At 34.5% G+C, this 72,089-nt stretch overlaps 1 protein-coding gene across 1 annotated transcript; it reads left to right on the top strand.

The window, feature by feature from the left end:
* Positions 1 to 15,370: 15,370 nt before the first annotated feature.
* On the top strand, positions 15,371 to 66,086 carry LOC149788995 (von Willebrand factor D and EGF domain-containing protein-like). Its single transcript, XM_089975149.1, has 20 exons — positions 15,371 to 15,446; positions 17,512 to 17,581; positions 18,881 to 19,087; positions 21,635 to 21,796; positions 22,286 to 22,315; positions 22,739 to 22,895; positions 23,674 to 23,788; positions 31,575 to 31,661; positions 36,783 to 37,175; positions 38,061 to 38,143; positions 38,607 to 38,670; positions 43,917 to 44,099; positions 52,139 to 52,353; positions 54,666 to 54,948; positions 56,915 to 57,070; positions 57,862 to 58,036; positions 58,280 to 58,473; positions 59,158 to 59,400; positions 61,342 to 61,462; positions 65,176 to 66,086. The coding sequence occupies exons 2-20, from the start codon at positions 17,524 to 17,526 to the stop codon at positions 65,268 to 65,270; spliced, it is 3,021 nt and encodes a 1,006-aa protein (XP_089831275.1). The 5' UTR covers positions 15,371 to 15,446; positions 17,512 to 17,523; the 3' UTR covers positions 65,271 to 66,086.
* Positions 66,087 to 72,089: the final 6,003 nt, after the last annotated feature.

Genomic DNA, 72,089 nt, shown 5'->3' with positions numbered 1-72,089 from the left:
GGATACATTCATATACACCGTTATCTACCTTGTATGAATACATCCATATACACCGTTATCTACCTTATATGGATACATCCATATACACCGTTATCTACCTTGTATGGATACATCCATATACACCGTTATCTACCTTGTATGAATACATCCATATACACCGTTATCTACCTTATATGAATACATCCATATACACCGTTATCTACCTTATATGGATATATCCATATACACCGTTATCTACCTTAGATGAATACATCCATATACACCGTTATCTACCTTGTATGGATACATCCATATACACCGTTATCTACCTTGTATGAATACATCCATATACACCGTTATCTACCTTATATGAATACATCTATATACACCGTTATCTACTTTATATGGATACATCCATATACACCGTTATCTACCTTATATGGATACATCCATATACACCGTTATCTACCTTATATGGATATATCCATATACACCGTTATCTACCTTATATGGATATATCCATATACACCGTTATCTACCTTATATGAATACATCCATATACACCGTTATCTACCTTATATGGATATATCCATATACACCGTTATCTACCTTGTATGAATACATCCATATACACCGTTATCTACCTTAGATGAATACATCCATATACACCGTTATCTACCTTATATGGATATATCCATATACACCGTTATCTACCTTGTATGAATACATCCATATACACCGTTATTTACCTTATATGGATACATCCATATACACCGTTATCTACCTTATATGGATATATCCATATACAGATTGAAATGCAAGTTAATTTCATGTATCTAAATATAAATATATACATATATGTACCATGAGTCTCTGAAATAAAATCACACGACCATCATAAGTACTTTGTACAGATCTGACTGGAATAGATGCGGGTACGTCCGAAAAGGATTTCAGTTTTGTGCCTCAACAAAGTGTTTTCATCAAGGTTTTAGCGGCATGACATAAATACGGCAAATAATTTATAATATCTACTATAACAATGTGGAGACACAGACATTTTCGAGTTAACGACCTTTATGCTTGACATGATTTTTTACACACGCACATATATTGTTTCAAGTCGATGATCTTAAAATAAGTAACAGAAAAGAGTGAAAAGCAACAAGCTTTGTAAAATTCAACAAATAATTTATTTCCCTAGAATACACAGTGCAAAGGAAAAAAGAACTTACGGTATTGCGAATTAAATTACAACATCATCATTGAGTTACAAACACCAGTCCTAATAATAAAAGTTCTGTATGAACTTTAGTGGAAATTCAAATTAAATCCAAAAGTTGAGTGTGTTTATGTGCATGTGATGGCTAGTAAACTGTTGACGTGCAAACAGTCTTTTGTTAGATCACTATAATACAATCCAAGAAGAAATCCTTATTTGAAATTTCAGTATAAATTCAAGTCACTATTTCCAAGAACGTTATCAAAGCACTTTTGTATTTCCAGAGAAGAAATAATTTGAATAATTCCAAATAAAATAATGTATACAACGATAGCTTGATTCTGCTCAAAGGTTCAAGCACGAATAAATAATCTTTCCAGTTATATAGTCATCTACTTGACATCATGTCAAAATTAGCATTTTCTAAAAATATTTACAAAATAAAATGCTATGATTAGAAAGTATGTTGCTACAATTATAATATATAATATGGACTATGTCAGTTACACCAGATACATTGAAGGTGAATTCTAATAGCCTAGACCCAGATCAAGATAAATATTTTTACTTCTATTAATAATGATCCTGATATTAAACCCATACCCATAGAAAACATTTTAGCTAAGAACTGGTTGTTTACAGACTAAAAAGAGAATCAATAATTAAGGTCAAGTTGAAAATAAGCTTGATTATCTATCTACACACACATACACACACACACACACACACACACGTACGTGCCATAAACCAAATCCAAACAGCAACAACCAGATTTTAAATATTAACTTATTGAAAAAACTTGCATGATTTGACTGCCAATTCACCAAAATTCTCAAATGTTCTATTCCGATCGGAGTTTAAATGTTCTGATTTATGGTACTTCAAACAATATAAAGTTTAGAGTCAAAACTATAGCTAGTTCGACCAGGGTGAAAATTATTTTTCGTGACAAAAGAGTTGAGAAATTCTTCAAATCAGAGAAATTCCTTATACTTTCTCCAGACATAAGGGAATTTACTTTAAGGTAAATACATGATGACCGCGAAATGACATGTGAAAAAAATCATTGCCACCAAACAATCAATAAGAAAGATATTAAAATGTTTTGAGCAAAAACTTTGAAATCTTTAGTGAAAATGAGGCTTGTTTCTCTTCGATTTTTGTGACACCCTTATCCGTTGCACTCGACGGTACATGACAATGGTAATAGGAGAAAACGTAGATTAAATATATTATTTACTATTACGTACTATTTAATTAAGTATTTTCGATCTCTTTACACTCATAGTCTTGTTTGAAAATGATGGACAAATTTTGTGCATAGATTAGTATTAGTTGTAAACGGAGAAAAAGCTACCGTTATATGCAAGGGGTGTCTTTACCGAGCGAATCAAACGCTCACGTGAGCTCTGCTCGAAGTCCCTGTTTTTTTCTTCTCCTTTTTTAATGACTTCTAGACAACCGTCGTTGTCAACTTGAAGTTCTAATAACGTGCCAAGATTATAGATAATTTTCCTTTAATCAATCAATAACAACAATATATCCCAACTTCACATTTGTATCACAACTTCACAACTGCATGGCTTCTCATCGAGACGATTCTGTAACGTAGCGCAAGTACTTCACAACATAAAAATATAAAACAATTCAAACATATAATACAGGGAACTATTTTCCTAGTCTATTCCTGGGTTAGTCGAACCACGATTTCGGGCCTCACTTCACCTGTACCCCTTTACTTCATTTACATTCATAGCAATAATAAAAGGCGTCTCCAGATAATAGAACAACACCTCAGTTATTCAGTTGCGCAAAATACCAGTCCCTTTCACAACTAGTTCACGTGGAAGTACGTTTTTACATAGAAATAGGATAATTACTCACGCTGAGAAATATTTCCCCAACACTGATTTCCCATAATAAAAAACTTATCAATAAAATGGAATAAATCGATAAAATGAAAACATAAATACAAATAGCGCATACCATAGATTCATTACACTAAAACGTCTGTAACCAATCTAGACCTCTATGCTTTCCAATATGGTATAATTTATGTTTCAATACACAAATAAACTAAATAAATAAGAAAAATCCTAATAATTAAACACAAATTACAATCATTTGATTAACGACATACCGTTGTTAACTCTGTTGGATTTGAGTGTTCTGTGATGATTAGACGCTAAGCGAACAATGTTCACTATTAATGCACGCAAAAACTAACTTTACGAAAATAAAACGTTTTCATTTTTCGTAACAACTCATTCGTTCATTTGACGCAATACAGTCTGAAGCAGTGAATGTGGGCAATAAATTTGACAAACGTCGCCGTCCTAAATATCGTTAAGTTTTCAGAAGTTCTTATTATTAATGTATTATCATTGCCGTCAACCGCACTGCAGCCGAATGAAAGTCCATGCAAGTCTACGAATTTGTTTTCAAACATACTATTTTTAAGTGGATGAAATATTTTTGTACTCAAATACTTTATTACATCCAGATACAATACATGTACATAAAAAAACACATTTTCAACACTGGTTACACCTTGAAATATTCCTGGAAATCCTATCTGTACAAATGTTGATTTGGGAAAAGTTTAGTGATTGTTTCCTGGTACACCAATGTCCCAAGTGTTTGTACCGAAAATTCATTATCGTTCAATTCTTGCATTGTTCCTTCCTTCAATGATATCTATTTAAATCAAATATATCAGGATATGTATTCATTAATAATCACATATGGTGCTTAAATTGGACAGATTGATTATGTAATGTTTATATTATGTAACATGTTGTTGACATTAGGAAAATGTATTAGAAAAACAGTACAGGTAGACTGTCTAAGTTGCAGATTATAGACATGGTTTCGACGAATTGCCAAGTTCAAGATTGAAGAGTAAATATTTATATCGTGATTTTTTAGTGCAATTGTGTATACATCCCAATGATGTATGACTTAGGGAACATGCCATGAAGGACTCTCACTCTGGGTCTTTGGATGACAAATATGTACTTCCACCAACTATAAATCAGGACAAATGTGTGTTTATTACGCTGTGGAGAGATCTAATCAGATAATTTATAGCGGTACTCCACTGGTTCAATTTCAAAATCAGTAAACAAAATTTACATTTTTATTACATGAATATATTTATGTATTGTTCAAGGAGAGCGAAGTAGAAGGGGTGTGAACACAATATTCATAAGTACAACCAATATTATTCATTTATTATATTCAACCCCATCCACCCCACATTTATGAATAAGAAATTATATTTAAAATGTTTTCACAAAATTAAAGTTATTATAAATATGTTTGAACATAAATAGTTATCTAATTATTATTTGTCCCTGAATTCGTCGAAAAACATAGTGCTGAGTGAATTTTCGTGTTGTTCATTCATGATAAATCTACTGCGACGTCATGTGCTTAGCAGGATCTATTACATTGTAGGACACACTAAGTGGAATATTTCCTTGCATTTACAATGAAGTCAAGATCTGGGTATATAATAATACAAGTCAGATTACCTATTCATAATGAAGAAAGATAGATCATAGTTTTTGTACTGGTCTGGCCCTAGGTACATGGGGTTCACAAGTTCGTCCTGTTGTACTTCAGTGTACCCACAGAATCAAAAATAAACTCAAATATATAGCTATGTCTCTCATTATCTTATTTTCTGTCGTTAATCGTTCCCTCTATCCACAAAATAAGAAGGGGAAACAATTTCAGAAAACAATGTGTGTTTTAGGATGGCTGCATTTCAACGCATATGCCAGGATCGTTACAAGAAAACAAGATTGTGTAAAAACCGAATTATAACCAAAGAAACTTTGACTCAGTTCAAGTTATTTTATTTGCAGTTGGAATAGACGTCTTTTTAACTTTTGGAATAAATAAAGATCTTCAGTAAAAGGGTAATATATCAGCATTTACAGAATCGATAATATTCTAATTTGGGCGGTGGTGACCTACTTTGGTAAAACTTGATGATAGACCCGTACGTAGTATTAAATCCCTAAACCGTATCAAACTCACTCTGTCCGCTGACTCAGAATACAACACAAATGCAGTTATGTGTATATATTTGTCTGCAGACGAGTTAATTAGTGATGTCCTTCGCACAAATTGCCGTCATTACCATAATAGCAAGTTTGAAGAGTCAAGGCTAAAATAAAGCAGTTGTTTGGTGTGTGGGTTTCACATCGGCGTGGTGCATTTCTGCACTTTTGTTCAAATACGGAAGTTGAAATTGCTATGTATATTTAATTTATATGTTGTGCTTGACGTTTGTCCGTGATTGAGGGTATGGTTTTGGCCCACATGGCTTTTGTAATTTTTTAACGATGTTTCCTTGACTTTGAGTTCAAGACCGTGCTTTGTTTACGAATATAGAAGATTCTGATAGCAATCTTGTTCAGAAGTTAGTGGGTTTTCCCAAAAAGTCTATTCCATTGCAAGTCAAGTGAAGTTAATGTATAAAAAAATAAAACCATTATCCATTCCTCTCTTAAGACCAGTCCATGGAATCAATCTAGTTGTGTTCAATTATAACTGATAAAAATCATTTATTTAAATTATTCATTAGAATTAAGTATTCCCTGACGTTTTGGACAAAAACACTACTTTAGGATTATTGAGGACTCATTCAAATACGTTCGGAATTATCATTTTTTCAGAGAGACTATTGGTACGTGAACACATTCAATAATGTTGATACATCAGCACATTTGGGACTCTTGGTAATCAGCACATTCATGACTATTAGATTCATTCTGAATATTTTATAATTTATATTTCTTTTACATAATAATCAAGACATTTTTATAGTCATACGTTAACGCATTGAATATTTACAGAAAAACACCATCGGTGGTATATTTCGTGCATATGTAAAAGACGCCGTGTTTATTACGACGCTGAAAAGGGGAACTTTTCTATAAATGCATTCCTTATAACATGCTAAAATTTTATTTGTACATTTATGTTCCAAATGAATATCGAATAATGTGTCGAAATGCATTAGGTACCCAAAACGATAATCATGAGCAGGCCGTCACCACCTATGAATAAACACCGAGGCAGACATTTAAAACGGAGGCAGGAAAATTCCACTCCCAAATAATTTCAGTACATGTTAAAACGGAAGTATTTAACAATCATATTTAGGAACATAGAACATTACGTAGTTTATAAATAAAGCAAATTTGTCGGAACAAATGTTATAAGGCTGTCATTTTTAAAATGAAAAATGTAATTTTCTGTAAATAATACGAAGAAGTTTCCTCAGGGTAGGTAAAGTAATATCGAATAAAGTCGGAAAATAGAAAAACTGTTTTATGTTTGACTTTATTAATTAGAATTATACACCATTTGACGAAGGGTATTTCGTGAAATAGTATGTAATAAGTGCTTTTAATGAACTACAGATACTGTTCTCAGGAACCCGCTGTTCAGGAAGAAGACTTTGTTAACCAAAGTTTTTAATATAAATAGGATTTTTTCATTTTAAAAAATCCAATTTATTTTAATCAAATTCTCTGAAAGGAAGGCTTTGTTTACCTAACGCGCGAAAAAATATCGCGTCCAAACAAAAATCCCACCCGCCCAACTCCCACCAAAAATGGTTTTTGGCTTATTCCAAATTTGTTTTATTGAATTTAACCTACGTACGGACCTACATAATCGTAAAGTATTTCTTTCCACAACGGAAAAATACTTAAGTAGTGGAACGGGGTTGAGTGTCATGAAAGAAAGTTTCATAATATTTGTATCGTTATTTGTTCCGATTTTCTTTAAAATCACCAATTTCATTTAGAACCCTCAGGGACATGCAAATTTCGAAAGATGCTACTTAGACATACAAGCCTGAATGTAAGTAAAAGAAACCACTTTGAACGAGAGAAAATGCGCAGTTAATAAACCGATCGCGGCTTATTTGCTATGGAGACTTAGAAGGCTTACTATGCATTTTTTCCGATAATCAGTCTAGAAGCGCAGACATTAGAATGGCGGCCAAGATACGTAAGCACATTTTCAAGTTATAGACATCGGTTACGCTTGCTTCTTAACTTTTTTAATGTGCATGTCTACAATTTTAAGGAGCGGCGGTGGCGCTATGGTTTATGTGTTCGCCTCTGGATTGGAAGGACGTGAATTAAATTTTCTTTAAAACCGAAACTTGTCACAGATTTTCAATGCCCCTCTTTCATGAACATCGACGATTTTCATCATTGCCTCTGTAAATGACCGAAATGCTGTCGATTGATAATTTTTTTACGTCTAGAGGATTAAAGTTACAGTTCTAATAAAGATCAGTTTTGGTTTGAGCGTAGGCAAATCATCGGTTTTAATATTATCCAAGTTACTACATTCAAAATTCATTACGATGGAGGTACTAAATAGACATTAAAATTTCTCACAAGAGTTTTATCAAGGTCACTATTTGAAACCTTCCTTTCAAAACTGGCTAAAATAATAATGAATAACTTCAATACATAAAAATCACAATATTATACCGTTTAACAAGTATGGTTAGGTACTTAAAGCTGTCATTGAAGCCTTAGTAGTATAAGTTTCTGGCGTAGTAATAATACTGAAATTTTTTCATAGTTTTCAAATTATCTATCGCGTGCTCTTGGGTGGTTTTGTCCGTATATGAGGCTCACGTTCGTTCCGCTCACTCCGCTTTTCACCTCGATACACACTCGAGAACATCTAAACATCATTAGTATCTGAAGGAAAAGAAAAACCGATCCGTCAAGGAAAGGAACCACACCCTCTGGATTACAAGCCTAGGAGTGCTACATTTGTAATCCATTAGGGTTAGATGAATTGTTGTTAACTTTCACAGTATTTTCTTTGAATTTGAAAGTAATATTACAATTTATTTCAAATTTAGAAACAAAGTTTGCTACATTTTGCGTAAAAGGTTTCATGTATTTGTACTAGGAAATGCATATTCAGATGTTAGGAACATTTCACGATTAACAGTTTGTCAAATGAATTCGAAATCAGTCTTATATATGTTAGACAGTCATAATATTTCTAAGAGTACAATTTTAAACGACCTTCATCATTACTTTTCATTAAATGAACAAAGTAGTCCGTGTGCCGAAGTAGATAAGGTTCAGGATTGTCATGTGAAAGGTTAAAGGTTAGAGCTCTACATGCCTCGATATTTTTATATATATAATTGCGATGTGAACAGTTGAGAATGTTTTTCATACTGAAATATTATCAAATTTTTTACGCGTACTTCTGCAGCAATTTAGTGGTCACTCTGTGGTTATTTAACTGGTTAATTACTACATACTTTCCGCTCCTCCAGTCTTTCAGATGAGGTCTTCTTACCGAGGTCCCCGTCTCCTTATAACCATTATTTCTTCATGTGGACGTTAAACACGAGTTAACTCAAGCACTTATAAATGAAATGAAAGTAAATGAAGGCTATAATATTTGTTCTCCCGCACGCATTTAACGGTGTGAAAAGCAATAAAAATGCATAATTTTGCCGTAAAACTGTTTTCATTTTTATGCAGGCTCTTTCAAGATATAAGTAACTGAAAAACCTTGTTTGTCATTCTATAGCAATTAAATTTTGTTTGAACTTCTTGTTCAAATGAATGTATATATGACAAATTTAATGCAACAAACGCATTTCTTTATGGTACTTTAACAGCATTCTCGCACGCCAGACAATCTACTACTAGTAGTCTGTCCATTTCCATCTTGATCAACGCGTTAATGTCTACCAGTGAGGAACGCGAATTCTTAAACAGTCGCCTACTCGTATTCAGCACGTATTGACTTTAGCCTCGTCCACTTGGGGAATTTTTTAAATTGTTTTTGTTATAAATTCCGTGAAGGAATAAAATCAGTATTCAATAACGAATCATTTTTAAAGCTATGTTAAAATCATGTTAAAAGTCAAATTTAAAACTATACAATTTGAATTTGACTTAATCCTGCAGATTAGACAAAAGTTCTTCAAAACGTATTGGCCGTAAGTTTGAGTCTTTGTTAGGAAAGAGAGTTTTCGTTCGGATCTAGTAAAATCTTTATCGACATACAGACCGAATAAAATCAACTTCGATTAATAGATCAACTTATCCAGGTTGATTTGACGTGGATAAATCAACCAAACCCTCAAAATGCATCTCCACTTTGCCAATCTTGATGGGAATTTTACTGTCTTTATGGCCATTAACCGAAGATGTTTGTGTTTATGTATACGTATCATATGCAATGTTCCTTTTTTGAAACAGTATTCACACTTGTATCTTGATGTTATCCAGTCTCCCTGTTTCAACGTTAAACATTATTGCGGTGGTCCCTATTCAACGCTGAAAAATGACCCCGGGTGTTAGTTTTTTCAACGTTGAAAACTGTCCCCGGGTTAATTTTACCACGTTAAACACTAATCCCTGGAGTTATGTTTAACACTGAAAACTGTTCCAGGGGTCATTTTCAATATTGAATATTGTCCTGGATGACAGGTTTGTGAAGTGGAAATCGACGCACCATGAAGTATTTCTCCACATAAACTCAGGTTAATCCATCGTTGTATTTCACAGTGGAGAACAGGTTAAGGATATATATTAGTCGATGTGACCAATGTCAGAGAAAGGTGTCGATTCAAGAAGCCAGGAAACATTTTAAACCAATTTCAGTTTCACCAACAGCATTTTATCAAAATGGAATGGCCATTGTTGGACAGTCGGAGGTAATTACAATCTTAATATGTTTTATTATATTAGAGGAAGGTTAAAAACAAATACATTTTCGTTTTTAACGTTTAACCAAGTGTTAAGAAAAGAAGATGGTGGAGCTAGTATGATCATGTAATCATACTTGCAATTTCAAACATTATTCAAAGGAAATGAGATCAGTCTGGTATCGTTCAAGTTGAACTTTCATCTCACATAGTCATCACATCCTCACATGGTGTTACATGATTTGCTTTTAGGTCGGCATGCGCATGATTTAAAGCTGATGACTTTTTGTGATGCAGACAGGCTATAAGTTTAGATGGTATGTAAATTTCAGTGACTTAAATCATGCTTCCCTTGACGCACAATAAATGGGTTCTGTTGTCATAAATACATTGATTCAAACTGCTTTGACCTTAATGCCCCTTTTCAATCCATTTTTAACCTATCTTTTTGTCAAAAAATGAGGTTTCTGTTCATTTCAAAGGAAATGATTGGTAGTACGGTTTTATTCGTTGGCAGGGTGTAAGGCTATCACAAACAAATCATACTCAAATAATTTTACTAGGGCCTCATGTATCAGCTTAATGCTCGGGTGCAATCCAGCGCTTCAAGAGGCAGAATTCACGTTAAATCCACGTGTAAACTGAACAGAGTTTATATTTTTAAAAAAATTAACACAAACTTTTCACTACCAAAGGAAAAAGTATATTTTAAAAGTCTAATATCATTTACTCGAGTAACCAGGGTGAGTATAATACATTAGCACATTGGCTCTAGAGTTACCAAGAGCACTTCTCATAAACTGTTAACAACATTCTACTGTTTAATGAAAATAACAGTGGCAAACAAAATGTAACCAGAAATGTAGAAAAATATTTTCCAATTTTTTCTTCTTCCGAATTATTGAAAATATTTAAAAAGAAATCTAACGCATATGAACGTTATTCTTTTTAAATCATCCTCAAATTACACATTTTCATTGTTTGCCACCATCGTTTGAACCGATCGAAGCCATTTTAGTTGAACAAGTTTTATTCTGCTGCCGGATTCTGTTTTGATTTTTGTCAGTTCTTCAAAGTCCTCGAGGAGAATAATTATTCATTCTAACGACTTGAAGATATAAATAATGTCATCATATAAGTTTGGAAGCCCTCAATCGTATCTACCTTATGTGTCTTCAAAGTATGTCCTAAACAATCTATCTCTAGTAATCGTCCAACAATAACTGTGAAATAGATATTAAAAAAAATAAAAGGGGCATATTTGAATCAAAAGAGACTGAAAATATTGAGCTTGATGAAGGGTTCTTTTTCATTAAATTGTACAAATGAAGTTCAAGTCCCTTTTGTCACATTTATTTTCGTATCTTACAATATATGTACAGGTAACATACATCCTGGTGTTCAAGGATTGTTTGACAGAATGTGTAGAAGCGGAGGGAATTCCTAATAAATCTGCAGTTACAGAGTTCGGTGTGACTGGTTGTTGTTTGGAGAAGAAATGAACAGAGAGAAGCGGAGTAGACATTGGTCATGTTCACAAGAAAACCTTTGAAAAAGATACAATTCTATTAATGTTTCTGTAACAATTTTAATACAGTTGCTCGAGTACAAGCTCATTAAGAGTAATTTGTATATATATATATATATATATATATATATATATATATATATATATATATATGTGTGTGTGTGTGTGTGTGTGTGTGTGTGTTTGATTTCATGAGGAATTTGATTTAACCTTTACAAGATCGAAGGTAAAGCAGTGCGATATATGGCATGATCTAACTACAATACCATGCACTGTAAATTACCGCATATTTATCTAAATGTTTACCTCGAGCAAAGAAAAAATCTTGCTATGATATAAGCGATAGAAGAGGTAAGAGATTTGTCCCGCACGTGACTGATGGTCGAATCTGCGGCTTAAAGCAAATATCGCGTGACGTAAGCATTATATGTGTTTTGAGAGAGAGCCAGTGAATTAGATGGATGGATTTGGGTTTTAGTCATTAACTATCATCAATTATGAGTTTGAATGATGCTCGTGATGTATGGACGGCGAAATTCGGAGACGAATCCGAAAGACAAATCCACGACCATTTGATCTAACCAAGCACAAGCGATTAGTTATTGCATGGCTATATGAACTTGAAAAACTAAATATTCTGAAGTGACAGTGAGTCTTAAAGCGTTTCTCTTTCTTAAAAGAACCTATGTTTGTAAAATAGACATATATTGAATGATGAAATCTATTTTAATTTTTATATATTTAAATGGCGGTCATTAAAAATGACAACTAAAATGAATAAATTATTGCTATTAGAATGGATAAAAATGGAAATAGGAAGAACATTTTGGTTAGATTATTTAATTACTCTGAAGTTAGGGCCAAATCATTTGTTTACTTTAAAACTGAAACTCGATCAATTCATTTTTGTTGAAGCCCCACCCCCCGAAGATTAATGGTTGTCACCTAATGCAAGTATTTATTTACTGTTATATGGATCAGCTGGCCTAGTAGAGATAAATTTTCAAGTAGGTAACAATTAAATGCACATTCTGATCCCAACAAAACTATCTCGATATATTTGTTGCAGATATTAACGAGTCCACAAAGGCGATGAGTTATTTCCATAAGCTAATGTTAATGTTCAGTTCCACTGTGCCTAACGTGCTCCGTACAACGTTTATAAGCGAATATCTAAAGCTTAGACAACGTTTAAAATAGACTTTACTGAAAAAATCGAATGTGATGGAACTATCATCTATCTTAGATTTATACATGTATAATTCTAGTTTAGTGCAAGAAGAAAGGCTCTAAACAATCAACACAAAATATACAACATGCGACAAAGCCTCCGCTAACGTTAAAATGTTTGATGTTCTAAAGGATAGTAGATATCTGAATGTCCCGTGACATTCGAGTTTTTCCGTTTTATGTGTTCTTGTTATTATTTCTGAGTCAAATTATTAGTCACAAACGGTGTCCTTTACACGTTAGGCTCCGTTAACAAGGTTCTCGCAAATTTGTAAACTGTATTTTCGTTTACAACAATCACGAAACAAACAAGTTTCAGCAACTTGTATTAATCACTTTCGCTGGAGTGTTTTGAGACGTATGTGTTGTTCTTTCTGTATAAATAAACTTGGGTAACGAATGAAACCTCACCTGTCGGATTTGGCGACCACGGTATCATACTTCCCTGAACCAAGATCGAATGCGAATGGCATCGGTTGAAAGCGAGTGCTCTACCACCAAGCTAATCGGACAGCTATCTTCTTGCAATTGTAGCTTGGTTCGAGGGTACAAGGTCAAAAATCAATCAGACGAGTGGCAAGCGAAGATACATATTAGACAAGCAATACTTAAGGCGTTTGTTGCTTCAACTCGGCAAACATGTTCGCTGTATATTTCTTTTTTCTTAAATTCAAGAAATGATGTACCATTTGTGAAAATATTTAACGAGAAGCCCATCGCAAGACTGGTGAATTTTATTTACAGTGTAGAAAATTATTATACAATTTCTTAAATCGCTTTATTTCTCAAAACAGGTTTTTGTGCAAAAAGAAGAAACATCTCAAGGCTAAAAGTCTCAATTTCGTAATACCCAAAACACAAACGAAACGTCGCTCAGGTAAGACCTATAGACTGTTTTTTGTGTTCGTGCTGTTAGTTGCAGAAAATTCAATACATGTATATAACCACTGCAACTCTTATCCTCCCACAGGAATTAATAACAGCACTGACATTTTAAATATATTAAACTCACAATATATCAAGTACTGAACGGAGATGACAGTTTGATTCAGGTCCCGACCCGTTTAGTCTTTGATCCCAATTAGACTGAATAGGTCGTTGTAGTTAGTTGTTAGAACCAAACGCAAATCTGTTTTATAAGTATATGCTTTCTGTAGTTTGAAAATGACATGTTCAGATTGGATGAAAATTAAGAGGTTATATGCATATAATTATTCATTAAATTATGATAAACAAAAGATCTAAAGCTAAATTAGTAAAATATACATGGTTTAACAATAATAGCTAATTATGAAATTAGTATGTTCTTTAATAGCATAAATGGGTAGCCTAAGATAGGCTTAAAGGTTCTCGGATATCATGTGTATTTTTATAATTTAAGCCTGATAAAGGCTTAATTGATTAACTAACATCACATTTCAAACAAATTATAGAAAATTTACATAGTACATTAAATTTTCCCTTCAAGAAGCGTATTACGCAGCTTGGACAGTATACTGCATTATTTAATTAATTAGATGCTTAACTATAAAACAGCAGTTTACTCCTGTTGGGGTCACGTTTCAACGGGTATCAATAATCAACGTGTTTAGGGGGTCCATTATACAACATCTTTCTCTAAAAGGGGCCATTTTTTATCTGTTGAAAATGTGTCCCTAGGACCTTGAATCGGTTTCCGGGACACATTTTTAACGGGGTGCACGATTTTTCGTTACATCGACGTTACTCGTTTAGGGCTCATGGTATTAATTCAGTTCACATAGTAAATCTATGCAAACATGATATTAAAAATTCAATAACTTTAAATTTCTGAGTGCTTGTGATCAAACCTATATTTATCAGTAGAGATGAAACCTGGTTGACACATTATGTGTAGAGAAAGGATATGAGACGCGACATTTTCTGGACCTACATGTGTTTGTAACATGTGATTTCAATTTCCGCACCAAAGAGTCAAGTGCTAATTTCAGTAATGAGTGTTCCAAACTCAAGAATGTTAAAGACTGATTATATCATAAAAGACATAGTATCTGTTTTTTTTTTCAGTTACAACAAAGATAAGCTCTCAAAATATTCTTTTTGCCTATAAAATATATCCCATTATCAATGAATCCTGGCCAGCCAAATCCATATATACTCCATTTTATGTTCACCCATTTCCAGACTGGTTACCATTTTCCATACAACTCGTACCGTGTGTCCTTTAGGCATGCTCAGCAAAGTTTCTTTAAAATAATGCTAATTTGTGAAATGTTCAACCTGAAATATTTAACAAACTTGACATTATGGAATATAAAATCCTCAGTTGTAGAATCGGTCTGTGAGAATATTCAGCGTGGATGATATACAAATATGTTTGCATCAGTTTATCAGATTTCCTTATTCTGGGAATTTTTATAAATGTTCGGTTAACATTGTTTTCTCAGGACCTCATATCCGATTCTTTTGAAGCAGTTGCAGAGGTTAAGTAAAATATTTATTCATCGAAATAATTCCTTCTAATCTTCAAGTACGACATTGTCGTAAGTGATTAATACTGCTCGTCACTATATGATGCAAACATCGATAAAATCAGGACAATAAATCTGTCACAACAAGTGTATCAATATTATATAATCATCGTACTATTTTTAACTCCAAGTGGACGAATCATGATTCTCAGAAGTCGCTCGATTTACCGCAAAGAAATATAAAAGGCACTGTTTATGAACAGGCATTCCGAAATTTATCTAACATAAGAGTCAAGCTTATCGCCTGTTAAGGTAAGTGATTTGTACTTAAATTTACAGTTGCATTGACTTTACCATTTCTAATGTTTTCAGTACCTTACAGTTAATTACAACAGCTGTCATAGTTCTTACTTTACATTTCATTTCCCAAAACACAGTTTAGGTTTCGAATATTGAAAAAGTATTTCATAGCACAAACTTAGCAAAAAGTGTTAATGCCATAGTTGGTCTTAAATAGAAATCTATTTTTGTACAAAAGGCTAGTGTTACAAAGAACAGAAAGAAAGCAAATTCAATATGTATTATTGATAGTTTAGGGTTCCTTCGGATTAATAACTACTTCTGCAGGGTCTAATGCTAACGTCACAAAATGGTATGCAGGATGGTAACGTTTATCCAGATCGAGAGCGTTTCTTGCTTTTACTGTGCATTTTTCAAAGACAGACAACACGAGAAAACAATATAACATACATAATTAATTCATATAATTATAAACAATATAACATACATAATTAATTCATATAGTTAAAAAAAACTATTAAAATGTTATGGCACAGATTTGCAAAGATTGTTATTCATTTTCTTTGGCGTGTCAAATTAGGCTATGGCATATGTGTTCACGCTTTGTACATATCGGTAAGTTGTTGAGTTGTTGTAGGGGCTATTCCAGAATGAAGACGTTTGGTACAACAGGATTTTCGCATACTGTGGTTAGTTTATCATCCAGGATAGTTAGCTTTGGATTAAACATTGTTGGACAATTGTGCGCAGCGAGATTTCGCCCGAAGATTGGCATTTGTACCAATTTTTTAAATAATGAATCTGGCGGAGATTCGTGGCGAGATTTAAGGGTCTTTCAGGAAGACAATACTTTTTAGACGATGGCAGCGGAAAATCTTGTAAGATGAAGGACAGTCAAATTGTTTTCGTCGGAACGCCGTTTGGTAGGTACCCTGCATTTCACCTGTATGAGGTTTTGTTTCACGGTCATTAAACTCAAGGTATTCACGTCAACTTTCATCAGTGTTAAGCTCATTATTACCCCCATTGTAACTTTCGATTTACTGTTATGCCTCTAAGTCCAAGCACCACTGTAGTTTGTAATCACACTTTCTTAATTAGGTCCATCGGATAGTAAAATACAATGCGTCCATTTTCTAAAATAAGTTTTTGCTCAGTCATAGCCCGAGGTTCGGCGTCATGTGGTTTACTGCTCTTTCCCTTTTACGTGAGTTGCTTATGCTTTGATGCCAAAATTTTCCTAGAAGTGATGAATTCCTTATCAATTACAGTTCTGTGTGAATTAAACTTCTCGCGTGTGTACATATCATTTTACCTATGAAAGCGTGTTAAAATATCATGCTAGTAGTCAGCCAAATCAGACTTTTGACAGACAGAAGAAACGAACCATTAGAGGAACCATGTCCTGTCACAGCAATTCACTCACTTCTCAAAATAATCTCCTTAGGTACATTTCGAAATTTTGAAATCGCTTCACAGCACACTCAGTTTTTCTCAGTGTGATTTTATTTTTTTATACTGTTTTTAAATTCATCCTTTTCTTTATTTGGTAACTCAAGAAAGACGGAGGCGCAAGCTCTGCATCAGCACTGTCAGGAAAACAATACAGACATGATGGAAAAATAGCATATTCATCCATATTCTGCATGTGGAACTGATCGAACAACAAATTTTCAATATATATTTTTTCAATTTCATTATTTATGCATGAAACCAATAAAAGTTATCATGAACTTCCGTAAATGTACTGTATTATACAGTAATGTTTTGGTAGGCGATTCCCGAGTGCGATTTTGTGTCAAACGAACCTTTTGGCTATATTTGCTAGTTTAAAAATAACGAATCATGGGATGGTGATAACGGGATCGTATAACGAGCGCATCGTTTTCGAACACCAGGAAATGACGGTAAAATTCTGGCTCTTTTGGAGTAAAAGATTGATAGGTGTATAATAATATATGCTCAATATATATATATATATATATATATATATATATATATATATATATATATATATATATATATATATATATATATATGAACAAGCGTAACACTAATCTTGATCTCATACTTTCAGAAATATCTAGACATGAAGAGGCATTTAATCATTTTCTGCCTGCTGTTTTGCAACACCTCTTTAATTGCTGGTAAGTACGAGTTTTTGTCCACACACACCTACTCAAAATTGTACTGATGATGATAAAACACTCGGCTAATAAAAAAAAGTGTCTGTCTAGTTTGAATCACAAAAAGTTTCATTTGAAAATGACACGCTGTTGTTGATTTTGTCAGGTAGATCATAACTGATTTGCTTTAACACTGAGCATAACTAGAATAACATTCGAAAATATTAGGAGGTATTTATATTCACAATAAGTATAGTATACTAACTTACTATTGAAGTGGAAACATTGCATTGCCATGACAGGAGAATATAATAGACCAATCAGAGAGGGAAAACCAATGCCGATATTAATTTCCATTCAATATTTTGCTCGCATGAGATGATGTATCGTTTGGCATTCAGCATTACAAGCTTGAATGATTCTCACTGTATGGCAGGGGTTATCAAAAAATGTAATATGCTCATTTGATTTAATTCAGAAAAATGCAAAAGCAACATTCAGTAGGGGACACTTACCTGCCGATATGACTCATTGAAGGAAAGCCATTGTCTTGATTATATACCTGGCACGATTCAGAAAAATATTAAGCAGTAACAGACGTGAAACTCCTGTAATGTAGATATCGATGACATTTTATTTTCGTTAACGCAGTTATTGTGTGTATTGATACATTGAAATAATGTATTTATTGGTTTTTATTTGTACATTCAGACGTGAAATCTATAACCTTGGCAAGCTTGCAGTCTGGTTAGCTCATTAATAACACATTGCGCTTAAATTTTGATACTCATTTACTTTGGTTTGCAATAAACACACATATGTCGCCGATATCGATGTCATTTTAATGTATGATTATACAAGTTATTTTCTTGCTATTCTAAATATTAACTTAACATATATCTTTGTAAACATCTTTATTTTTATTCAGGACTTATTCTCTCCGCTTTGTAGATATTTCATACCTTGATTTCAATTGCAGAATAGTTTGTTTGATGGACTGGAAAGATTTGTTGGTATCATATTGAACAAAAGATCAGGTTTGCCAATTTTGAAATGGAACGTTAGATAATTATTTATCTACTTTAGTTGATTCTGAAAGATCTACTCAGAAACTGAAAAGTTTGACAAACTGATTATTTATGTTTAGATTATAATACATATTTCTGTAAACCAATGCAAAATTACATGGATGAAATAACAAAATCAGTCACCCTATCATCGTCATAACTTTTAAAAAATGAGCATTGTTCTAAATTGGCTTTAAAAATCCGTTCATTTGATCACACTTACTACCAAGAACATATCACTTTGAATCATCAGCGCAAACATGTAAGGACATTGTTGCCGTCGCTTTACCGGACCTGGAGCGAAGAGCCAGGAACTACATTGCGGCTGCAGACGAACCTCTAGTACAGGACAATGCACTCAGAGAAAACTGGTACAGTGTTGCGGACTACGCCATGCCGACCAACAGGAGCATTCCGGATATTGCCAGATGCGGTACTTACTACCCTGTATGGATGCAAGGTAAGAGGAACTTCACAGAAAAAGAGTGGACGAATACGATCAATGTTGCCAGTCAGGTTTTAAAATAAATAAGTAATTTCGAATGCAAACAATCATATAATGTTTACTTTTATCTCAACTTCATTGTCAACGTCACTACGCATTTCCTTTACTATCGTAATACTAAATCTAACAGTTTTGGTCACGTGACCTGCTCCATGCTGACGAGCTCATTTACCTTGGTGTATCTTATGCTGTCATTTATTTGTTCTAAATTATCGGAATAGTATAAGGATGAGTTGATGATCAGTAGCCACGAATTGGACGTTAAAACTTTGCATAACTTACTCAATGTTCCAATACAACTGATTGCTGCAAAGCATACCCCCTTCCCTGATATTAAATGTACCACTGAAACTGAGGCGTAATATTACAGCTGACTGCTACAAAGCACACACCATCTCCTGATATTAAATATACCACTGACATAACTTCAGAGAGAAGCTGAGGCGTAATATTTAATATTCCTGCCAGTCAGGATCACAAGGATATATATATATATATATATATATATATATATATATATATATATATATATATATATATATATATATATATATATATATATATGAGTCCCTGACAGTTTATTGTCTCACTTGCAAGTAAACCTGCGAAGTTCCATGTTTGTTAAATAGATTTCTTCGAAAGGCATAACTTCTAAAATATATACAGTTGTCGTGCAGAAGCGGGGTGTTATTATTTAGAAGTGGTGGTAGTATTCGTAAGAAACAAAATGTCTTACTGGTCATTTTTTATGGCGGGATAGATGATATAGTCGTTATGTTGTGAGGACAGATTACTCTCGGGCAGGTAGAAATGAGATGCAAGTTCAATCTTTGTCCAGATATCTTTTAAACCCTATGTTCAGCATCCATTTACTCATTTCAATCGGCAACTAATTAAATTGATTGGGTTTTTCTTTACTTGTTGCTCTGACCGCTCCGGTGGCCTAAGCTGCTAGAGCGTCCGGATGCGGGAGGTCGCTGGTTCGGACCCGAATTAGTCATACCAAAGACTTATAAAAATGGTACAGGTAGCTGCCTTGCTTGCCGCTCCGCATTAAAAGGTTAGGTTAGTGTTAGGTCTTGTTGGCAATGATGCTCCAGTCCAAGACATCACTGTAAACTGTTACACTCTAGACATCGTAGCAATGTGACTAAAATTGTTAAAGCCACGTTAAAAAAAAACAACAACACAGACATACTTTATGCTTGAGTCTGACCATATGTTATAAATCTTGGATTATTCAACACTATTTGTTTATTGAGTAGCCTTCGTTAACTGATCACGATTAAACATTAAAACAGTGGATATCATTAAATCCACATAAAATCTACGTTACCTTCGCTTACAAAATATAATTTAATTGTAGTAAGGTTCTCGTTCTGGGATGTAGGGCATTTTAGGATTCGTGGTATTATTATAGATAAAGGTTATAGCCATTCCTGGAAAGGTGAACATAAGACCTAGGACATATGGTTCATTGTAAGCCATAAGTGACAAAAATGAGAAATAAAATTAAATAAAAACAGATTCAAATTTGATCATATTATTAACTGGAATGAGATGAAGTAAATGTTCTACTGATGCTTTGTCAGTATTTTATCCCAACTTGATTTAGGAACCCCAATAATGACTATTTTTAATTCATTTTGTGTGGAATATGTGATACATTGTAAACACACGTAGCCCCACAGATCGTTTGTATTTTTCTCAGTACAGAGCCATACATTAAGGATCATTCTATGCTGTAATATATAGTTTTGGTCCTGTTTCCATGCGATTATTATTCCCCAATAGGTACACTTCCATTATTATTGTGTTTCCATACTATTATTATTTCCCAATAGGTACACTTATAATATTATTGTGTTTCCATACTATTATTATTTCCCAATAGGTACACTTATAATATTATTGTGTTTCTGTACGATTATTATTTCCCAATAGGTACACTTATAATATTATTGTGTTTCTATACGATTATTATTTCCCAATATGTACACTTATAATATTATTGTGTTTCTATACGATTATTATTCCCCAATAGGTACATTTATAATATTATTGTGTTTCTATACGATTATTATTCCCCAATAGGTACATTTATAATATTATTGTGTTTCTATACGATTATTATTCCCCAATAGGTACATTTATAATATTATAATATTATTGTGTTTCTATACGATTATTATTCCCCAATAGGTACATTTATGATATTATTGTGTTTCTATACGATTATTATTCCCCAATAGGTACATTTATAATATTATTGTGTTTCTATACGATTATTATTCCCCAGTAGGTACATTTATAATATTATTGTGTTTCTATACGATTATTATTCCCCAATAGGTACATTTATAATATTATTGTGTTTCTATACGATTATTATTCCCCAATAGGTACACTTATAATATTATTGTGTTTCTATACGATTATTATTACCGCGTAGGTACACTTTCAATATTATGCTGTTTCCATATGATTATTATTCCCCAATAGGTACACTTCCAACTGAGACAGATGGTGTAGTTTTAAGACTTGCGTGCACGAAAGGTTTCTATGCGAACTGCGATATCAGCGAGGAAATAAGAGTGATAAATTGTAATGGAGTATTTTTATTCTACTTGAAACCAACTCCAATCAACACAGGATATTGTTTTGGTATGTAAATATTGGATATATTCAACACATTGCCTTATTTTAAACAAAATATATCGGACACTTTCAACATACCGCCTTATCCCAAACTAAATATATATGGTGGTTATATCAGACAACTTGAGTAATAATAACTTATATACTATCCAATGAAAGATACATGCATTATTTGTTTTCTTAAAATACTTTGAACAATAATTGAATGTGAAAAACATTTATTTCATTCCTAAACGATGATAAATGTACTTATCGTTAATTCAATACTATGAATCCAAAGTTCGTATTTTATTTGCTGTTAAATAATAGATACATTGTATTCTATTTAAAGAAAATAAATATTACTTATCCATCTTGTATTTTCTAATTAAAAGGGTAGCTGCAGATACGTTCGTGCGCTGACATTTTACAATCAGTATTCTAAGTTTATTTTTGTATAATACACAAGCGATAAACTAAGTCAAACATGTCACATCTAAAATATTATTCCTACAGATCCTCCGGCCTTACAGAGACCTGATGTTCGTAAGTCTCTCTCTCTCTCTCTCTCTCTCTCTCACACACACACACACACACACACACACACATATATACATGATTACATGATGATTATAGAAGGGTTCTTGAATATTTTAATAAGTAAGCAAAGAAAATTGTAAATAAAGAAAGTATTCATACAAACAACTTGAGCCATACATTCTACCAAAGACATGTGTCATTGACCCTGCATCGGTTCATTTAGAGATAACGGATGATACAAACGGCAAAATGTCACTTTATATATATATATATATATATATATATATATATATATATATATATATATATATATATATATATATATTAAAAACATGAAAAGTAATTTGCAATCTTGCGAATAAAACGTTGTTTCCTCATTAAAAGACTAGACTTTCGACATCTTTATGTACTGTGTGTGTGGTTTTTCAGCCATTGCTCCGCCTCCAGCTTTCCTTCCTAGTTCTGTATCGGTCCAGAGCGAACTGAAATGGGATCTACTTCCAACTGGACAGAGGCTGCCTCAGCTGATCTTCCTGTGTAACTTTGACACAAGCACAAACCAGAACTACCTGTATTCAGTAATGTGGTAAGCATCCTTTTTAGCTCTTAACGAATTAACGACACAACAAAGAAACTTCATTGTGAAAACTGTTTGATTCACGCTAAATAAAAGGAATGAACTCAAACTTCAAACTTCTACAACTCATAGACATCGTTAGAATGACGGAAAATATGTTTCCTAATTTTCTAAATATAAGTAAATAATATCACTCCCAAAAACGCCCTCAAAGGGTCTAAAAAGATGTAATTTACCTTGATGCTATGAGGGTCCATGGGTGCCCGAGTTGTCTAAGGACCCGGATGGGCGAGTTGTCTAAGGATCCTGGGTGGCCGAGTTGTCTATGGCGCTCGCCTTTACAGATCACTCACACATCTCACGAATTCGGGTCTCGGGTCCAACGACGTGGGTATCTGAGAAAGCGTTCCAGTAGCTTCCCACGTGTCGGGGTTATTTCAGGATTCTTCCTCCACCAAAATATACTGGCCGCCATGTATAATCTCTTAAGCTCTGAATGATGGCTTTAAAGCCCACTAAACTGTAACATTAATACCCTGAGTGTCAGAAATAAACTCATTTCGTTAAAAATCAAGCTTAATGTAATTTATCTGAAGTAATCAATTTAGTTATACCTTTGAAGGAGTTAACTACTACAATTAATACTTGTCCAGAAAAGTTATTAATTTTCTCTCATAAAAACAAAAGATTTTGCATCTTATTGCTTTTTGCTTTTAAATTAGATCCAGATTTTTTAAAAATATTTCATTATTTAAATCTTCGAAATATTTTTGACATTATTATTTAGGTATGTTGGTGAAATATACCTCTTGACGCTGGGACCAAAAAGGAAGCCAAACCTTGCCGAGACTGCGTTAATGGAAGAACTTCTCCTGACGAAGGGCATCTCGTTGGGAATAACGGTAACACAAATTAAATGTTTCACCAAAATATAATACTGTATACATGTATCAAAATAGGTATTGATTGTTTGATGACTGGACTGAATCATTGGTTCCTCTCAACATGTTCCCAACAGTATAATTAAATTAAATTAAGCATTATTGCAAAATGTCAAGTGACCTGAAAATGTCATAGACCATAAGATTGACTTAGCCCATTCAAAATTATACATATAGGTGAAAACTGTTCAGCCCCCAAAGTTTTTTTGCATGAAATGGATTGAAACTCAGATATCGTCGTGCACATAAAAGACCGCCCTATATCTAGGAATTTGTAACTATAAAGATGTAAGAAGAATCACAAGGCATTAATCACAAATAGACAGACACATGCAGGCTTATCCAACATAATAACCAACCTGTCTTAGAAAATAGTAGAGATAATAAGTGCTCCTGTATTATTTTTGTACAATATGACGTATGTTACGAGTCTATGCTCTTAAAATGAGTAACAGAAAAGAGTGAAGACAACAAGCTTTGTAACATTTAGCAAATAATTTATTTCTCTAGAATACATAGTGAAAAATAAGAAAAACGAACTTACGGTATTGCGATTTAAATCCGAAAATAATCCAAGAATTAAAGACACAAGTCCTGCAATAAAAGTCCTCAATAAAACTCATTTTAAGTCCCAAAGAGATCCAAATTTAAGGCGATGGTGTGTCTGTTTTGGTCTGTGAAGTGCTAATGTGTCAACAGTCTCTTGTTGAATCACATAAATATTATTCTAGTTTGAATTCAGTATAAATTCCAATGAATGTCTTTTATCCAAGAATTTTGACAGAGCACTTTTGTATTTCCAGTGAAATAATCACTTAAATTCAATGATTTGAAGAAAATAAAATTCAGCCCAGACTGGAAACAACATAAAACAACTTAAAGTGCTAAATATTAAAGCACAATCGGTAAAATCTTCACAGTCACAAGATAATATAGTTTTCTATACTGGTCTACCGAGCCTTGTTTACTTACAACATAAAAACTTATAACATTTCACGTTGGAATCTCCAAAACCCTGACCCTTATCAACATATTTGCCTGAATAATAGTTCGGTTAATAAGCTCATGCACATAGAGAATAATGAAGCTATTTTTAGTTGTTTACATAGATAAAATAAAATTTTAAAAAGTCAATCAATTCATGCAAGGTCAAGTCCAGCAAACAATGTTACATTACAATAGCATGTAATGAAATAAAACAAAACTAAAGACAAACAATTACAATAAATATACATAACACTTCTAAGCAGCAATGCAATCTTTCTTAGATCGAAGCTCGCTAGTATCAACATATTCACTGCGCGAACTGTTTTGAGGTTGAAAATGTTCAAGTAATTTTGATGTACATAGTCCCCATTTGAATGTGAAATTTATTATAAGGATAAAAAGAAAATTTTCAGTAAGTTGGAAAACAGTTCTACTTGTCCTTGGCGGTTAAAAGTAATATGTTCTCTTTCGATAACAACTTTGTAAATGCCGAGGTAATATCTAAATTACAATTATTTAGGTCAATGTTAATTTCTGAGTACAAGTTGAACCTACAACTTGTAGTAGTAATTGCTGGATTTTAAGACAGATCTTTAGTGAAGACACATTACAAAATCAAAACAATGTCTTGATTTGAGTTTAAAATTGGAATTCACAATGTTGCTGTAAGACGTTAAATCACGTGCAATAATCATTTACGATTTCTAAAACGTTTAACATCTTGTTTTTCAAATATACCAGATGAGTCTAGAGAAAACATGCTCCTTAGGTTTGAGCATTAAAGAAGAATAATCATTTTTCATTCAAAGTTTTATGTACCTATTTTACTGAGATATGGGGTAGGAAGAGCTCGTTTGGGAGTAAATAATAATTTATTCCATGAATTACTGATAGAGTCAGATGTAATTCTATCGAATGTTAGGGCAAATAATTCCTATTTGCAAGACTGACGTTAGGTGCACATTTTCGCAAATGCGAATATTATACATTTCGTTTCCGCTGAAGTTATGCTCAGTATATCAAAAAGTTAAAGATTGGATTGACATGAAGGCATACAAATAATAAGCAAATCAAGCAAAAACATTTAACTGACAAACCTTTAAATCAGTTTAAGTGAATTCGTACTTATTAATTATTATTATTATTAGTAGTAGTAGTAGTAATATTAATATTAATGTTATTATTATTATTATTATTATTATTATTAAAGGGATTCGAGATGTATGACAACTCACTCGCTGTATAAAGTATATTCAAAATAATATAGTTGCAAATTGACATTTATATACTGAACAGAGTAGTTGTGAGGACGATTTATAATAACGTCCTAAACAAAATTTGAGGATGATATTAAACTGGGTATTAATAGTTGTTGAGGACGAAATTAAGTGATAGTGTTTACAAGTTCAAGCACGAAGACTTCAGTTGGATTGCCAAAAGCCTCGTGTAGTGGGCGTGCATGTAATAAATTTCATTTATTTACAGGAATGTATGTAAATGTAAAATAAGCTTGAGAATAGTGTTCAAAGTAATATAAAAAAAGAAATAGAGCAAATGCTCTTGGCACAAACTAGACTGTAAAGAGGCATGTGGAAAAATCTGTTGGTGAATTTTGTGGTGTACATGGGATGGCGTTTATACAAGTATTTAACACATACCAATTGTTGGGAGTCTGGAAAAGGAACATTTCTGCTGAAACTAAACAAAAAAGATTTAAAAAAGAATCATATTAATCAAGATATCAAGCTGTTAGAAACATGAAAAGGACGGGAAATGTAATGGCTTGACCTTTAAAGAAAAATGTTTACGTTATTATGACCTTGGCATAACCAAAGCATCGACAGTTCATAAGGTGACACCACTACTACAGCGCGGTGCAATGACTCCCACAGCTTAGTTAAATCTGCTTACACTTCTTCATGCAAGAAGGTCACATAACTGACAGACATATCGCAGAATGAAAAAGATGCACCGGACGTTCAAAATAATTATGACAAACAAGCTGATATTGACGGGGTAATGTGACGGCCTATTTTCGAAGCGACACTTTCACGGCAACGCGCTTCGATGAGGTCGAGCAGTTAATCTCTGAGACTAAAGCCACCGTGCTAAGGCGCATCGAAGAGTACTTTCTGTCTGCATGGCACATTGTGGGATGCGAAGCACTCGATATAGGTGTGTTGCAGTACATTCCGTTTCAAAGTACACTCCAAAGCTAAACTGTATTCCACACCGATCCGTCATCATTATGAAAAACACAGACGATCGAAACGCGGACCTGCAAGGCAAATATCATAACTGTCTGGGAAAGTTAGATTTGACTCGCATATATTTTCCATTGAAGATCGGCGAAATCGAGTAGCTCTAGCGCTAAACTCAGAACTAGCAGGAAGAGTTTTAGTTGGAGAAAGGGACTCTGTCCTCAAGCAATAAGCGAGGACTTCAGATCACACATTATTGATCTATTGCTGCTTGCCTGTATTTGGGGCACGCAGAAATGGACTAAACCGTTGAAATTTAATCACAACAAATTCAAAACAGAAAAGTTACGTTTGTTGCCGATGCCTGCACGCCTTAAGCCCCGCTGATTTGTTTGAATTCAAAAATAAAGGCTACCCGGTATAGGCAAAAAGCCTCAGTCCATGACCATGACAGAGCCATGCAAATATATGTTCTCCATATGCATGCCCATACATCATTAGTACGGATTTCGGGGAGCTAAATATGGAAGTGAAAAGCCATGTCGGTAATCCCCACCATTTCTGCTACATAGTCGTCCGCTTGAGTCTTGAAGAAGCAGTTGTTATTAGCGACGCGGTTGACATGATGGCCTTCATCCAGTATCTGGAGGTGTACCTAGAAGGTATCCGCAAAGTCTTTTCGGAAACACGCATACTTGATCATGGACGGATAATAAACGGAGGAATGTTTAGGAAGTGGTAGATGTGGCGAAAAAGTATGATGATGACATGATGAGAAATAACTTCCATATTATTAGGTAAGTACCGCGGCGCTGAAAACAAAGCATATATTCTGAAGGGGTGCGCATCTACAAAAAAAACAAACAAACGAAGATGTCTTATGTGATTTCTTGTGTGAACGGCTATGAAGGTCAACTTCTCGTCAAGGCAATCGGAACAGTCTGGTACGAAACGATCAGCGCCATTCCAGACAACATGGAAAAATACACGAAAACCTGACCGCATCACATCATACGGAACACGATTTTGACCTTTCTCCAAAGAGTGTGTGGAAAGCGTTTAAATGACAGAATCTCGGAAACTATCACGGTCGTAGTTGCTGGCCTCTGGCGTCATCCGAGCCTTGAATACTTTTTAAAAAATCCAAAGAGATCTATCATCAAATTGTTACCAGCAAAAGACTGGGATTACAAAACGAGCCTGCTTCCACTTGATACCATGAGAAAGACATAACCTGGTCTTTGGCCATGGATAAAGATGCTTTATCAAACAGAGTATCTTCAAACATAATCAAACATAATCTGTAGTTTGTTTTTAAAAATCGAAAGAGATTGTATTTAGGTGGCTGGCCTAGAACGTCAAGCCAATCAGCCCGAGGGACTACCCTGGAACTGTAATAGTATCGTGTCGCCCACTTCTCCATATATATATATATATATATATATATATATATATATATATATATATATATATATATATATATATATATATATATATATATATACCGGTAATGTAGCTGTATTCACCAGAAGATATGTAAGGAGAATATAGATGCAAATGACAGCTGAGGTACCTATATGCACCTTCCAGCTCTTCCAGTGCATTAGGTATCTGAAAATGGTATTTGAGTACACGTGGCTCTATTTCAGACTAATCCACTGAGTCGCTGACCTCATATAATGGCATCAGTAGGTTGTTTGCCTGTGAATAATGTTACCTCGCTGTTTAGGGCTGCAAGAATGCATTCGCCGAACCAACTCAGCACAAAGCTTTCCCTGCGTTTGTCGCGCGCTCTCTGCTGTTCTGCTAGCAACATCTTCTATCTACCGGGCATACTGGGGCCCAAACAACATCTCGGGTAAAGTAAAACTGTTCCACTATACCCTACAACAGGATGAGCCACTTTAGATATCCCCACGTATGGATAAGTCCAAATGCATAGAGGACCTTGGAGACCCCCTATGTAATAAAGGGGTCAGCCAACCTGTAACGTCTGGCGACATCCAGCAATCAGAACAAACTTGTATGTGTACCTCCCATATTTGTTTCGCTGCAAGAACGGGCGGTCGTCCAAGTACACTCCGTTATAGATTGTAACACTAAATTGCAGTCTGAGGACATTTCGCGATAATCATGGAGATATCTGCCACATGGCCAACGTCTTAACCCATTTTTGGCAATCTCTTATATTTCGTGTCTTCTACCAGCTTTTGATAGCTGTAACCCCTTCCAATTACCTCGCGGGCTGTGGTGTTTTGACGTAAGCTTAGTATCCATCACGTTTTCATGGCCGTTTCGCAAGCTATCTGCTACAAAGGAGCAGCTACCACTCGTAATGATAACGCAAAAATGTTCGTACTTAACCGCTCTGCCGTTATACTATATGTGGGACACACATCGAACTCAGGATGATAAATATCAAATCATATTTTTGCCGCTCAGGTGACGGCGTACAAAGGACATAAATAGTTTTCACAGGTCAATACTTAGTATTCGCGTATGGTTCGGCCTCTTTCCTTGTCAGTCTATTTCGCGTGCATCTCGCGGTATGCCTCTCGTGAAGATAATCGTTGATAAAAAGGCACTCTTGCGACTGAAAACTTGAATGTAAGAAAGCGGCTCTTCGTCGATCCGCGGGTTGTATCTATTTTCTCGCCTGTCAACCCTTAGTAATCGCGCAAAGCTTGGCCTCTCTCTTATTCAGACTTTTTGGCATGCTGCTCTGCAGGTAGCCTTCATAAAAGAAATCGTTGATAAAAAGGCTCGCTTGCAGTGGAACTTAAACTACGTGACTTGGAGGTCTTCCATTACCTTGCTGTGGCGAATGATTTTCTCGTCAACCACCTTCGTTTATCTATCTGAGTGATGTGATAGTTTGATCAGAGAATGCGAGAGCATGAACAGCTGCGGTTGTTATGATATTAGTAGGAATTGTACCATAGTTAGTTAGCACTTCTTGTGTTCAAACTCTCAGCACTGTGTTGGTAACGGCCTTCTCCTTGTTTTCAAAGTCTAAGACGAACAAGGTAGGCTGGTCTCAATTTTACCAGGCCTTTGGTAATCAGGGCTGCTTATCGCTGTTAAATATTAATGGAGTTCTCACACGTCTTTGGCGTACATTTTGTGACATTGCATTTTGTCACTTACAACACTCCTATTTCATATAAAAGGGTCGGATGTGTGCCTAATATTGGCTCGCGCCTGTGGTGTTTCTCGTTTACCCTGCACCAGTTCTTTTAAACCGGAGAATAATAGCCCACCTCCTGCATATGAGGTTTAACAGGCTGATAGAAACGTGCGCAGCCAATGTGTCCTGTTTTTGTTACTTGTTTCAGCGCCTTTTTGTTGTGGTGGCCGCCTCATCTACAATCACTCTTAAGCAGCATGGCCTGATAACATACAGTATAAACTAGTGAATTTCCACTGCTACTGTCAACATAAAACTGGGGAAAAGGAGTCCGCTGTCCCATATCTGTCAGTCTTAGGGCAGTCTTCCACTGATTAATTATTTTCAGACCATCCCGGCTAGAATACATTTGAATTAGTCCCCGTGTTTTGCATAAATTATTAAATTTTACAAACTCTTACTAAATATGGATCATGTCTCATTCATCATTTCCGGATTTTGAGTAACTATCTCTGATTTCAATCTTTTTGTTACCGAACACCCAGGAGAAGGTCTAAATTTATTTACAGTGAATTTTGAAGAATATGTACATCATACGTCTAACATGTACATCATACGTCTAACATGTACATCATACGTCTAATATGTACACCATTTCAGAATGTTATGCATGACACATTCATTGCTCTGAATCAAATCAGAATGCTACGGCAGTGTTAAGACCCTATTTTGATAGCTTTTTATAAAGTGATCATATTTGCCAGTTATACATAAAACTGCTTTCTAATATGTATGATCCCTGTTATTTCCACACAAATGTTTTCACCATCTGCATGTTGTTTTGTAGATTTGCATCACAGAATAAATGCTTAATTATTTACTACATTTTTATAACCTAGCAGACAGACAAACTGTACAATATTTCTATACATAATAGTTTCGTTATTGAGCCTCTATTTCCAACACGTATGAACCTGTGTATTCCCAGTGCACAACGACCAAAAGAATACGATTCATTCAACTTTATAATTTATCTAAATTAATTAAATTTGGTAACCAATAAACTAACATCCCAGTAAAATGTGTTGCAGAAAGCATTAGAAGGCATAATTACAACGAATTGGATTGGGGCTCATATACCCAGACACGGTTTAACATCGTCATCAAAATCAACTAAGGACGAGATTTATTGCCGTCCCCAAAATTGCTTTCAGAACGTGAATAAATACCATACCTCAAGAATTGTGACTGAGGCAAAATTTAAACAATTACTAGAGAGGCAAGCGCTTTTTCTTGACCCCTATATAATTCGTTCAGCGACATGATTTTATAAAAGAAATTTATATGGAATAACACAGATATAATCAAACTGATTAGATATTTAAAAACATTTTGAAGCTGGATTGACACGTGTTATATGTCACGATTTCAGATCAAATGTGCTGTGCGTGTACGTGACGGTGACATTGGCATAATGGGCAATTCAACCTTCAGTCCTGGATTTTTTGCTGGTATTCAGGTAAATATTACACCAATATTTTATTATACATTATACGAATTTCCGCCCATTACACATTTAGAAATCATTGATCGTACGACTGTAAACCAAGCTGAAAATAACTCTTTATGACACGATTACGATTCGCTTAATGCGAACTCTCTTTTAATCACTGTTATCTCAAATATAACGATTTTTTTCGTACGTTTAATACAAAACATATACCGATGACAGTTAATCACGCCATAAACCTTCCTTGATATACATAGTTTTATTACAAAACAGTCCACACTTTTCCAAGCTATCTGTGAATCACACAAAGGTACATAGTGACAGAATAAATAGTACATACTGTTTTTCTTCAAGTTATCTAATTTTGAACCACACAGAGGTTCATAGTGGCAGAATAGTTAATAATGAGTATTTTTAAGCTGACTGTGAGCCACACAGAGGTACGAAGTGGCAGAATAAATAATCCACAGTGAATGCTGTTTGGATGCTATCTAATTGTAAGCCACACAGAGGTACGTAGTGGCAGAATGAATAATTCACAGTGAATGCTGTTTGGATGCTATCTAATTGTAAGCCACACAGAGGTACGAAGTGGCAGAATGAATAATCCACAGTGAATGCTGTTTGGATGCTATCTAATTGTAAGCCACACAGAGGTACGTAGTGGCAGAATGAATAATTCACAGTGAATGCTGTTTGGATGCTATCTAATTGTAAGCCACACAGAGGTACGTAGTGGCAGAATGAATAATCCACAGTGAATGCTGTTTGGATGCTATCTAATTGTAAGCCACACAGAGGTACGTAGTGGCAGAATGAATAATTCACAGTGAATGCTGTTTGGATGCTATCTAATTGTAAGCCACACAGAGGTACGTAGTGGCAGAATGAATAATTCACAGTGAATGCTGTTTGGATGCTATCTAATTGTAAGCCACACAGAGGTACGTAGTGGCAGAATGAATAATCCACAGTGAATGCTGTTTGGATGCTATCTAATTGTAAGCCACACAGAGGTACGTAGTGGCAGAATAAATAATCCACAGTGAATGCTGTTTGGATACTATCTAATTGTAAGCCACACAGAGGTACGTAGTGGCAGAATGAATAATCCACAGTGAATGCTGTTTGGATGCTATCTGACTGTAAGCCACACAGAGGTACGTAGTGGCAGAATGAATAATCCACAGTGAATGCTGTTTGGATGCTATCTCATTGTAAGCCACACAGAGGTACGTAGTGGCAGAATGAATAATCCACAGTGAATGCTGTTTGGATGCTATCTAATTGTAAGCCACACAGAGGTACGTAGTGGCAGAATGAATAATTCACAGTGAGTGTTTTTCAAGCGATCTGATTCTTAACCGCAGATGTTTTTCTACAAGGAGAAGAATATGAAGCATGGGTTATGATTCATTGGCCGTTTTTCACTAATGCAGTTTAGAGTTATAACTCACTAAACAATGAGTGTTTATTTCAAGCTATCTAACTCTGAACCACATAAAAGTACATTCTGGTAGAATAAATAATTCACACTAAGTATTTTTCAAGCGATCTAACTGATTGTGAACCGAACATACTGTTTTGCTACAAAAAGAATTTGACGAGTGGGTAATGATTCATTAGCGGTTTTTCACTGATGACGTTTTCCTCTTCCGATATATTCCCCATTCACATTAAGTTATGAATTTTATCCTTGTACCTCGCGATTCCAGCCCTACTAAAGGACGAGAAACGTCTTTTTCTATCTCAAGTAAGCAAAGAGCAATAACTCTTGCACATTACCTCCCCCTGCTACCTCAATGTGTCGCTAGTTTTTAGCTTCTCTGCTGTACTGATAAAGTCATACCTCCCACAATCGAAGCCATTTTTATGTTCAAATTGGACAATGCAACGTTCCTTTCGAGTTACGCGTGTGGAATAATCATTCCGCTGAAGGTTTTATACATTATTCTTACAACTTCTGCCAAAGTTGAGTGATTTTGTCACTATTTTGGTATTTCATATATTTAAGAACACGTTTCATCACGCTATCGTTGATCTTAATTTATTATTACCAGTTGGCTCGACTTTGACTATTTTCGCTTACTCCGTTTGTGGCTGAGATAGTATTAGCGACTTAATAATATGCTGCATTGGTAATTTATGTTTGGACTTCTTATTTGGTATTGTTGTGATAGAAGCGTTAACTAACGATATGAATGCATAAGTGCAAAGCATTAACTATAAGGCATTTAAATAAGACACGATGTCAGTGTCCCGTTCGCTACGAGAATGATTCAGCGAGTTAGTAATGTACTGCATTACTAATTTTTGCTTGGTTTGATTTCTTTCCTTGGGAATGTCATCCAAGTACAGAAAGTGTAAAAAGTTCAAATGGGGGGGGGACACAACTCCTGTATGATATGTACAAAGTATTCATCGTAGGTGTCATGCAGCGTATATAATACATGGTCAGAGTAAGTCTGAGCTTAAGTAATCCAGAAGGCATCTGAAGGAAGGAACGACGGAATAAGTCGATGAATGAAAGCGTTGACATCCTCAGTATACATCTCAAGCCAACCTCAATTGCGAGTTTTAATGAGGGCCAATGGGGTCCTCCGCATCTTCAGAGATATCGGCCGGGGTTATCCATGCCACCTGGCATGACTTATTCAGAGATGCAAGCGGACGTAGAAAGGGACTCCACATCCGGTTACGAAGCCCCATTAAATCAGCCATATTCAGATCCGAACATGGAAAGGACTGAATTCAGCGTTAAAATTTCAGTCGATACAATTTATCGGGTGTTGGAAACTTCAGAATGTTCTCCACCTCCTACCGGTATTCAAGACTATAAAGTTAAAGCGTTGGTACATTTCTGCGAGGTGGAAGAGGCACCGTCCTTCCAACTCCTTTCTCAATCGGTTAAAATTAAGGAGATCAATGGCCGGCTTTCGGTTAGAATTGGTTATTCTTTAAATTCTAGGGCATTCTTCCCAGAAAGCCAATGTCCAACGACATTCTCCTCTCGCTGGTATAAAACTCACTCAGACGTCTTCATTACTGGTCTCTATGCTCTGGTCAAGAATTTAGCGTTCGTTCACATGTCCGCTCCACTGTATTATAAAGCGGACAAAATTGTGTTCCAAGCCATGTCCAAGGCATTTCAGAACATCGTCGCTACGTCCTCAATGTTAGGTTTGACCCATTTAGCAACCTTCCGACTCGATATTTGTTTGCGGTTAAATTTATAATATAATTTTATTATACAATACAGTTTTGATGTTAATATACTGCTGTTCGACAAAACACGAGGAAAAGAGTTAGATTTAAAGCAGTATAGAGTGACTAAATTAAAGAAGCAGTTGTTTGAACTCAGCCATATAAATGGGAAACTTTCTTGTCATTATTCAAAATTTTGAAAGAACTGAAGAAATATTGGAAATCGGTTAACTATAAAGTTCAAGTCATATATGTTTGGCTTGTTGATATGTCCAAAGACAATTTAGCAGGCTTAAAGTATTCTCTGAATTATTTTATACCGTATTAACTAAAAAGTATGCAACTTTAATTTGCTGATGATGAACCTTATTGAATACACATTTACTACAATCCTTATTGAAGACACCTTTACTACAATCCTTATTGAATACACCTTTACTACAATCCTTATTGAAGACACCTTTACTACAATCCTTATTGAATACACCTTTACTACAATCCTTATTGAAGACAGCTTTACTACAATCCTTATTGAAGACACCTTTACTACAATCCTTATAGTCCGGTTGCTTGCACGGATTTCAATCATCTGTGGGAACAAATTTAATAGAACAAAAAGTTGTAAAAAAATCACTGAAAGGAAAGAACGATTAGGTGAACATACATTACACATACAAGAGAGAACGACGTTTTTGTTAATTGCGTAGGTGTACATTTCCGGGATGCAAGCATCTGAAAAATACAATGTTGGACACAACTAAATATTGATAGTGATATATTTTGTTTCGAAATACGATTGGGATGGGAAATTAAACATGAAAAAGGGAGATGACTCACACAGCAGGGAAATCCACAGCTAATGCCTGCAAACTAGTTCGATGAGGGTTAAACGTTTTATGAGATGCCGACACAACTGACGAAGATTTAAGATATTTAAATGCTTAAAACAACCTACAGTTTATATATGCAGAGGAATGCGAACAAAAACTGAATAGCTATTGTCACTGGAACATAAAAAGTAATGACCAGCAAAATCTGATATGAAACCGAGGTGGAAATATTGGACAAGAAAGAAACAAAGAAGATGTATGACATTTTTACAAATGCCATCGGTTCATTGTGAAAAGTGTATTTTACGATGTGACATTAATGATTAGCAAATATATTCAAATGAAAAGCTAGGCACCTTACAAATGAACCGAAAGATGAGTAGTTAGGATTGACCTCCAGCAGATACAAATTAATTTAGTTTAGCAATGTTAGTCTCTATCTGTATTAAATATTATTTTTAACACTTTCAATCTTATACCTCTCGAAAGGTTAATAAAACATAATGAATCTAAAAATGTTTGATAAAAGGAATCTGTACCAGTTGTTTTGTTGTGATGAAGTTATGTCTGAACCAAAATTGCAGTTGCTAATTTATTTGCATTAGACATTTACAGTCTTTTCAAACACTGCCTTGATTTCTTTGATTTCTGTGACTTTCTATCGTTTCAGTGGGTGGTGGGCTTATATAAAATCGTCTTGTACAAAACGGTTTTAAATGTCCATTGTATGACTATTTGTCACAACATTATATTGATAAATTCTTAAAATCGGTATATTTTAGATATGTATTGCCGATCAGTCAGTTTCGATCATCTTAACACTTTCTCAAGAAATAATATTACAACGTATCAGCTTGATGTAAACAAACTACATCGGGACGTAGTTTTTGCCGTTTCCTTCGCTGCAGATGAAATTAGTAATTTATACAGGATTCTTGACATAAATCTGTGGTAATATTGGCATTTCTTCAGATTCAAAGGGCTGAGAGAGTCCTTATTGCTGTTATTACAGAAAGCTAACTTCAAGACATAAGAAAATCAACATCGAGGTAAGAATGCTGCAGGTAGTGATATTCATTTATCTGTTTTATTACAGATACTTACCCCTCGTCTGGAGATACATAGGGGAAGCCAGGGAACAATTACAGTTCGTCCGACTGTCCCAATAGGTTGCGCATGGGACCCTGTCCGGGAGCCGAACTGCAAGCTTGGCCTGGCTATGTTCGATCCATCTACGACGCACGATTGCTCTAGTGTAGATATTGCTGTTACTGGAAACCACCTATGTGGGGTTGAACTTTTTGGAGATAGTTACAAGGACTGGGTGGACCAGAAAAGAAACTGGAACAGAAATTTCACCTTCTCTGTTACAACTATGGAGAGTCAATTTTATGACATGGATAAAAGTGTCTTCCAATTGGGACTAAGAACAGACAAACGCGCAAACGATCATAGAATATGGCGGTCCTATCAACTACCCGACGTACAGGTATCTATAATTAGTGTTGAATATATATTTATGTATCCCTGAAAGCGTAGTATCATGTAGAAGGAATGCTTTCATAAATATTTAAATGTTTTCATTGCGCATGTAAAATGCAGTGTTATTAAAACGAAAATATTCCCGAGTTTAAATGATCTCAATAGGAATGCATCCCATAAATAGTTACATACGTTTTCATGTGACGTATGTAAACTATGTGTAAACGTAGTCATGTAGGCGCCTATATTGACCGTAAATAAAATAATAATTGTGGTTCTAAAATATGATACAAAAATAGTTTTACCAAAATCGAGTCGTTCCTGATATTTTGGTAATCTGTATCTTAGTCGTCACACAAAAATTCCAGACGTATCGATGGCTCTGGACTTTTACAGTGGTTAACTGGAACTAAAATGGGCGAACAAAATCATGGCCAGAGCAGGGGTTTGTTCTAATATTTTTGTTGTTGTTTTTTAGTACACGGCACTGTTTTGTGATATCATTGCGCGTGATATTCTTTTGTTTATTATGATTAAACGAATCTTGCATTTGAGTCCTTTCCAAATGAAATCTGTGGATAGAACAATTTCATTGTTTTGTCTGACAATGCCAGCAAATGATTCTACAGTAGTAATGGTTGTAAAGTTCATGGGTGTAAGGTTGATGAGTGTAAGGTTTAACGGCACATCAGCTTAGCACCAGTTATACGATGCTTATTGAAATTTTGAAAAATGTAAGTATAAACTACTGCAAAAAGAATCGAAGAAGATAAAGCCTTCCAAATTTAAGCTTAAGTAGAAACAAATAAATGGCAGGAGCGAAAATCATATCATAAACTCAAAATATCACTACAATCGTTGAAGCATCTATGCCGAATTAACTTTTTTTTAGATTGTGGTGCATGATACCGCTACATGGAAGCATAAATTTTGCTATGCAAACATTGACCCGCACATGAGATCAGCGGACGGTCGGTAAGTAGGTTTTATTTTCAGTTTTAGATATGCAAACGACGTGCAAAGGAATTGTGATTAATGATTGTGTTTCTTAATGCTGACAGATATATTTGATATTTCGTTCTTTTTGGTTTTACACTGCTTTGTAGGACCATTCTGCCAAGAAGCATGAATGTGTCTGTGTCCAGATAGAAAATAGTCACTTAACTGATGAAATAATACAAACAATAATTGACAATATGCACCATCGTGCAATGTACGTGTCATGCATATAATTCCATTATAAATAGCAACACGAAACAAATAATGTAAACACATTTCACAGTGTTTCGGTGAATTATTGTGGTTGTTCACATGTTTTGCTACTTTAAACATAAATATATTTTTTTAATTTAAATTAATGCAGTTGTTTAAATAATTACTACATGTACAAGTGTCAGTCTTATATTTGATATAATATTACCTGTTTAAAATATTTCAGACTGTATGAGAATCAAAATGACGGAGAGTTTATATTATACAAGCACAAGTACCTCCCACAAGAGGTGAGTTTATTTTGAACTATGGCTTGGTAACCATAACACAATATTACGTTCTGCATTTTATTTAGAAAAATAAAGCTTATGTAAAAGATATGCAACTTGTTCTTATGGTTCTGTTCTTTTGTTTTCAGTGTGTGTGTGTGTGTGTGTGTGTGTGTGTGAGAGAGAGAGAGAGAGAGAGAGAGAGAGAGAGAGAGAGAGTAATATTTGCGAAAGCGAGTGCAGACTAGGAATATCTCAAAAGTGGACGCCCCGTTTAATAATAGCTGCAATAATGGGTTGGCATGGTCTTGCTATATGTCATAAAGACCTTAAAATAAGCGTATCTGACCATGTCCTTTTTCGGTCTGCATTGTTTCTCACATCATACTATGTAACTAAATACACACGTGCCACTCAATTCAAAAATGTGCATTTCGGTCGGCAAAAATGAGTCTCTGTTTATGTAATAAAATTCTCGTCGTCTTGCTGTCTTGTTGTGCACTTTGCTTCCGAATTATTCAGTGAAGATAGCAGCAAGGTCTAGTAGGATTCACATCAGTTATGTAAACATAGACAAACATATTTAACATATTCATTTTCGTTTTAACACAGAAAAATAAGATCGGTTATGCATCTTTGATAGACATTCCATCATGCTTAGCACAATTTAGCCATTTTAGAAGGTGTTGTGATGTGATTTGGATTTTTAACGTAGCTTTAACAATTTTTCAGTCATATAGCTACGATGTCTGCAATGTGGCAGTTTATAGTGATGTCTAGCACTGGGGCATCATGCCGCAGACATGTAGCACGATGTCCCACCCAGTCACATTATCCTGACACCAGGCCGACCAGTCCTAACACTAACCTCTTAATGCTGAGCGTCAAGCGAGGCAGCTGTTAGTACCATTTTTGTAAGTCTTTGGTATGACTCGGCCGGGGATCGAACCCACGACCTCCCGCATCCGAGGCGGACGCTCTAACCACTTGACCACCGGAACGGTCATTTTAGAAGGGAAACACATGAAAACTGACTATATGATAGTAATACATATATAATTAAAATATCATCAAATTTTACTCTGAATTCAGTATTGTCTTGGTTCATTTCTAAAACACTTATTATTTCATTAATTTTTACTTTGTTCACTAAAAATAATATACTTCATGATAGTCATTGTTATAATTATCATATCTATACTCAAGGTGTCAACAATTAAATATTGTTCAATCCTTGGGAAATAATAGCTATTAATGTTTCAATTATAATTTCTATATATTTTCCTTTTCTTTTTAACTTAATTGCATATGTATTCGTTAATACATGATAATTATATAAATTATTTCTTGGGAACAATACTTGAAGTCATGTTATAGTACGAAGAAATACTTAAAGTCAGGTTATATAGTACGAAGAAATGCTTGAATTCATGTTATAGTACGAAGAAATACTTAAGTCAGGTTATAGTACGAAGAAATACTTGAAGTCATGTTATAGTACGAAGAAATACTTGAAGTCAGGTTATAGTACGAAGAAATACTTGTCGCGAGATTGATATTGATCTTCATTTATTGCGACTCATACATGAAATAAATCTTGATATATTTAGAGTATTGTATATGGGCACAATGTCGGCAAAACAACATTCAATCACGTTTTTTTCATTTCTCTGAATCTGAGGAGGGAAAACGAAGGATGTTAGTGAGCAGGATGGTGAATTTAGATACCAAACAAACATAGCATGAAATATCCTTCAAGGAATTCGAAATCTATTATTTGTTGGGCTACCACCTTATACTTTCATATATTTCAATGCCAAATTCTCTAATTGCAAATGAACGTAGAAAGGGACTAGTGCAGAAATAAAATAACTACTTTTCACTTGAAGTAATAATCAGATGATTTACGTAAGCAATCAAATAAGAACAAGTATAGATTTAAAATGTATATTCCCCTTTAGTACGATTTTAAACATTAATGCCGGACATTACATTACTGTTGCAACTGCATTTCCATCAGAATGTGTGTTTCAATAAATAATACCATACGTGTTTGTTGATTTTATATAGCTTGACTACATCGAACATAAATTGTGACGGACACCTTTCATGTGACATTAATGTTTGCTAATACACAGCTGTTATATTATGTCATAACTGAGATAGTCGCTATATAATTTCAAGGTAAGTGTTTGCTTCTGGTTTCGATATTTTTCACACATCTTGAACAGGACTGTGAATCAAGTACCTGTTGAATTGCAAGGAATATGGATATGTTAATCGTATTGTCGGAGACAGGCTGGTTTCTGAAAACATTCCAGTAGAGTGACAATTTCAGTTTAAATGAACGATTTGCAACATGAGACATCTTCTCTTCATCACTTGAAAGCTGTAATTTACAAACATTGCTTGTTCTGTAAACGTTAATAGCTTTGTGCATTGTTAGATTCTAAACTATCAGCGACCTAGCTCGCGCTATTTCAACGCTGACCCCACAAAGTAAGCGATCCCTTATTATGCTGTATCACGAAATGAACTTGTTCACGATTTGTTCTCGATTAAATAATATATTGATTTAGCGTTTCATTTCAGCCTCGATGCCCTGGAGAAAGAAAAAATATACATCATTCATATGTAATATTCTTGCAGAGATGCTGCAAAAGACTTTGAGTTTCATCACAACAACTTTTAACTTTAATTTTTCCTCCACTAAATCAAACTGTAAAGTGATTTACTCCTCAATGGGGCAAGACTGTTGATGTTTGTACTTTGTCACCTTGAGAGATGATTTCGTATGCTGTTAGACACAGTTGAAAACGTTCGAGCCATTTTCTCCAATTCGCGTGCACATCCTGTTTCAGAGACTTTTTGGGTTAAAGGCGCCCATTTTTCTAGAAATCGTTCAGATTTGAAACCATGCAATGTTACAGACAACGATGGTTGTTGGCCGAAATTGTTTATTTAGAACTGGGAGACATTATAGTCATATGTCAAAACTCACAACTAGCTACTATCATACAGTATTAACCATGCTAGGAACCATTATTAACATTGTATGATAGTGTCTAGCTGTGAGTTTCACTGCTGGAGGACACAGTTTACCCCGAGGTACATGCAACCAGTATTAATATTGTATGGTAGTGTCTAGCTATGAGCTTCACTGCTAGAGGACACAAGTTTACCCCGAGGCATGGACAATAGCATTGGGTACTTGTAGCAAAATGCAATACAGCGTCTAGATTCATGAATATATTTATGAATATTTAAGAATATTGCTGGGTTTGTATTGTTATTTGGTTCAACTTCACTTTAAGTGATAAATCAAGCGTTATATAACAAGTGATTTGATAGATAAAACAAATGAGCAGTTGAACATCTGCTTTATTGTAACCACGTGCACTCAACTAAGGGTTAACTAAGTTTACTCTGTAAAGGCCGGATATCTTTGGGGTGAATGCATTTCTATATTTCTCGAACTTTAACCTGACGTTGACAATAGTACGGTTGTAGCCCGCAGTTAGGATGAGAGAAATGTTTGTTAGGTTTTTTAAAAGTAGAGATTTGAAGCATTTTGGATATCGTCAGAGAAAGAGAGAGAGAGAGAGAGAGAGATAATCGAAGATAACGAAAAAAAGACGTCCTTTAAGTCCGAAGTCTGGTGTGAATTAGCTCAGCATGACGAGAGTCTAGAGAATAATAAATAAGTAGACCTGTAACGATTCGTGGAGTTTTCATTTGAGCTTTTCCAGTTGTTCCAAGGTCTTCTATTAAAAAATTATCACCGATTTAGCAGCCATTTTACAACACTTGACATGGATAATGAATAGAGTGTAGATGTTTTTATACTGAAAGATGTTTCTCGCTGCGCAGTGCATAAATAAATATTAAAATGTTTTTCTGAATAATTTAATAAAATCATTGGCTTATTCAGCACCAGAACATGAAGTTAGTCCCAGGTGTCTGTGACGTTGTATAGGAAGCCAAATAATGTTATACAAAGAGTACTTCAGACAGGGAAAATCAGCTTGCCTGTTTGAAATCAATCAAATGTCAGTATTGGAAGGATTCAAGCTAATAAATCAGCCAGATACATATGCATTAATGTTTACAAAATTATGTTTATATTATTATGAGCCTGTCAATGTCGGACGAAGAGGTGTTCTGTTAAAAGTATCATCCACAAACAACCTTGCTATCTTGCTTAGATCTGGAACACAGAACTCAGTAGATAAATTGATCTCTAATTAGAAGACAGAGTTTTGTCCCTTTGTTAAAAAATCTTTTCAGCAAAGGTTTTAATATTTTGTGACTAATCTGGAAGAGTCCAGAAGCTTTGTTTCGGTCAAACCTTGATAATTCACCTGTAATTTCTTGTTTATGTATACTAATGTAAGAGATGACAGTTTGATTCCTAACTTCAAAATGCGATAACAGTTTTAAATACATTTTTAAATGTGTAACATATCCATATATTAGTTCAGCAGCACACCATCGTTCGTTGCAAAGTTAAAGAATTGGTATACAAGTCTAAATGTATGTAGCAAATTCTATGTCTCTTTAAATTGGACTTCTTGTCTCATAAATATCCAATCAAGCAGACTAATTGAAGTTTTGGAGCAATACACATTTTAATAAAGTTTTTAAAGATATGTACCCATAGCTACTTCTTTATATTGGTAACTCTATTTCTTTGACTCATATTTGTGAGAATTTGAAATGTGTGTCTTATGTTTCGTATAATTAGATGGCAAACCCTTCCAGAACAGAACCGGAGGAGGGATGTTTGTAATGGTGTTAGCCTGGATTAACTTCAGTATCCTATTTAAATGATATCCACCAAAACGACAACTAAAAATGAATAAGTGTAAAAGAATAACTCAAGGACCTGCTAAACTTAATCGACCTCAAGTTCGATAAATGAGCAACAAATTTGGCTTCAATATGAATTTTATCTGAAAATGTTTTTGCTATTTATTTCGATTTTTTCAAGATTCCTCTTTTAATCTGATATGAACAAGCATAAACAAAAGTATATAATCATCTAGATCGCGAGGACACACCTCTGAACATTTTTCTATAAAACTAGTGAAAAAGCAAATTTTATCTTATTATTATGTAAAAATCACTGGATTCACTGTCATAGTATCGATAAAATCATGAATGTACCGACCGATTTCGCAAAAGTTCAAGAAAAAACCATTTTTTAAATGAAAATCGTTTTTATGATAATTTCTGCATTTTATCAGCGTTATTATAATGCTTTGTAGGTTCAAATGAAAGTGGCGAGATGCAACAACAATTGGGCAACCTGTGCTTGTGCAGTGACCATTCGAGCTGGTGGAGATTTGTATGGTTTCATATTATGCAATGGACAGAGGCCTTTTATCAATTACATTTCATGCAAAGATGGTATACTATCTGTTGTTCGAAGGTCGGAATATCGATACGAGGTAAGTGTTTTGACAATTAAGATAAATGTATAGATTATGTTGAAATAATCACAAAGCTGTATTGGTTATATGTAGGTACGGGAGACGATATGCGAGGAAGATTCGGAACATTATGAAGGAGAGTGGAAGGATATGGGTGTTAAGGTGGGTGGGGGTAAAATGGGACGGTTTGGGTGCAAGCTTGCTTAGGGAATGGAGGTAGGTGAGGGTTTATGAGGGACGTTGTGAACTTAACATTACCATGTCACTTTAGGTGTATTTGGAAATTTATCATTGCTGATTTCACTATGGAATCCATAGGAATTTAAGATTACGCATATAACTGCGGGACTCTATGGAAAGTTTACCTTACAGATATCTTACTTTGGGGCTCTGTTGGAATTCAAATTATATTTATATGAATATATAAAACTGACCTTTAATTAAAGAACTAAACTAAAATATTGCTTCAACTTTGCAAGCAAACAAGATAAGAAGTAATAAATATGACGTGATGTTTATGTGTGGCATGATTCAGTGCTATTATTTAGGTTATTACAGAGAGAGAGAGAGAGAGAGAGAGAGAGAATTAAAAGACACATAATAATAAAAGCGCATTTTCTCACGATTAAGATAGTTTGGATGAAGAGTGTATGTATGATGGTTTAGACAATAGTGTATGTAGACTAATAGTGTATGTAGACTAATAGCGTATGTAGACTAATAGTGTATGTAGACTAATAGCGTATGTAGACTAATAGTGTATGTAGACTAATAGTGTATGTAGAAAAGTTCAGACCAGGAGTGTCTGTATGATAGTTTAGACTAAGAGTGCATGATAGTTTAGACTAATAGTGTAGGATACTTTAGCCCAATAGTGTATGTACGATGTTTAGACAAAGAGTGTATGTAGGATAGTTTAGACTAAAAGGGTAGGATAGTTTAGACCAAGAGTGTAAGATAGTTGAGACTAAGAGTGTAGGATTATTGAGACTAAGAGTGTAGGATTATTGAGACTAAGAGTGTAGGATAGTTGAGACTAAGCGTGTAGGATACTTTAGACTAAGCGTGTAGGATAGTTTATACTAATAGTGTCTGTAACATAGTTCAGACTAAGCGTGTATGATAGTTTAGACTAAGAGTGTAGCATAGTTTAGACCAAGAGAGTTTGATAGTTTAAATTAAGAGTGAAGGATGGTTTAAACTACGAGTGCATGAAGGATAGTTTAGACAAAGAATGTTTGTAGAATAGTTTAGCGTAAGAGTGTAGGATATATTAGACCAAGAGTGTTTTTTTGAATAGTTTATATTAATAGTGTCGGTAGGATAGTTTAGACTAAGCGTGTATGATTTTTAGACTAAGAGTGCATGATCATTTAGACTGAGAAGAGTGTTTGTATAATAGTGTATGCTAATAGTGTCTTTAGAATAGTTTAGACTAAGAGAGTAAGATAGTTTAGACTAAGCGTGTATGACAGTTTAAACTAAGCGTGTAGGATAGTTTAGACTAGGCGTGTAGGATACTTTAGACTAAGCGTGTAGGATAGTTTATACTAATAGTGTCTGTAACATAGTTCAGACTAAGCGTTTATGATAGTTTAGACTAAGCGTGTATGATACTTTAGACTAAAAGTGTATGATACTTTAGACTAAGAGTGTATGATAGTTAAGACTAAGAGTGTAGCATAGTTTAGACCAAGAGAGTTTGATAGTTTAAATTAAGAGTGTAGGATGGTTTAAACTACGAGTGCATGTAGGATAGTTTAAACAAAGAATGTTTGTAGAATAGTTTAGCGTAAGAGTGTAGGATATATTAGACCAAGAGTGTTTGTAGAATAGTTTAGCGTAACAGTGTAGGATAGTTTGGACTAAGAGTGTAGGATAGTTTAGGCAAAGAGTGTCTATAGGATAGTTTAGACCAAGATTGCATGATTATTTAGACTGAGAAGAGTGTTTGTATAATAGTTTATACTAATAGTGTATTTAGGATAGTTTAGGCTAGGCGTGTAGGATAGTTTAGACTAAGAGTGTAAGATAGTTTAGACTAAGAGTGCAGGCTAGTTTAGACTAAGAATGTAGGATAATTTAGACTAAGAGTGTAGGATAGTTTAGACTAAGAGTGTATGATAGTTTAGACTAAGAGTGTAGTATAGTTTAGACCAAGAGAGTAGGATAGTTTAAATTAAGAGTGTAGGATGGTTTAAACTACGAGTGCATGTAGGATAGTTTAGACAAAGAATGTTTGTAGAATAGTTTAGCGTAAGAGTGTAGGATATATTAGACCAAGAGTGTTTGTAGAATAGTTTATATTAATAGTGTCGGTAGGATAGTTTAGACTAAGCGTGTATGACAGTTTAAACTAAGCGTGTAGGATAGTTTAGACTAAGCGTGTATGATTTTTAGACTAAGGGTGCATGATCATTTAGACTGAGAAGAGTGTTTGTATAATAGTGTATGCTAATAGTGTCTTTAGGATAGTTTAGACCAAGAGAGTAAGATAGTTTAGACTAAGCGTGTATGACAGTTTAAACTAAGCGTGTAGGATAGTTTAGACTAAGCGTGTAGGATACTTTAGACTAAGCGTGTAGGATAGTTTATACTAATAGTGTCTGTAACATAGTTCAGACTAAGCGTGTATGACAGTTTAGACTAAGCGTGTATGATAGTTTAGACTAAGCGTGTATGATACTTTAGACTAAGAGCGTATGATAGTTTAGACTAAGAGTTTAGCATAGTTTAGACCAAGAGAGTTTGATAGTTTAAATTAAGAGTCTAGGATGGTTTAAACTACGAGTGCATGTAGGATAGTTTAGACAAAGAATGTTTGTAGAATAGTTTAGCGTAAGAGTGTAGGATATATTAGACCAAGAGTGTTTGTAGAATAGTTTAGCGTAACAGTGAAGGATAGTTTGGACTAAGAGTGTAGGATAGTTTAGGCAAAGAGTGTCTATAGGATAGTTTAGACTAAAATTGCATGATTATTTAGACTGAGAAGAGTGTTTGTATAATAGTTTATACTAATAGTGTATTTAGGATAGTTTAGACAAGGCGTGTAGGATAGTTTAGACTAAGAGTGTAGGATAGTTTAGACTAAGAGTGTAGGATAGTTTAGAGAGTGTAGGATAGTTTAGACTAAGAGTGTCTGTAAGATAGTTTAGACTAAGAGTGTAGGATAGTTTAGACTAAGAGTGTAGGATAATTTAGACTAAGAGTGTAGGATAGTTTAGACTAAGAGTGTCTGTAGGATAGTTTAGACTAAGAGTGTAGGATAGTTTAGCCTAAGAGTGTAAGATAGTTTAGACTAAGAGTGTAGGATAGTTTAGAGTAAGAGTGTAGGATAGTTTAGACTAAGAGTGTCTGTAGGATAGTTTAGACTAAGAGTGTAGGATAGTTTAGACTAAGAGAGTAAGATAGTTTAGACTAAGAATGTAGGATAGTTTAGACTAAGAGTGTCTGTAGGATAGTTTAGACTAAGAGTGTATGATAGTTTAGACTAAGAGTGTAGGATAGTTTAGACTAAGAGTGTAGGATAATTTAGACTAAGAGTGTAGGATAGTTTTGGACTAAGAGTGTAGGATAGCTTAGACTAAGAGTGTAGGATAGATTAGACTAAGAGTGTCTGTAGGATAGTTTAGACTAAGAGTGTAGGATAGATTAGATTAAGAGTGTAGGATAATTTAGACTAAGAGTGTAGGATAGTTTAGACTAAGAGTGTAGGATAATTTAGACTAAGAGTGTAGGATAGTTTAGACTAAGAGTGTAGGATAATTTAGACTAAGAGTGTAGGATAGTTTAGACTAAGAGTGTCTGTAGGATAGTTTAGACTAAGAGTGTCTGTAGGATAATTTACACTAAGAGTGTAGGATAGTTTAGACTAAGAGTGTAGGATAGTTTAGACTAAGAGTGTCTGTAGGATAGTTTAGACTAAGAGTGTAGGATAATGTAGACTAAGAGTGTAGGATAATTTAGACTAAGAGTGTAGGATAATTTAGACTAGGAGTGTAGGATAGTTTAGACTAAGAGTGTAGGATAGTTTAGACTAAGAGTGTCTGTAGGATAGTTTAGACTAAGAGTGTAGGATAGTTTAGACTAAGAGTGTCTGTAGGATAGTTTAGACTAAGAGTGTAGGATAGTTTAGACTAAGAGTGTCTGTAGGATAATTTAGACTAAGAGTGTAGGATAGTTTAGACTAAGAGTGCAGGATAATTTAGACTAAGAGTGTAGGATAGTTTAGACTAAGAGTGTGGATAGTTTAGACTAAGAGTGTAGGATAGTTTAGACTAAGAGTGTCTGTAGGATAGTTTAGACTAAGAGTGTAGGATAGTTTAGACTAAGAGTGTAGGACAGTTTAGACTAAGAGTGTCTGTAGGACAGTTTAGACTAAGAGTGTAGGATAGTTTAGGCTAAGAGTGTAAGATAATTTAGACTAAGAGTGTAGGATAGTTTAGACTAAGAGTTTAGCATAGTTTAGACCAAGAGAGTTTGATAGTTTAAATTAAGAGTGTAGGATGGTTTAAACTACGAGTGCATGTAGGATAGTTTAGACAAAGAATGTTTGTAGAATAGTTTAGCGTAAGAGTGTAGGATATATGAGACCAAGAGTGTTTGTAGAATAGTTTAGCGTAACAGTGAAGGATAGTTTGGACTAAGAGTGTAGGATAGTTTAGACTAAGAGTGTCTGTAGGATAATTTAGACTAAGAGTGTAGGATAGTTTAGACTAAGAGTGTAGGATAGTTTAGACTAAGAGTGTAGGATAATTTAGACTAAGAGTGTAGGATAGTTTTGGACTAAGAGTGTAGGATAGCTTAGACTAAGAGTGTAGGATAGATTAGACTAAGAGTGTCTGTAGGATAGTTTAGACTAAGAGTGTAGGATAGATTAGATTAAGAGTGTAGGATAATTTAGACTAAGAGTGTAGGATAGTTTAGACTAAGAGTGTAGGATAATTTAGACTAAGAGTGTAGGATAGTTTAGACTAAGAGTGTAGGATAATTTAGACTAAGAGTGTAGGATAGTTTAGACTAAGAGTGTCTGTAGGATAGTTTAGACTAAGAGTGTCTGTAGGATAATTTACACTAAGAGTGTAGGATAGTTTAGACTAAGAGTGTAGGATAGTTTAGACTAAGAGTGTCTGTAGGATAGTTTAGACTAAGAGTGTAGGATAATGTAGACTAAGAGTGTAGGATAATTTAGACTAAGAGTGTAGGATAATTTAGACTAAGAGTGTAGGATAATTTAGACTAGGAGTGTAGGATAGTTTAGACTAAGAGTGTAGGATAGTTTAGACTAAGAGTGTCTGTAGGATAGTTTAGACTAAGAGTGTAGGATAGTTTAGACTAAGAGTGTAGGATAGTTTAGACTAAGAGTGTCTGTAGGATAGTTTAGACTAAGAGTGTAGGATAGTTTAGACTAAGAGTGTCTGTAGGATAATTTAGACTAAGAGTGTAGGATAGTTTAGACTAAGAGTGCAGGATAATTTAGACTAAGAGTGTAGGATAGTTTAGACTAAGAGTGTGGATAGTTTAGACTAAGAGTGTAGTATAGTTTAGACTAAGAGTGTCTGTAGGATAGTTTAGACTAAGAGTGTAGGATAGTTTAGACTAAGAGTGTAGGACAGTTTAGACTAAGAGTGTCTGTAGGACAGTTTAGACTAAGAGTGTAGGATAGTTTAGACTAAGAGTGTAAGATAATTTAGACTAAGAGTGTAGGATAGTTTAGACTAAGGGTGTAGGATAGTTTAGACTAAGAGTATCTGTAGAATAGTTTAGACTAAGAGTATAGGATAGTTTAGACTAAGAGTGTAGGATAGTTTAGACTAAGAGTGTCTGTAGGATAGTTTAGACTAAGAGTGTAGGATAGTTTAGACTAAGAGTGTCTGTAGGATAGTTTAGACTAAGAGTGTAGGATAGTTTAGACTAAGAGTGTAGGATAGTTTAGACTAAGAGTGTAAGATAATTTAGACTAAGAGTGTAGGATAGTTTAGACTAAGAGTGTAGGATAGTTTAGACTAAGAGTGTAAGATAATTTAGACTAAGAGTGTAGGATAGTTTAGACTAAGAGTGTCTGTAGGATAGTTTAGACTAAGAGTGTATGATAGTTTAGACTAAGAGTGTAGGATAGTTTAGACTAAGAGTGTAGGATAGTTTAGACTAAGAGTGTCTGTAGGATAGTTTAGACTAAGAGTGTAGGATAGTTTAGACTAAGAGTGTAGGACAGTTTAGACTAAGAGTGTCTGTAGGACAGTTTAGACTAAGAGTGTAGGATAGTTTAGACTAAGAGTGTAAGATAATTTAGACTAAGAGTGTAGGATAGTTTAGACTAAGAGTGTAGGATAGTTTAGACTAAGAGTATCTGTAGGATAATTTAGACTAAGAATGTAGGATAGTTTAGACTAAGAGTGTAAGATAGTTTAGACTAAGAGTGTCTGTAGGATAGTTTAGACTAAGAGTATCTGTAGGACAGTTTAGACTAAGAGTGTAGGATAGTTTAGACTAAGAGTGTCTGTAGGATAGTTTAGACTAAGAGTGTAGGATAATTTAGACTAAGAGTGTATGATAGTTTAGACTAAGAGTGTAGGATAGTTTAGACTAAGAGTGTAAGATAGTTTAGACTAAAGAGTGTAGGATAGTTTAGACTAAGAGTGTAAGATAGTTTAGTCTAAGAGTGTAGGATAGTTTAGACTAAAGAGTGTAGGATAGTTTAGACTAAGAGTGTCGGATAGTTTAGACTAAGAGTGTAGGATAGTTTAGACTAAGAGTGTAGGATAGTTTAGTCTAAGAGTGTAGGATAGTTTAGACTAAAGAGTGTAGGATAGTTTAGACTAAAGAGTGTAGGATAGTTTAAACTAAGAGTGTAGGATAGCTTAGACCAAGAACGTTTGTAGGATAAATGTCCGTAGGTTAGTTTAGAGTGTCTGTTGAATAGTTCATACATTAACATACAAGCGGAGAGTAGGGTGTGATTTGTTTTTCATGCATCCAAGAATGCAGTCATATGGAAAGTGTTATGGTCAACACTTTGTCTCATAGAAGCACACGAATGCATATATAAAAAGCTGTAGCAATATATTATTTCTTTATCTTAATCATTGTTTTCATACCAACTCATACATACAGTGAAAGATCTTTGCATATATTAAAACAAAAATAATACTCCTCTCTTTGTATGGGCATGTGTTTGTATGGATAAAACAAAAATATATCCCTTTCTTTGTATGTGTGTGTATATGCCCAAATCCCTTTCCTTTTGGAAGCGTGTTTGCTTGTTTGTACATATGATATACCGCCTCCCTTTTGAATGTGCATATTTGTTTCTATTTATGAAAACAAAGGCAAATATTACCTCCGTCTGTGTATGTATGTGCTGATGTGCTTGTATGAAAAAATAATATGCTTTTTAATCCGACATTTTCCCAAATTTTGGATTTTCCCAAATATCTTTTGCAAAACCCCATCTAGTAACCACTTTGACACGCGTGACATATGCCAACATGTAATTAGAACATCATAAATATAATTATAACTTTAATATTCAAAATCAATTGTTTCAAATTTAAATTTGTGAAAAAATTATGCTTGAATTATTTTGTTATAAACATTAAAAGCATGCTGCTAATATAATTAAAGTCCTAACACGATTACTCGGGAATTTCCGTACAAACCTTTCTGACGGAAACTACCACAGTACTAATACAGTAAAAAAAAATAGTACCGTGATACGTAACACGGAAAAATACCGCGGTAAACCTGAATGCCGGTAATACCGAGCACCTCTACTTGTACCCCACCTTCTTTCACTTTCTATGAATGCGCTTGTATGAGAAAAAAATATACCTATCTTTCTATGTGTGTGTGTGTGTGTGTGTGTGTGTGTGTGTGTGTGTAACAAAAATAGACACAACCCCTTCTCTTTGCATATATGATTGTATTTGTACTTGTGGAAACAAATTAGACTCCATGTTAAAGAACTGTGTGTATAAAAATACTTTTGAATATTAATGTAAATTACAGCATTATCTATAGTATAATGAGATTTAATTAGAAATAATCACCACTTTCAGGTATTTCTACCAATCGGCACTCGTGTGGAGATAAATATTCATAGAGATGCAACTTACAAAAATACGATGAACGTGGCGATATATCTATCAAAGAAAGACGAGGACAGAATAGAGGGCCTGTGTGGATCATTCAATAATAACCAGAATGACGATTTTGTAATGAGACACACTAGGACAGTTACTCAAGACAACAATGCTTTCTCATTGTCCTGGAAGTAAGAAATCATACATAATTTTACCATAACGTATGCATATTTGATGGAAGATGACACATTCATACAAATTCGCTCTCGTCTTCATTCTTATTTACTTGCAGTTTCAACAATTGCAATGAAAATTCAAGAAGTATGAAATGAACAGATAAGTTTTGATTTAGAGAAGTACATGCATTTATACCAAAATTTGATTTCGAGAAGTACGTGAATTTACATCAAACTTTTAGTTCGACAAGTACATCTTTATACCAATATCTGATTTAGACAAATATGTGTATTTATACTAATATCTAATTTAGACAAATACGTGCATTTATACCAATATCTGATTTAGACAAATACGTGCATTTATACCAATATCTGATTTAGACAAATACGTGCATTTATACCAATATCTGATTTAGACAAATACGTGCATTTATATCAATATCTGATTTAGACAAATACGTGTATTTATACCAATATCTGATTTAGACAAATACGTGCATTTATACCAATATCTGATTTAGACAAATACGTGCATTTATACCAATATCTGATTTAGACAAATACGTGCATTTATACCAATATCTGATTTAGACAAATACGTGCATTTATATCAATATCTGATTTAGACAAATACGTGCATTTATATCAATATCTGATTTAGACAAATACGTGTATTTTTACCAATATCTGATTTAGACAAATACGTGTATTTATACCAATATCTGATTTAGACAAATACGTGTATTTATATCAATATCTGATTTAGACAAATACGTGTATTTATACCAATATCTGATTTAGACAAATACGTGAATTTTTATCAAAGTAACTGCTATGTTTCAACATCATTTTCTAAGTTGTATCTTTAATCAAGAACTTGTGCTAAAACAACTAGATGTGATATAAACAATAACGAAGCGAAAAATAAAACGTCATCGAATTATTTCACCGTGTCATCGAATTATTTCACCGATGAATAAATTAGTATTTATAATTACTTTGATCCTGAAGAAAAACAAAACCATGAAGAATAAACATGAAGTACTATCGCATACATATGGACACTGATGTAAGATAACTGCCCCTTCCCTATCATGTGAATTTTCCTATTGACATTGTATATACCACATTACCAAAACTAATCTTCGACGAAGCTCATACGAGTCGTGGCATTCAATATTAGGCTTAATGGTGTTTACTTCCGATCACGCCTCGTAATTTATATGGGTCAAGACATTATGTAATAGGTTTAAGGGCATTTACTTCCGATCACACGTCATAATTCATACGGGCCATAGCATTTTGTAGTAGCTTAAGGGCATTTACTTTCGATCAAACGTCATAATGCATACGGGTCATAGCATTTTGTAGTAGCTTAAGGGCATTTACTTTCGATCAAACGTCATAATGCATACTGGTCATAGCATTTTATAGTAGCTTAAGGGCATTTACTTCCGATCACACGTCATAATGCATACTGGTCATATCATTTTATAGTAGCTTAAGGGCGTTTACTTCCGATCACACGTCATAATGCATACGGGTCATTGCATTTTATAGTAGCTTAAGGGCATTTACTTTCGATCAAACGTCATAATGCATACTGGTCATAGCATTGTATAGTAGCTTAAGGGCATTTACTTCCGATCACACGTCATAATGCATACGGGTCATAGCATTTTATAGTAGCTTAAGGGCATTTACTTCCGATCACACGTCATAATGCATACGGGTCATAGCATTTTATAGTAGTTTAAGGGCGTTTACTTTCGATCACAGGTTATAATGTATGCTGGGAACTGTATTTAATATTAAGTTATATAGCACATAAGATGTGTAATATCTAGATGTTACGCCGGATAGGAAGTGAACAGCCTTTAATATTGGGTTCGAGATATAAAATGTTTATAGACAATGTCAAAAGGAATTGGCACCTGGATATGAGTTTTGAGAAATATTCATGCTGGATTAGAACGATGACTATCTGGAAGAAAAGATAGGTGTAAAGAATATATATATATATATATATATATATATATATATATATATATATATATATATATGGCATTTGATTTTTAAATTTGGGTAAATTCTCAAAACTCCTGACATTAGAAACAATGACACAAATGTTATTTTTCTCTTTATACGAATTATGCATATCACGCTGTCATGGAAATGGACTGAAAGAGTCAGCTAAAAAGAGACGACTTCCAAGACAGAAGAAACTCGGTCAAAGTCATTATATGATTTAAAATGTCTTTGCCTGCATCATGCCCTATTCTGAGCACAATATATATTTATTATTCTTTATTCTTATTTTTCAGAATTACTGCCTCAGAGAGCTTTTTGACTCAATCGAACCATAATCCGGGTACTTGGGATATTGGGCGATTATTATGTGTCTGTCCCAATGCTACTTTCACCCAAACAAGATCCCTTATAAACAGTAGTGTATGCTCCCCAGACGAATCGGTGTTATGCACCAGAAATCCGCACCAAGGGAAGGATGTTGTCAGATGCCCGTATCACGACAGTAGACCTACTAGTCGGTCGTTCCAAGAAATGAAGAGAAGAGTGAAAAGAGCCACACAACAGATTCAATCTCCAGTAAAATATACACAATACTAACAATTTTGCTACCATCAACATCGAATGTTATCAAAGCCATTGGAAGAAAAAAATGTTGAACAAATAATAACTTAAAATGTCTTGCAAAACTATATATCAGAGTGAAAATACTTGGGAGTGGGGTGGGGTGGTCGAACGGATCGGCTAACTATATTGAATGTAAATAGACTGGTGATTTCTGGTACATAGCATCATGCATGCATATAAGGATGTCAAGAACCTATCAAAACGTTCAGGATAGCCCGCAAAACCGTACACATCCCACCCATTATTAACAGAGACAACGCAAAGCTAAGTGTATAATATGTGTTGTCACGGTCGGAACATCGCGCGGCCATTACTTTTAGGTCATAAAATAATGTCGAAATTTGTTGTAGGAACACCCATTTTTGGTGTGTTTGTTTACTCGTCTCTAGTGGAGTGCACTCATATGTTACAACAGTAAAGGCCGAAATAATAAGGATTATGAAATTGTTTCCTTCCGCTACCATATTGTTCTTTATGGACTTAAGTAGTTGAGATTATAGTTTTCAACGGTGACGATATACATGCAAGTTCTTTTCCTCAGCTTAACTGAAAAGGAATAAGGTATTCCGATAGGTGTTCTAATTATTTCAATGGCACTTTGTGCCTGACTTAAAGCATGCTCTACTTCAAATACATGTTAACGCTTTTAATAAAGAATCAAAATGATCCTCCCGAAATTAGTCATTACACCATGTAATTTGGTTTGATGACTTCAAATGAACACAGCACAAACTATGCATTGTAATTAATTCTAACTTAGTGGTACCTAATTACACCTTGTTTCCTGCTTACAAGTAAAAATAGTTGCTAAATATTTTACGTTTTATTCACTAAAATATTTTGCTAATATTGAATGGCTAAATCCAAAACATTCACTTTTTAATTTAGCCCATAAACGTGTACTGGCACAATTGATGTTACCTATACCATTATAAGCACAATTGTTTTGATACATGACTACTATGGTGTGAAGACATCTGTTTGTGTGATCTGCTAGTAGTTGCTTCACAACAAGTTTGTGATATCTGTGTCATTTTCAGTTAACTTGTAGTAATTCTTTAAAAGAAAGTTTTCGTTATAGTGCAAGTTTATTTAATATTTTTTCTCATTTTATAATTGTCATTATGTAGACAAGTTACCCGTATCAGTTTGAATTAATTTACAATGTATAGTTTCTGCTGTGCTCATTCGAAGTATGTCATAAACATGCACGGTGTGAGGGCTAAAATACACGGTGTAAGGGCTAAAATATTCGGTGTAATGGTAATATTCAAAGTGAGAGCATACACCCTAACGAGAGTTTATTTTTCAAAGCCTTCCCGGCACAAAGTGTAATCCTGCTTTCTTAATCCGCAACTTCCCCAAAAGAAAACAAGCCGAACTGGACTATCTGGGTGGAATTTGGTGGTAACACAATCATGTTAAAGTTATAAGCTAACAAAAACACGATCATCATTTTACTTTGTAACTTTAAAATGTAGAAAATAATGATTAATATAAACGAAATTTCAATTTAGAATTTTTACCCAACTACTTTTTAAATAAAGTATAATGTGCCTTAATATTAGTGGTTATTACGTCTGAGTCACAAAAGGTTCTAATTTTGTTTGTCAACCGTTTTTTTTTTATTGGCTTTTCGAGCTATTAAATGCACGCTTGTCTGTGTACATTCTTGTAGTACCCTTTAATGTAAGCCTATTGCATAGTTACAATAAGAAAGTGAATATTAAGTCAATATTGATGTACTTTATTTTCAGATGTGACTATTTTAACAAATGGATTGTCATGGGATCAAAGAAAAATAATTTCGTTTGAGTATGAATTCGGTCTATAATATTTATTGATATATCCTAATGTAACTTGTTGTACAGAGCTTAATGAATAAATCTGAAAATACAATTTATCCTTATTATTCTAGGGAAGAGACAGCCGAAGTGCTGGAAACATATCTCTAGAGGATGCAGAGACTGCTTGTACGACCGTCTTTTCCACTTCACCGAACTACAAGCTGCAAAATGATCTTCCAATCAATACATTGAACAATTCTATACACGAATGTGCTTTAGACTACCAGGTACTAAGGAAAATAAGGATTGCTGAACAAACATTGACTCGCAAAATCTTGGCTGATTTTACCTTTTTCATTCGCCAAAATATACGTCCAGCTAAATAAATATACATATATTATTTTTGTGATGGATAGACAAATAAACTTTTATCTTGATTATATATATTGAAATTAACCATATATATTTAAATTCATTGAATACATTGAAAATGTAGTAGAAATGTTTCCTCTTTAGAGTCCATTTTTAGGCCAGTATTTTAATTAAATTGTAATGAGTTGCAAACTAAATGAACCCGTTGCATGGATTTCTTGCTATATATTACTGAAACAATCTCCCCATATTGTTATAGTTTCCTCCTCGTTAAGAACAGCAAGTTTAGATATAATGTAAAAATTTATTTCAATCTGATTAAAATCAGATCTCCACCGTCCTACATGAAGATCTAAGGGCGACCGCTAATGGGTTATTTTCTAGTGGCTTATCATATTACCTCAATCGCTAACTTTATCAGCCAGTCAGATGAGGTCTTATACCTTCGCGTTTGGTAGGCTGAGCAGCATAGCTGAAGAGCATCAACGTGTGCTGAACTAGTTTATTCACCTCAAGTTTCTGAAAGCTGCATTTCTATTGGCTAATTCAAAGGTCACCAGAATATGACCCTTAAGCGGTCACTGTCAGATTCAAAATGTTCACGTAGGACAGTGGAGATCTAATTTAATCAGATTGAAATTTCTTTGTGCATGCAGTTGGCCAATTGCCATGATTTAATGCTTCCTACAATTTATTTTACATACAGATGTCTAACGGAGACATCAGCTGGGCCAGCCCACATCTACGGTCATGGACAAGTAGTATTGAAACACAGATTTCTCGAGACAAAAAATTTCAAGAGGATCATGCAAACATAATGGACGAATTCCTGGCAAATGCGTGTCCTAATCAATGTAATAACAACGGACGATGTGACAACGGTACGACAGCATTTCGTGTTTATATCATTAATTGTACATACATTGTGATTCACCGTCGGTATATGATATGACAAAATGCACCCAATTACGAACGTTTTGAATACAGAGAGGGAGAGAGAGATTTTACATGGACTGTTTATTTACTTAACTATTTTTATCAACCATTTGATTACTTAAATAAATTTGAAAGGAAAATTCCTGTTGAATCATGAAAAGAACTAAACCTTATTTTGATTGGTGCAGGTACTTGTGTCTGTGACCATGGATTTGCATCCAGTGATTGTTCCATTGACGTGATGTCTCCCCCGCCTGTGAACGACGTGTATAATGACGGGCAGTGTGACACGTCCACGGATAACTGCTGCTCTGGATTCTCTATTTACGGAGAAGATTTCATCAGAAGTCAATCTCTGGAATGTAGAGTAGAGGAGACACAGGTAGAAAGAAATAATATTTCAGCCAATTTGGATTATGAATTTATTTCCAATACTCATATCAGTTTAGAACTCAGCGAGCTATTGCATCTATAAATAGACTTATGTAAAACAGTCATGCAATCAAATAAATTTTCGTCACCTAGAATGAGCTCAGCTAATTTAAAAAGTGTCAAAACCAGATATCATCATGGCTTTCCTATTAAAATCATCCAGAAATTTCAGGTCTTAGTATATCATTCAAATCCTGAGTAACATAAACTTAAGCCAGTGCCTTTCTCGCCTGTTATATACATGCATATATCGTTTGTATTTTGTGTGGGGTTGGGGTTGGGGGGAGTTGGGGTTGGGGGGGGTAAGTGCAATATTATTATCTCCTAAGCATTTTCTGAATACGTACATGTAACTTTATTATTCAGTTTTTTTTTATTCTATTTCAGTTTTACAATATACTTGTTGTTTGTTGATTGTGGACCGTGCATACGTTCTGCTATTGTATTTGCATATGTGAGGGTTCGATGATTTTTTTTTTTGTCCTAGTCGGACATTTTCTTCTTATATCATACAATCAATACTACTAAGTTTGTAAAAAAAAATTAATAGATGCGAACCAGATTTAATCATTTTTATTTTACAATGATAAAGCTTGCGAAAAACATAAAATTCACATTATATTTTCCATACCAGGTAGATGTAAATGGTTCAGTAATCTCTCTTGAGCCTGTTATCCACAGAGCAGAGTTTGTAAGTCTTTTTGAGTTAATTTGTCCAGTAAGATGCAAGGTTCCATCAAAATCCATCCAGAGGCAACTGGCAACTGTTTACAATTTATCCGTGAGCAACTTTGGGCAGAATTTTGGAGCAAGGCAGTCGATGTTTGTCTATGATCAGCGCTGCACTATACTGGAGGAGGAGAGGGTCATCTTAAAGGTGAGTATCTAAAGTCTATTCCCATTTGTCATCAAAACAAATTTTCTCTATTTTGTTTACTAACAACGCAACAAATAATGGTAACGATACAATATGTATACATAAGTTTCCCTGAGGCAGCGTCAACGAAGGTGAAGGCCGAGGTCTTTACAAGTTCCCCTTCATTCAAGAAATCAGCACGAAACCAGTGGCTACATTTAGCAATCTTCTTTACGGACAGCTGTCATATCTTAGTATCCTGAAGTGACAGTGTTCTTGGTTTCTCGAGAACTGAGCCTTAAACTCTAATTGTTCGACACTTTGGATCAGGTGTCGCTTGAATTTTTACCAATAGTCTTGCATCAAATCTACAATCATGTGTCTTCAAACATTCATCGTTATATACTTCATAGATAATATTTTCATGATCTATTGTCAGTGGTCCAACAGCGTCGTACCTATGATAAACGATCTGCTTATACCGTATAAAACGTTAAAACATTATTGAGGCGCGATGACAAATTTTGTATAAGATCGTGGGCAAGCAAATATCTTTCCAATATAATTCAGACAAATAGTTTGAGAATTAGAAAACATAACCATTAGGACAAGTATACAATGGAGTCAGTAAATAAAATGCCAAACGTAAACCACCGTATTATTTATTAATTTCCTAACAAATGAAAGCATGTGACAGTTCCGAATATCGTGTTTCAAGCGTTCTCAGGACACTGATCATGCTCTGTTTGCTTTCTGCTGCTTTGTAATGAACTTTGTAAAGCATTTAGATGGTCAAACATTACTAAACAGAATTTTATCAAACTTTTGATAAAAACAACAGATAAACGAATAACCCCAAACGGGAATATTCAGAGAGGTAAAAGATTGAGTTTCTGTCAAATGTAATATGAAATACATAATTCAAAATTTATAAAATACGGATGTAATAGTCTGTTCTCACTATTACAGGAATGAATGAGATTTAAAAACACGACTTATATTTTTATTTTTACAGCTAAAATCAATGACAAATCATATATCAGAAATCTGAGTTTAGCCCGAGTCTGAGGATTTTTTAGTATTCTGGGGCGTGATCGACTGTTCGATCTGTGAACACTTAGATGGCTCATGTCCACATTTATTGCTGGCACATCTAATTCGTATAAGGAGAAATATACACGTTGACTCGTTCGGAACTCTGCCCAAAAGATTGGTAAAGGTATAGATCTTTCCGGTCATAAGTCTCAAAGCCTTTGAAATATTGTTCTCTGAAGTATATCTTCATTAAACATTGTCATTTCAGATCCATGCATCCCCATCCTCCATCTGCCGAAGTATGTGTGATGGAGCTGGTGGGTGGGTGAGAGTGTCACTGTCATTTTAAAGTCACAGTTTTTACAGATGATCATTAGTCCAGAACACTAAGAGATAGTTATGTCATATTTGGGATGACGCGATGGTTAGGCTGACTTTTATACCCACTCACTTTCAATGTCTTTTTTCACCATAGGGTCAAATCATTTGAAGATCTTGATTATACTCTCGATATAACATTTCATGTACGTTCATTGGTTTGAAGGATTCTGCCATTTACTTAAAACCATGTTCATTTAGAAAACTTTGTCAAATACAATTACAAACATATGATTTGGGAAATTTAGTAGAAAGCATAAGCTTATTAGCTCTTCTGCGATTTCCTCAACAAGTGCAAACACATCCCATTCTACATACACTTTTGGGCAGGGTAAACAACATTTAATAACATCTATTGCTAAATCTTAGGCTCGGATTCTTTATCCATTAATTTCTGCCATATTTGCAAATCGCGTTTTACAGTTACACGAACTACACGTCAGTGCATAATGTGGGATAGAATGCCAAACTTGTACTGCCGCATAATTATTCTTTTTAATATCATTTATTTCTGTTTTAGTTAAGTTGGATGTCTTTTTATCATTTCAGGGTGGCCATTGTTATATCAACGGCAATTGCTATACTGATGGTGAAAGCAATCCGAGCGACAGCTGCCAAGCCTGCGCTTCAGTCATCAGCAGTCAAGCGTGGTCACCTAAATGGAAAACAGGTTAGTTTAATGGCATGCATTTCAAAGTCACTGAGCTGTAGAGTCGGCAAGCCATGAAATGCCCTCGTCCCCAGGGTGTACGGCATAAATCTGAAGTCTAATCAGGACTAGTCTAGATGTCATAAAACGGATAATGCTAGATTTCATGATTAATGTTTGACATTCGGTATCAAAGCATATTGGTGGGAAACATGTATTAGTTAAATTGTCTACCAGATATCAAAAGAGGGTCACTACAGCCTAGTTTTCTTAACACTCGCCTACTTTTAGTACTATAGTGTAAACTCCTCCAGATTCATTGATGTGTTAATAAATATACATTTTGGGCTGTGGTGATATAGACGCCATCAGCCGAGTTCCCATTCTTCATCGGCAATTTCGCTCCTTATCTTTGTACACCCTCCATATAACGGGCAACAGTGTTGATCAGACATTGTCCGTCTGTGTTGCTAACCATTATTTTTATCGCGACCCAGCCAGATCCAACTGGATGCTCTTTTTGATGCCTTGCTCAGTGTTTGTACTGATGTTTTCCATGTTCTTCCTCTTATTCTCAGTGCACGGAGTATTTTTCAAGTCGAATGTACAGGAAACCCCGGTATCCTACTTCCAATGGGAAGAGCCAAGTTTTCCATCATTTTCTCTACAGGTCTCTACCAGTTCTTGGTTTTTCTCCTTCTTTCTTTTATGTTCCCCTTCCGTTAATTCTTCCTATGTGAAGGTGAGTCCACGAACGATCCACATTGTAGTCTCAGACCATACGAAATTGTCTGGACTAAGGGATATCTGCTCCATTTCTGGGAATATGATTTTTTCTTCTCGAGATCTGTTCTAATGGCTCTGCTTCTTGGAATATTCCACCATTATCTGTTGTTGTGGTTTCTGTTGCATCTCGTTAACAAACTGGATAAACCGGGGGCCTGACTTCCGTGGGTTACAAACATTTCTTCTCTCTTTCTCTCTCTCCAACTTATCTGAAATCTCTCTCATGACTAGGTCGTGTCTCCATCTGCATTGCATTGAGCTACGGCAACCGGAAATGACGAGAGGATATGCTAGAGTGTATCCAATTTCTGTTAGAATGGGCACGTGAGATCATCTGTCAGGTTCCATTCTGCGTAGATTTACTGGCGATGGGAGCAGTAATTGGAATCAGTGATTCGCATTGTCAAAGGTATAGCTAACGTCTCGTCATCCCTAATACTGCGAATATCTTCCTGGACCATGGTACATCGATCTGCTGAGCTTTTTCATTCCATCACTTGGATTTCTTTGAGCAGATGTCTTCTCTTCATTTAATTGCATTCCCAAAGATATCCCTATGCTTCAGTCTGTTCCCAGCTTCATTCACTTCCTGGCTCACGGGCCACTTTCTTCGTATCCAAAATTATATCACGGCTCCACTTATTATTCGTCTTTTGAATCCGTCAAAGCTATCAAGAATCTGACTTTGGCCACATTGTGTTTCTCAACCAACAATATTAAAGGCAGCTATGGCTTGCATGCCTATCCGTAAAGACCAATACAGGTTAACGATAAAAGAACACCTAGCCGTCATCTTCTCTGGTGTTTGTTGAGTTGGTAACCTGTTCTTGTTTCTTGACTGTGCTGGTAGGGAGTTCTCGTCCTTTACCAAGTGTTTCGCTCTTTATCTCTGTACACCCTCAGATGACTGGACGACAGTGTTGATCAGACACTTCCCTTTATGTTGGCTGTCAGTAATTTTCATCACATTTCATCTAACACCAACTGGATGTTCTTTCTGTTGCATGTGCTAGCATAGATTTTTGTTTAGGTAATATTATTTACTCTGTGGTCGGTTGCCGTGAATAACTCTTCATACAGATCTGACAATTTTGTTAAAGCATATACTATAACCAACCTAGTAATTAGGCATGGTTTCAGTCGATGCATGCTCTATCGCAGTACCAAGAACGGTCTCTCATTGGTTTTCTGTAATCGAAAGGCCGGCGGTTACGGTGGCGATGTCTGCATAGCCCTAACAACAGAGCAGATTGATTCTCGAATTTATTAACACTTAATAAAGTCTTTTGCACACAAAAACCCCCTCTCTGTTAAACTTTTATGAGTATATGTGTGTGTGTCTCTCCCCCCCCCCCCCAAACACACAGACACACACACATTTCAAAAATGCATCTGTTCCATATTTCTATACGGTATTATTAATGGCCGAAATGTCAATATGTACCTCATAAAATTTAAAGGGTGAAATCTTAAACATGATGTAGATGTAACAGCAAAATTATTATACATACGTATTTGTTTCAGAACGTCATTTACGAATACCGCACAAACTACGAAAAAAAATAAATGCAGTACATGGTAAATATATACTTAATAAGACTCGTATTAGAGAAATTAAAAAAGAGAGAAGAAAAGTAAAAATAGAGTTGGTACGTCATAAGTATGAAAACATCAAAGAAACTGCGTACAGATGAACAAATCTTTAATTTTCATACATTTAAGATAAATGTTCTAATGTTCGGTGCGCATGGAATAAAATGAAACAATATCCACATTTGCATGAACGCAATATCAACATTTGCATGAACGTTTAAACAGTTGTAGCCGCGTTTAAAAGGTCAAGTTAAATCACAGTAGCCATTATTAATCATAATCCAGATGTGTGTTGTCTTTGTTTGTAAAAGTTGTTTCGTTGGTTTTTTTTATGGGGAGGTCTCATTTATTACTTCAAGGAATTTTTTTAATCCTGGCTCCTGTAAGTAAAATTCAGAATCTAAACATTAGCACATAAGTGTTGCATTGTTCGGTCATCTCGGCGTTGAAACTTGGGGGGGGGGGGGCGCATTTGTGGCTCGATATGACGTCAGTGTATGAGCGAGGCCTGTGAGGCAATTCTCGTTGGTGTTGGTTTATCGTTCAGAACATTGATATTTTGCCCAGTTTGGTTCCATTCAGACATTCGCTCTGATGATGTACTGACTAACATGTCAGTTTCAAACATGTAAATAAATCCAGCCAGAATAAGTCATACTATAACTGTAACTAGCTTTTAAGTATACGGTTTTGACAGTATGGAATTAATCGAATAAAAATATATTGCTGATACAGTTAAAGCCTTAACGCTAATAACAGGACATGGATCCATATGCATTCAATTTTAATAAGAATAATATAAATAGTGAATGCCTTCATATGTTAGAAGAACATGCATGTTAGTGAATAAAAGTGACTAATTCATTAAAAGGATGTCACAGTGACCAACTCTCATACTGATGTGTGTAGCACTCATCCTTATAGGATGAGTCTATTTAAAGGTTATAGAATGTAGGGCCTCTAGTGTCAGCACATATGGAAGAATTACTTTGGGTGAAAAGTGCATAATGCATGATAAAGATTACTTTGATTTAACTTTAGCATGGTTCATCATTTAGTCTCTTGGCTGCAGATAAACTTTAATCTATATGTAGCATTCTGAATATGAATGATGTAATGGACGACCAGCTCAAAATATAGAGTTGCTCAAGCCTAGGAAATAGTGATAGTAGTCTTCTCTTTCTATAATTGAATTTCTTTCATACGCATACGACTAGATGAAATATTATCCATGTGAGGAATATTTATCAAAAGAACATCAAAAAATAAAAAATGCACGAAAGTCACATTGACCTACTTTTTATATAATGTTAAACCATGTATGATGCATCCTCATATACATTGTATATTTTCAGAATGCTCCGGAAGAGGTAGTTCTATGGTCGATGTTGGATCTGTCTGCCTCCTTGTTCTGATGTTATTCACGGCCATCTTCGTACAGCTTGTCTAAGAATATATAGCATAATGCAATCAATAAAAGACCAAAGATACCTAAGACTTAATACACTTTCACATAAATATTATATAATACTTTTACTGGAAAATATAATAAACTGATTCTGACAGAATTTTAAAAAATCTTAGGCATTTGTTTCTGACAAAATATTTCTTTGACTATATTTGACATAAATCTGGATAAAAATGCTGCATGTATGTCCGGCTTAAGTATGTTGTGTCATCGGTATTCTGCATGTAGCTGTTGTGTCCGAAATGGCAGAAGTCTGAAAATTCTGTGCTAAATTTGCTACGTCTGATACATTTCATAATTTAGGAGTTTAGCCCATTGCTAATATGATTTCATATTTTGTCATTGTTACTGTTCCATCAGTTTTGAGTGGAGCATTTCCAAATGTACCAGTTGCTAAATAAGTGAATAGACTGATCCATACTTTTCACTTGTTTTTTGTTGTTGTTGTTTTTTCATTGCTCGCGTCAGCAGTTGTCATGTCTGTTGATGTGCATCGTGTGTTATTATAGTCATAATCTAGCTTCGGCACAAAGTCAACCCAAGCCATCGTTTTATTTTAAATGAAATAATTCGACAGTCTAGTCTGTAAAACCGTTGAAAGCTTTTCTAAGTAAGTTAAAGAGTGCCTAGTATTTTCCTTTCCTTATCTTCTTTGTTGATTTTTGAATAAATATGTGAATGCATCGAGTATGTGGTCGTCCCTTTCCATGTTAACTTTTCCAATCCAGTCGTTTCTTGAGAAGACCTATATCTCTGTCAAATAGTTTTGTATGTATGTATGTATGTATGTATGTATTAGTTATGTATGCATGTATGTATGCATGTATGCATGTATTAGCTCTGTACGTATGTATGTATGTATGTATGTATGTATGTATGTATGTATTAGTTATGTATGTATATATGTATTAATTATGTATGTATGTGTGGAAACCTTTTTTTCTGTTCAGTTAATCAATGTTTCATTTCAATGAGTTTTGTTCCAAAACAGTTACTTCTGAAGCAATAGCAACATTGTTTCAAACATCTCAAACGTATAATTGATTTCATAGATACTTAGTCACCGCGTGCTGCTTTAACTCTTTCTTTTCCAAACCATCTAACTATCCTGATTTATGCTGCTTATCTTGATGTTATTATCATTGAAATCTGTATAGCTTCGTCTTTACTGGAACATTGCTGGACATATTTTTTCTTCTAAATCGATAAATCTATATTTTTGTTCGCTTGTGGATTTCGTTCAACACAATCAGCTTCGACCACATCTTATACCATTAAAACTCATTAACAAATACACGTTATTTCTTGCTATTGAGATTGTTCCTTTTATGTTACATTCATGAAATGGTTCTATGTTTTATCTGAAAACTGTTCAATCCATCACAATATAGTTTTGCACCATTATTTATGTAATGAAAAATGAGACCATTCCTATTATTGCTCTGCTCAGCACAAAAGAGATTGCACTGAGGTCGATGAAATAGAGTATATTATGTTTTACATACATATGAGTGTACTTGCGTACCGGTTTAATTTAGTTGAATACGGTTGTATTCTCGGAGTCTGTTTCAACCTATTTCAGTTTGATAGTGTTCTCTGGTTTAATATGGTAGTGTTCTCGTAGTGTGCTTTTAATTATGTTAACACAAAGTTATAGCAGACTAATTTTATCTGGTAGTGTTGTCGTTGTACTGGAGGTGTATGAAAATAAACATCTTAGTACACTTGTTTAAATTATTAGTTGCAGTAAGAAAACCCTTCAGTGTTTTTATAAATCTCTTTTTTTAAACATCCAAACATCAAAAGTACAATTTGCATGTGCGCTCACCGTCTCATGTACACTCTGACACCATGCTGTCCTTTTCGATGTTACCGTTGCTTTCATATACAGTATTAGAAAATATATATGATATCAAATATCTATGAAGTACTGCTATTTCATATATAATTTTTTTTGAAAGAACGATGAGTTCTTATAATAAATAATACATTATCTCAGTCGTATTACAGTTTGTTCTTTTTATTGTCAGATCCAAACTTTGTTTTATTGCATGTAAGCCGATGACGTAAATAGATAAAGTAAAGATAAGAGAAGATGAAGTTGTTATGGGAAACTTCATTATTCATACATGCCTAATATGACCTCTACATACATACATACATACATACATACATACAATAATTAAAACATTTAGTAGTCATTTATAGTTGTATTACGACAATGTCAACTGCAAAAGGTTAACTAGAAGACAGAAAATTATAAAGAGAATATATTTAATGTAGTTAGACTTTTGAATCAAATTAGAATTAGCAATATAAATATATTCCTTATTGGCCAATATTTTGCGGTTTTGCTTCGATTAAACTGACTTTTCTTAAATATAGAATTTGATGGTTACAGATACTTTGTTCCAAAACATAGGAAGAAAAGAATGTTGGCAGAACTGTTGTTTCTCATGTGGCAAGATTAAAGTAAAACAATTATACAAAAATCAACCGAGAATTCTGCTGATTCCTTTATTAAAAATTACCTATTTTGAACAAATAGTTTTCGTTGTGCAATATGAAGTTAACCTGCTGCGGGTAATTTATCACAATATGCAGTTAACCTGTTGAGAGTAATTTATCACAATATGCAGTTAACCTGTTGAGAGTAATTAATCACAATATAATCATTAATATAGAAATTTACAATTAAAAACCTTTTAATTCTACATCCACCATGACTAGTTAGAAACGGCTTTCGAAGAAGTATGGGAATATGTAGCACTGAGAAATCAATATGGAAATAAACTAATCGCAAATACTTACCCATGTTAGTACAGCATACTATTAATCACAGTGACCTTATTAGTCAGTATGGGTACAGTACTAACTGAAATACATCCTGTTATCAAATGGCAAATTAAACAACATCTAGTAAATTAAGTTTGAACACAATATCTAAAGCAAATCACCGAATCATGAAATAGTGTGACTGTTTTCGATAACGTGTGTATATGTGACTGTCAACATTGTGGATCTATGTAATTTGACGTAATTGTATTCCTTAAAATTATTGAATTTTTGTGCATACATATCCTGAAAGTAGCTGAAAAACGAAACCTCAGTTTAGGTTCTTTGTCTTATTGCAAAAATAATGTTATCACGCTCAGGCTCAACAAAACGCGATGAAACATGTAACTTAACATTATCTATTAGACTTAAAATAATTTGAACTATCGTTTTATATGACTATACGGGATTATAAGTCAATATCACAGTAAAAAGAAAACTTCGGTAGATAACTAAAATCGCAGTTACACCAGTCTAAACGAAGAGAATGATGGTATCAGAATAACAAATTCAGATTAATAAACCTTCATATGGCAAATTATCTTTATTTCAACCCTAGCAAAATGAAAATTAAAGCCGCGTCTTTACAATAGTAAGGAAATAATTTACATGTAATGATTTTGCTTAACAAAAATGTAATATCCAGCAAATTTTATAATATGTGATTGAATGATATTAAAAAATTGCCCTCTCCTTTAGCCGAAATTGACCATTGTGTCAGTTTTAAAGAAAATAACTCATTACACTAATTAAAATATTTTTTGATTAGTGGTTATCGCACATGTTATATGTGAATAAATACTTGATTCATGTGTATTGCAAAGAACTCTTTAAAGTTTATTTCGACATAGATACAATGACACTTTAAGTAAAACAAATGTTGGTGTGATGATTTTCAACATAATCTAGAAGATTAACGACTCCAACACTTATTTTATATTTGCCATTTGTATATGTTCACAGCAAACAGTCCAAAACACAACATCATCTAAATAAATGATACAGGGGTCATCATATATGATTCTGATAAACTAATTTGCAAACATCTGAACGATTTGAACTTTGGCTGTCACGATTTTGAACTAATGTGGAATGATATTACCTTGACCTCTCATAAATTAGCTATGTGGATAGGGCTAGATCAAACTACTCTCCAAACAATTTCTGTGAAAGTTTTGAAGTTTCAATTGATATCGTCGGTGACATTTATAAACATATTATTTTTATTATTGGGGACTATAACACTGATTTACTTGCTCCTTCCACTTTTGCAAATTTAGTTAATTTAATGGCAGGTATAGTCATTCAAAAAGACTATATGTCTTCGAAATGTAATAAATCCTACACGAGTTACTTGTATTACCAAAACCGTCCTTGATCCAATCTTCGTAAGTAGTGGAACAACTATAATTCACACGGCCATCTTAAAAATTGATAGCGAATTTAGTGACCTTGATTTTCCCAATAAAGTAATCAGCGTTAATGTGCGCCTCCAAGCGGCTTATATGTGCCGTGTTTGGATGTACAATAAATCTGATTTTAAAAAAATTCAATGCTCTGAAAACAGGAACTAACTGGGCAGATCCATTGCTAAAACCAAGCGATATTGAAGTGATATATTCACAACCAAACTATTACAATTCTCAGCTTTGTGTATTCCTTGTAAAACTGTAACAATTCGCCCAACCGATAAACAATGGTTTGACTGACAATTAAGAAACATGATAAGGACAATGAATAGAGAACGCTAATCGGAGATCAGTAGTGATAGGCCAATCGACTGGAACAAATTCAAACAAATATTGTGTGCTAAAATCAAAATATTGAAATATTGATGCTCATCTTTCAGTCTCTGAAAGAAATGCTCGTAAAACATTTTGGAAAATTACACATTTCTTTTTCGAAAATTACACATTTCTTTTTAAATTAGATCAGTCCTTCAAATTCTATTCCACCACTTATAGATACAAGAAATAATGCTTCAGTTTGCATCTATGATGGAAAAGAATGATTATTTACCTCATTTTCAACTATTGCAGGTAGGAATTTACCTCTCCCAACTTATCAGAAAAAAGTTCTGATACCCTAAACGAAATAACTATCACTGAAAAAGACATGAAATATATTATTAATTTTCCTATCTGTCAATAAAGCCACTATGCCTGATGGTGTAAGTTATACAATGCTTAAAGGCGTTAATGAAACAATAGCGGCACCACTATCAATACTTTTTAATCGATCATTTAAGGAAATCACATTTCCAGATATATGGAAACTTGCGCACATTACTGCATGATACTTATACACAGGAAATGATTATAAATGCTGGTGTACCGTTGGGATCCGTGCATGGACCACACTTGTTTTTAATCGATGTAAACGATATTGCCGATAGTATGAGCTCTCTTACTCTTATTGCAGATGACTTATCTCTGCATTAATCATCCCCTTCCTGTGCTCAGATAGAGCTTGGCATGAACAATGACCTCATGAAACTGAATAACTGGTCAAAAAATTGGCTCCTAAAATTTTATCCCAAAAACAACAGTGGGTCTGTTTTTCACGAACATAAACGTAACAAACAATCCTGAACTTGTTTTTGATAATATAGAATTTAAATATGTGCATTCTCGTCGCCATCTAGAATTAATTCTTTCATCAAATACCTAATGGATTTGTCACATTGATAGTATTTTAAACACAGCATTATGTCGAATAGCTAATCCACGAAAACTTAAACAAAAGCTAAGAAGACAAAATTGTATATAACTTATATCAGCCTATCTTGGAATATGTTAGTGTAGTCTGGGACGGATGCTCGTTAATCGATTAAAAAAAATTGCAAAAACTACAAGAATAGTGGGCAATTTTTCTGTTTTGGAACAGGGTGGGAAAGTCTGCAGTCTAGGCGAAAAAGACAAAATTATCTTAGAATTAGCCTATCCCCCTTTGTCTGAACAAAGGAATTATAATCTTCGACTTTCAAATTTTCAGTTTCAGGCTACATTCTACCAAATCATATTTTATACCTTCCACAGTATTTCTGAGGAATAATCTCGAACATGATATTCAATGTAATATGTCTAACAATGCTTCGAAAAAGTGTTTATGTCCAAATATCGTATCAAGTAAAATACCAAGGTTTATTAATCGAACACTGGATATTAACCATACTAGATTATGACATAACGTAAGTTAATTAAAAGTTGATAATTACCGTGTTCAACTTGTTGACAGTCCTTTTTGTTCATGCGGTGGGATTGAAACCACCATGCACATTTTCATGTTCTGGCCCATTTACAGTAAAGAACGAGCTGAGTTGATGTGAAATTTACTTTCAATGTCACACGCAAGCATTAGCTTAGATTGGTTGCTTTTGGGAAAAGGGCGATGCAAATGAAAAAAATATAGAATTTTGAATCATGTATGCCATGATATGACCGCTGTTGGGCAATTTCAACAACTTATTCAAATCGTGATTACTGCCATTCTCTCTCTCTCTCTCTCTCTCTCTCTCTCTCCAACCAATTATTTTTCCTTATTATGTTGTCACGTTGAACATGTTGCAATACTTGTATCATGTAGGAAGAGGGATAAATTAAGTTGTTAGAACTTGTGCCCAATCCCATTTTATATTATTCTTTCAATACAATAGGTTTAAAACAAAACAAAACATAATGGTTGAAAAGACAGTACTGCATAGTGACACTCTAAACAAAAACACCCAGTACTTCTTAATTTACATAGTTGTGACTAATGCAATGAAAAAGTCGGTGCTATTTCCTTATTGCCAATTTATGTTTGTATTACTTCCGTCATCTTGGGTTAGAGCGTCCGCCTTGGGTGCGGGATGTCGTGGGTTCGATCCCCTCCTGAGTCATACCAAAGACTTACAAAAATGGTACTAACGGCTGCCTCGCTTGGCGCTCAGCATTAAGAGGTTAGTGTTAGGACTGGTCGGTCTGG

Source organism: Sinohyriopsis cumingii, chromosome 11 (assembly GCF_028554795.1).
Source record: "Sinohyriopsis cumingii isolate HCF-2022 chromosome 11, ASM2855479v2, whole genome shotgun sequence".
NCBI lineage: Eukaryota > Metazoa > Mollusca > Bivalvia > Unionida > Unionidae > Sinohyriopsis > Sinohyriopsis cumingii.
The sequence above is the reverse complement of the archived record's forward strand: the minus strand, read 5'-3'. Positions and strand labels throughout refer to the sequence as shown.

Coding starts and splice junctions, on each gene's coding strand:
- LOC149788995 (XM_089975149.1), top strand. CDS start 17,524: ATGAAGAGGCATTTAATCATTTTCTGCCTGCTGTTTTGCAACACCTCT. Junction 37,176..38,060: donor ATCAACTACCCGACGTACAG/GTATCTATAATT, acceptor ACTTTTTTTTAG/ATTGTGGTGCATGATACCGC. Junction 54,949..56,914: donor CACAACAGATTCAATCTCCA/GTAAAATATACA, acceptor TTATTATTCTAG/GGAAGAGACAGCCGAAGTGC.